The 72,089-nt window shown below is 39.6% G+C and overlaps 2 protein-coding genes across 3 annotated transcripts; one reads left to right on the top strand and one right to left on the bottom strand.

Moving 5' to 3' along the window:
* The first annotated feature begins 40,861 nt into the window (after positions 1 to 40,861).
* On the top strand, positions 40,862 to 51,304 carry LOC117403494 (centrosomal protein POC5). 2 transcript variants are annotated; one of them, XM_058988300.1, is made up of 13 exons: positions 40,862 to 40,970; positions 41,474 to 41,560; positions 42,218 to 42,365; positions 43,679 to 43,780; positions 44,292 to 44,497; positions 44,779 to 44,955; positions 45,485 to 45,589; positions 46,196 to 46,375; positions 47,352 to 47,514; positions 48,052 to 48,191; positions 48,907 to 49,014; positions 49,408 to 49,587; positions 50,412 to 51,304. In XM_058988300.1, exons 2-13 carry the CDS (start codon positions 41,474 to 41,476, stop codon positions 50,535 to 50,537), a joined length of 1,722 nt encoding a protein of 573 aa, XP_058844283.1. In that variant the 5' UTR covers positions 40,862 to 40,970; the 3' UTR covers positions 50,538 to 51,304. The 2 variants fall into 2 exon arrangements, with proteins under 2 accessions (XP_058844283.1, XP_033861521.3); XM_034005630.3 differs by having other exon boundaries at positions 40,962 to 41,081.
* On the bottom strand, positions 51,080 to 71,788 carry LOC117403495 (ankyrin repeat and death domain-containing protein 1A). The gene is made up of 15 exons (XM_034005631.3): positions 71,530 to 71,788; positions 68,084 to 68,184; positions 67,193 to 67,291; positions 66,672 to 66,770; positions 63,941 to 64,045; positions 63,689 to 63,793; positions 62,876 to 62,977; positions 62,443 to 62,541; positions 61,002 to 61,100; positions 60,214 to 60,312; positions 59,820 to 59,918; positions 58,857 to 58,952; positions 57,319 to 57,520; positions 53,604 to 53,735; positions 51,080 to 51,983 (listed from the first exon to the last, which is right to left on the bottom strand). The coding sequence occupies exons 1-15, from the start codon at positions 71,702 to 71,704 to the stop codon at positions 51,928 to 51,930; spliced, it is 1,668 nt and encodes a 555-aa protein (XP_033861522.3). The 5' UTR covers positions 71,705 to 71,788; the 3' UTR covers positions 51,080 to 51,927.
* Between the last annotated feature and the right edge of the window lie 301 nt (positions 71,789 to 72,089).

The raw sequence follows: 72,089 nt of genomic DNA, 5'->3' as shown, positions 1-72,089 counted from the left end.
GTGGCCTTGACGTGGAGGTCAAAAGTCAAAGGTTTCCCACATCCCTGTATATGCCTTACCGGTGTGATAGTGACTGCCATGACCTACTTCGCTTGAGTTATGGAGCGCAAAAAACAGATGGACAGACGGGTGGACGGAAAGCATCCGTTTAGTATTCTGCTCACTGCCTTGCAGATAAATACTGTATGTGGGTCAAACATTTGGGACACCACTGCAGTTGTGGTACATCTTTATTAAAATATTTGCCTGTTTTCGAAGAGATGATTATCATCTATTCAGTGAAACCAAGATGTATAGAGAACAATGGGTCTGAGTGGGATTACAACAAATGTCCCTCACTGAAGGATTACAAGCTAGCTGGGGAGGTTTACTCAGTTTCAGAGCCAGAGGGACTGTTGATACATTCAGAATAGGCTTGGCGTGTTTTCAAGAACTTTTACGTGTATTTTCTCACAACGAGAGACTGGTAACAGACCATTGTGGTTCACAACCGCTGTTTCTGATGGAATGGGAAAGGAGAGATATATGGTGGGCATCTCAAGAGACCAAAAATATCGGACCCACAATCAAACTAAAATTATAGATGTTGTATAATTTTCAAAGAAGAGGTCTTGGACAGGACATAAATCAGATCACAGATGGACAGCACATGTAAAAGATGACATGGTTATTATCCATCCTGATACATTGGCTCCATTCAGTACCGATTACATGTCCTTGATGGATAGACGTGAGAAATCCCCAGTTACTGATATCGCTCTGAACTGGATTAAAGCACATTTGGCCTCAAACAATAACTTTGAGACCGATTCAATTATATTTTTTAGGTGAAGAGAAGCATTTGGGGAATTGTAAAGGTCATGGTATTAAGGCTGCATCTTGGGGCTCTTCATTTTTTGTCAGCTGTGGCAAAAACATTCCTACCAGGGTGACGCTCAAACGTTTTTCTCATTCTGGCAGCCTCTCTGTCGTGTCTGACTTTGATGTATGGCAACCAGTTACAGATGGGTTAACACGTCTGATATACAATTAAAAAACATCTTTAGATTATGGGAATCTTAAATGCTGATTCTCCACAAACATACCAAGGTAGGCTGTGCATATTTATCAAAGCAAACCTCTTTTGGTGTGACAGTCCCCCTAATCTAAATGTACAGTGCTACAACATTACTGGGAAACCAAGCATCCCAATACTTCGTGCAGTGTACATCACTGTAAATATATATTACAAGTGGCACTGAAGTTGTTTGTTTCTAGTGTAACAGGTCGGAGGCTGGGAGTGAACCAGTGATCACGCACACACTGCAAGCAAGCTTTACACCTCAACTCAAATCACTGACTGGGGACAAAACCCCTATGGCAGTGCATCAAATGTACTTTACATTTGCCTTATCATTTATTAAATTATTCAAAACAGTGCCTCTGGTTTGATTGCACTCTGATTTTGGCACTTCTACACAGCAGCAAGGCATGACCAGCAGTGACTCTCGTTAGACTGCATGCTCAGTGTTTTAATTCTTCTTGTTAGACTACATGTTCAACATTTTAATTCCTCTTGTTAGACTACATCCTCAATGTTTTAATACTTAATTTCATGCCTGTTTCATCTTAATATTAGGGGATAAATCGATGAATAGTGCCTGTGATTGATTGATTTTCTTGTCTACATAAGCGCAGTATCAAAAAACAGTGTGCGAAAAAGAAACCTTGATAAATGGTGGAGGGTACTTCTAAAGACCTTGGCAAAAGGGCAACGGGAAGGGTTACCTAATATTTCACAATATCTCAGAACGAAGAAAAAAAAAGACTGCAACTTGCAACATTTGCTCATCGGTGCTTTCCTTTCAAGTTTAAGGGTGCATATCAATCGCTCCTGCAACAAACTCTCCCTGACTGAACCAACAGACTCACCTACACAGTTCACTTATATGTACCAAGCCCCGCCCCATTAACCCGCTGCAGCTAAACGCTACTCGATAAGCTGTTGCTGAAACCTCGGTCTTAACTAGCAGGAAACTCAGTACACCTGTATAGCCGACCTCCCCAAGATGGCCGCAGCAACCGGACTCTATACCTAGTGTATGCGCCATCTTGTTGAGGTCATGTCTGTCAGTCAACCTAGCACCTCCGTCTGTCGGGAGGCCAGTTTTTCCAGCCTCCATCTTCCTTCACCTTGTTGCCACAATATTCTAGGTTGTAGTGCTGCTGGTAATTTACGCTGTAATTTCTACCTCTTCAGCTGTGAACTAGGAAATTAAATATCTCTATACAGAGTTTCAGAGGGGACAGAAATTATTGCTGCGCTTCACTTCAGAAATACTCAGCTTTTAGGAGTCTTTTCAAGAACAGGAACATGGACATTAATTAGTAATCCTGATACATAATGTTCTGGAAGCAGAAGCCCCAATAGTGAATGATAGAGAACACACATAATACAACAATGAACTGGGAAGAAATTAAATATAAAGAAATGCAGATGGCATAAAGTATTCCTTTAACATTATCTATTTCATAAAACAGGAGTTAAATAAAAAATGGAGTAAACGCTTTGAAGATATGTTCCAGTATGCCTAAACTTTGCAAATCCATCAAGTGTAACTCTATTTATTACAGGTCTAGGTACACCATGTTATTTGACGCAGGGCATTGTGCATTTCAAATAGATCTTTATTTAGCTGTCTGAGCCTTGAGGGGCTACAAAAGAAATGAAACTGGGTTTATGTGTGTAAAAGAATGATTCCTCTGACAGTAAGAAAGTTTGGAAAGATAAAAGACACAATGGTATTGTTAATGTTAGCAGTATCAGTGACTGTGGGGACAAGCATCTCTGCATTGTGGAGAGAAACTGATGCAGAGACGTTTTCCACCTGCATCTATATATCAATCTGTCTATAAAGTGCAGTGAATATTATAGAGAGGACGTAAAGTGGTCACATCATAATGCCTGGTTTTGTAAAATTAAGTAGATGAGAAACAACAGTTCATTTAACAAAAAAAACAAAAAAACATTTCAGTTAAATTTGTGTCATGGATCCGAAGTTAAAACTAGACAAGAGAACAGTTGCATTTTGCACATTTGAACTCGGTGCTGACACTATATAAACAGGTTGCAATCCTGGGGCTTTTAAAGGGGAGACGCAGCTTATCCTGACAGAGATAGTGACTCAGACAAGCTCTCAAGCAGCACAGCCTCTGTCTTAATTAAACACACAGTGTTTCTGGGGGGGGGGGGGGGGGGGGCGTCCATTAATTACATTGAATAATCGATTGGCCAATTGAGCAACCAATCAAGATTTTAACCACTGAATACAAAATAAAAAAACAGTGAATAAGCGAGTGAGATCGAATGATTCTTGGTGTTAGATCTCCCTCCCGACCTGTGTGGGCGCTGTGTAAAAGGAACAGAGTACCCTTAACTAAATGGCATGACAATTTATTCCTTAGAGTAGGTGGAAGTCGGTCATTTAGGTTCATTTAGCTACGTTACCCAAACTCAATGACTCGGACGGGAAACGGCATGGCATCCGAGGATTGGAGGAGCGGATGTGCTCGTTAACCTAGGGGTCATGAGCGAGGGTATAAATAGGGGTCATAGTGTAAGTAAGTTCCTTGGTAAATGGTTAGTGTTTCAAACCTAGAAGGAGTCTGTGTTGCAGTATCGTGAACCGTGAGTTTTGTCTTGTGTTTGTTAATGTTTGTTAACTGTTGTCTGTTTTTTAATAGACTACCAGTAGCACGATCCTGAGCTGTAGCTGAGAACTGTAATACACCACTAGCACTTATTTCACTATCACTAGGAACTGTGTTTGTGTTTTGTGTTTAGTGTTGGTGTTTAAAACTGGACTTTTGGTTGTGGGTCAAACCCGGGGATTTACAAATACCGACTGATACACGCCGCTGTTTCACTCCATCATTATTATTTACAGGTGTTCGCCATAAGGCTCTGGACATTGTTCAATAAATCAATAAACACCCTTGCACCTGGAAATCATTGTCTGTCTGTTTTGTATCCACTCTGCACTGCACTCACCTGTATTCACTCACCACTTTGCCACAGCGAGGAAACAAGTGTATATTCTCATAGTCCCCCAATAGCCACAGTTGAAAAACAAAGAGGGAAATAAAATATTGAAATGGGTAAAATAAACCTGTGTTTCGGTCAAGGTCAAAGCAGTGCAGGAGCAAGTGCAAGTGCAGGAAATTCATTAATTCAATTAAAACTTTCTGGTGTGAAGAAGGAGGACAAAACTATGTACACTGGTCAGTTTTGTAGGAATCCTTGTGAAAATATGCTTAGAGTTTATTTTTGATAATTAAAAAACTAAAACAGCTTTGGCAATATGATTCATTCTTCATTACTCTAACTCAATAAATAATTACAGACCTGCAGCATTGCTTTTCAACTCATTTTTTTTGCAAACGTTATGTCTTTAAAAGACCAGGAGTTTCTACCCAAGAACTTCTTAACAAGGACAGCATGAGCATGGATGTAATGAATGTATAGGATTTTACAATTTGTGGATTTGAACTTAAAAAATAAATAAAAATAAGTGAGCACATAGTCATTTTAATTAATGTATGCCTATCTCATCACACTCCTACCCCAGCTGCAGCTGAGAGAGAGAGAGAGAGAGAGAGAGAGAGAGAGAGAGAGAGGGGGGGGGGGGGGGGCTGTACACTGAGCCAAGCAGATAAATCCATAAAACATAAAATGCAAGAATTGATCTGCCTTTGCATTAAGCTCATATCCAGCGTGAAATGTTAAGGTTGTTTTTCTAGCCTAGAAATCTCTTTTTTTTAATTCTCGTAATAAGAAAATCTGTTTTTGAAAGAAGAACATTGCTTTGTCATCTAAACCTGATGATTCACCCTGGAAATTGCCCTGCAGGTCTGAGTCTTCTATCGTTTTATAGTAACAAAAAGAGGCTTCCTTGGCAGGCTAACTCCATTTAAAATGCTGGAGAGCAAAGAAGCACTTCTCTTAATGCATGACCTTGACAAATAGAATTGGGCTTGGAAACAAAATCCAGAAATAAACTGAGTGCATTTGAATTCCTTGTTTTTAATGCAGTTTCTTTCCTGATGTAGAGTCCAACTGTGGGACCTGGCTTTGAATACAATCTTCAACAGGGGGACGGGGGGGAAAGGGGGGACTGGGGCATATTCCCACTGAATGCAGTAAAAAGTCAGAGATGATTCAAATAACTCCAGGGGATCTCTCTTTACAGCTCCACATTAAATAGATTGCATGCATTCAGACCCATACCGTGTCAGAAGAGCACAAAGCCCTCGGATTGCATTGGTCAATTTAGAAGATTGTGTTTCTCACAGAAAAAAAGCAAATTAAAAAGAACCAGTGCACAACTGAGCCCAGTCCCTGCTCAGGACTGGCCATGCTTCTTATCATAGTTGACAGATTTTGTTGGTTGTTTGTTTGAAGATATCAAAGCAGGACAGACCCACTGACATGTATTGTAACAAGGTTGAGTGTAGAAGCAGGGGGAGTCAACAGAGTTGAAAAGTCACAATAGCACATGATTTCTCAAGTCCAGGAAGCAATATGGTAAAACAAGACAGGCTTGCGAGCAAGGTGTCAGACATTTATACTGAACAGCAGAGACACATTACAATAGTCTCAATATTAGAGCAACAGGCTGCAAAAATCACACAAAGAGATGAAAACACTTTTAAGACAATGGAATGGATTTGATAAAACATTAAGCCTTTCACCAACAAGACAAGAAAGTCCAAGAGGTGTGGGTCTACCCCTCCAATACTCTGCTGTCCCTCACTGTGGAAACCCCAGAATCTGTCACAATGAGACACCTGGCTGAGCAATACTCTGAGTGAGCCTGGAGCTGACGTGAAGCTCCTTGAAGCTCATACCCAGCAGGATACTGCTGTCAAGAGAGGGTCTCGTTCAATTACATGCCTCAGTTACCTCAGTGACAACCACTGAAGAATCAATGTGCACATACAGTGAGTGCATTAAGGCTTCAATTCGTCTCTGGTTACCTTGGCATTCCTAAGAGCCAGCTGGACCAGGATGGTCCAGGAAGCGATGAAGAAGGCATTGATTCTCTGACTCTGAGATCAAGGAGGGGGAAGGAGAAGGTGAAGGTGGGTGGTGGTGTGAAGATGTGGAATGCATTTCTTCTATTGATGGAGGAGCAGATGAGGGAAAAGGTGGTCAGCGAATTGCAAATTCATGCAAATCCACAATAAATAGCTTCTCCATTCTGGACAGATAAGTGACCATTCCACCTTGATAAACCCATACAGTTCCTTCAGGGTCGTAGGGAGTGGAACCCTGATGAGAAGTCTGTTCTCCATAGAGACGTCACTATTGAGAGTGTTCCCCAGGAAGCATCAGTAATGTGTGCTGTCTTAGATACAGAAAAGCCTGCCAACTGACCTCCTCGTACATTAAACTTTCAAATCTTTTTTTAACAAATGTTGACTCCAACCTTCATTAAAATCATTATGATTTACATTGCAAAGAGGGATATGTTTGTGAGAGAATACAGTAAAGTGGCTGAGATCAGTGTCAGATTGTGATGTCACCATGCCTGAGGTATGTTTCTTTAAGTGACATCAGCTCTGGACTCTTGACCGGAGGGTCGCGGGTTCAATCCCAGGTGGGGGACACTGCTGCTGTACCCTTGAGCAAGGTACTTTACCTAGATTGCTCCACTAAAAACCCAACTGTATAAATGGGTAATTGTATGTAAAAATAAGGTGTAAAAAATAATGTAATTGTATGTAATCTTGTATGTAATTGTATGTGATCTTGTAACAATTGTAAGTCGCCCTGGATAAGGGTGTCTGCTAAGAAATAAATAAATGAAATCAAGTTAGAAACTCAATATGGCAGGCTGATGTATGAATGGGGTTTCTTTGTGATGTTTCGTGGCATACAGCAAGAAAAGCATGTTTTAGTTTCAGTGTTGTGCTAAAGGAAACTTGATTCACTGCTCAACTCTTCAGTTTATGGTTGTGAAAAAATGGAACATTCAGAACCCCTCCCATAAAAAGATTGGCGACACCTTTTGTCCTCTTTTTAACTGTGGTTGGGGAATGCTGTAAACAATAAAGGGGCATTTTATTATTGTATATTTGGATACTGCTTCCAGTCCAGATCATAAACAAGACAATACATGCTACAAGCTAGCTGTTAGGAAATATGTGTGTAGGCAATAATAAGTACAGGGGTTGTTCTACAACAACAGCTGATTTACTCAGGCAGAAATGTGTCCAAGATAGTTCAGCAGAAATGTATTACTTCAGAGTAGCTCCATTACTTCAGAGCGAACGTGTTCCAGTACATTGAACAAAGCTCTGGAAAGCTCAATTAAAAGAGTTTCTGTTCCAAAAATACAGGGAGAGCACAGTTAAAACAGAAGCATTCCTGTGGGCTCACTGAAAACATTTTGTAGCTTTTCTATGCTGAAGAAGAGACCCTTCCCAGCAGTGAACAGGAGCATTATGACCCCTGTATGTACATTATGACCCCTGTATGTACATTATGACCCCAGTATGTCCATTATGACCCCAGTATGTACATTATGACCCCTGTATGTACATTATGACTCCAGTATGTACATTATGATCCCTGTATGTACATTATGATCCCTGTATGTACATTATGATCCCTGTACAGGCAGAACGGGTTGAAATGTCCTGACATTATTTATCTTGTGATCGGACACATTTTTATAAAAAAAAAAAAATTCCACTGGCCTAAATTTGGTGGAAAAAAAAGCCAAATAAGAAAAGAGATGTGTGTACTGTAGATTTGGAGATTCCTTAAGTGGGAAATATTTTCTTGTATAATGATGTTATTTAGTTTACTCTGAATGGGTTGACTGTTATTAGCCGGGCTTACTCAATATACTTTTAGTTTTATTTAGTATTTCTACATTTCTTGTGTGCTTTAAGCGCATTGATTGTTTTGGGGGTACATTACATAAGAGCTTAGTCATCCCACTTAAATTAAACATAATTGTCTTCAGCAATGTATGCCATTAGCTGAATTGCTGTCTGTAACAAAAAACTAATTATTATGGACATGGCATAAATTAAAATGAAAACATACAAGTAAATTAAAAAAAAGAAAAATATATTCGGAATATACAGTAAACAGACATCACTTACTGGAGAGGGTGTAAATAACCCAATAAAAGACAACAATATTACAGTTTCTGCATGTGCAGTGTGTTCTTTTTTTACTTTTGCATACATTAAGCAAAATATTTGGATATACTTCAAAATACAGGTGAACTCAATTTCGGTATCAAATCCAGTTTGAGTACAAAAATAAAGCTGTGTTTTTGGAATCTGCAGACTTTTGCTTTGAGTATGTTCTCACATATTTCTTTAAGGATTCCAGTCATTAAATCCCTCACATCGCCATCCTGTCCTGCCCACAGAAGGCAAAATACTGAGGCTTCCCTCAGCCTTCCTCAACAAAGCTTCCCCCGATCATAATCTGTGAAATCCATTCTGAGGGGGGAGTGTGGTGGCAGGCCATTGTGTGTTGGCTGTTTTTTAATCAGCCCAAGGAGTAATGCTACTGACTATACACAGAATTGAGATTTCTATAAAACATTATGTTTGCCATATAATTGAGAACATTTAAAACAGCACGGAAAGCAGGGCCTAATATTTCTTAATCTCTAGCTCAGTATACTACAGTATGAAATGTGCACCATAAAATGTATACATAACATTTACTAAGTAATGCAAACTTTGCTATAAGGGAAAAGAAACTGGTATTTGCCCAATTCAGAAAACATGAACTCCCTTTCATTAACCTTTTGACTGCCACTCAGATTCAATGAGAAACATTTTTTTTAGTCGAAACATTTGTCATTACATTTTAGCTTCTTATAGTCTCTCTAAATGGGTCCCTGTGACAGAAAGACAATGATTCTTGGTGGTAAATCTCCCTCCCGACCTGTGAGGGCGCGAAGTAACGAGTACCCTGGACTACTTGGCCTGATACTTTATTCCCAGGGTTTAAAGGAAGTCGGTCATTTACAAAAGGGGGCGGAGCTTCAGTATACGAATTTATTGACCCGGAAGGGAAATTATGTGGCAGCCGCGGATTGGAGGAGCGGCTACAATAGTTTACCAAGGGGTCATGAGTGACGGTATAAACAGGGGTCGAAGTGACGTAATCTGTTCCTTCGTTTTGGTTATTGATAAAAGAACCCGGAAGGACCTGTGTTGTGACTATGCATATCATGAGTGTTTGTTTGTCTTGTCTAATTGTTGCTTGTTGTTATTAGACAGCTAACACGTTCCTGAGCTGTTGCCAGAGGCCAGCACAAACCCGGAACAGCACTGCACTCGTATCACCATAAACTGTATTTGCACCACAAGCACTAATTCACGCACTAAACTGACTTGTGTATGTGTTTTGTGTTTAATGTGGGGGTACAATTAATGGGATTATTATTTCGGGACCAACCCGGGGATTATAAAGTAAGTAAAACACACCGCTTACCAGCTTTATTGTTTATTTTGTTTTTTTGCCGTCAGGCACTGGACAGAAAACTAATAAAACAAACCTTTGCACCTGGATTATAATTGTCTGTCTGTTCATTGATCACCTGCACCTGCACACTATTAACCACTTTGCCACAGTCCCCTAGTGTTTAAGCCAGAAACGTTCTGCTATTCTGAGTTGAATATCAATGCCGTTGGAGCAGTAATTACAGTTTTTATAGTTTTTTTTGCTTTTCAATAGTGTAAGATTTTTGGATTATGTGCCCGAAGGTAATGGAGAATAACCAACACGTCACACAAGGATGCAAAGTTAACGTCTTTATTATTTACTTCTAATATAACAATGCATTATATTAAGCAATAGGCATAAATAAAGAAAATGTATTACCCCTTCCTATATGGGGCAGTCAGGCGGCCTGCAGGTGATCTGCTTGTCGTACTGTAACCTGAACTGACCACTGTGACCTAGTCTCAGTGCTTTTTATATTATCTGTCTCTACTGCTTAAAAATTATGCTGGGTGCAGATGCTCACCTCCACATATGGCCATGCAATTTCTCCACAAAGCCACCTGCTAGTTTACACAGAGTTAATCCCTTTCCCCCAAATGTAAACACGTGCTTTAAACACACAGAACCACACCCAAACTGGTTTATACAAAAAAGAGGTTTTACAAATTAATAACTGTACCAATGTGTTTTCAAGCACATACACACCCTTTATATAATATAGCGTTATTATTCACATAAATGCTTGATGCCCATAAACATTGATAATATAGCAATAGTCATTTGCAACATGATTTAAACAGCATGCTATGGGAACACATCAAAATTAATTGCACTATCAAATATAATTACATTTAACAATTAGAGGTGTCATTTTGGGGCGTAATATTCATTTCTGAAGCATTTGCCATTGGGGTGGTCAAACGTAAAGTATAACTGGCATGTTTTGCCTCAGTGTATTTTTTGATAAACGCTTCATCATGTTTAGATGAGGTATTTTGGTTTTCATGTAGTGAGCTGATATGTGTTCTTTGACATTTAAAATACTTCATCAACCACCATTTAATTACTGGGTTTAAGTTAAGATAAATAAAAGCTTACTTTAAAAAGTTCTCACTAATTTTTCTTTTAAAAAAATAGCCCCCAATAACCTTGATATTGTAATCATCATATATGTACATATTTGTACAAAATGACCCCATACTATGAAGCAAAGTCCATTTGCTTGACAAATTGAATGAGCCGCTGTATGCTCCAGATTACTAACAGGAGGTGCTCGACAGTTTTCTTGTAAAAAATGTTAGAAAAAAGAATGTGTTATCGACATACAGTAAAGGTTTGAAATGTAGAGATCTTGAGATCTTTTATCTCATGATTTTGACATAACACGTTTCTATTTACTTTTTGCCCCTCTGTCCTTAATGACCCACCGTAACATGTTGATTTTTAAAACTACAAAAAAGTATTATTAATCAGATCTGAAATCAAAACATTGTGCAAAGGTGTTTATTTGTCCACTCAAGTATGTCAATTGCCTGTCATTCTGCAGGGAAAAATGAATGTTCCTGGCCAGCTCTGTATAAACTGTGAGATCCCACCCACAAAGATGTTTAATGGCATCTACTGCTTTTCACACCGGGATCCAATTAGTCGTGACTCATCTCTCATCTCACAGTAACTTCACATTTATCCAGCCCCTGCAAATGAACAATTCTTTATGACTGAGTGGTTATTAGGAATATTGAAAACTCTAGAGACGCCTTAAGAGCTCCCATCTCAATGAACTTCCTCAAGAGCTCCCATCTCAATGAGGTTCCTCTAGAGCTCCCATCTCAATGAGGTTCCTCAAGAGCTCCCATCTCAATGAGGTTCCTCTAGAGCGCCCATCTCAATGAGGTTCCTCAAGAGCTCCCATCTCAATGAGGTTCCTCTAGAGCTCCCATCTCAATGAGGTTCCTCAAGAGCTTCCATCTCAATGAGGTTCCTCTACAGCTCCCATCTCAATGAGGTTTCTCAAGAGCTTCCATCTCAATGAGATTCCTCAAGAGCTCCCATCTCAATGAGGTTTTCATTTGCTCCACTTGTACCTCATCTGAAGTTTAATCGCTAGACCTCAGAGGCCCTAGCGTTATTTACATTGTTATAAAGGCAGTGTCATATAGAGGCCTCTGCTTCACAGAGTTCCGATCAGTGATCCCTGAGAGGCTCTACAGTCTGACATCACAGTCTTAGCGATTGTTGCTAATCCGTAAACATGTCTGAGGCACGTATAAGAAACACAGATCTCTCATCTGGTATTTATATAATCAATAAAAATAATTGGCACATTTAGTTTTTTATATTTCAGGACAAACCCTCACAGCACAGAATGTGTAATGAATGGTATTTATTTGATGATTTTGGAGTATGGTACACGATGAAGCATTTGGCCTCAAAGCCATGTTGTTTGAGGATTGATCGCCTAGCCATTTGGACGAGACGATAGATCCCATGTGGCTAACCATAGGTAATTTATAAAGATAGGGGTGGCGTGATGTAAATCAATTGAATGAAAAGAAGGCAGAGCTGCGGTGAATTGTGACGTATATTCGAAGGGAGAGTAATGTCTGGTTTTAACAAAATGTACTCCAGTGTCCAGGCCTGGACCATCCTCTGGCTTGTAAATAAAAGTTTTCCTTTACAGTACTGTGTCTATTGAGCATCCCTGTGTAACGGGCAGTGCTGTGTGATACACTGCCATTACGGATTCTGTCCCGTCACTGAGATGAGATGAAGTTAAAAGCTTTAAAGCAATGAATGCAGACGAGCCTTTTGCATTATGGTTTAGATGCTCGCTTGTGGTGTGCAGGGTTGCTGGTTTGTGCCCAGCCTCACAGCTTTATCCAATTGAGCTGCAATAACGAGGATAGAAACTCAATATAATCTAGTACTGAGGAAAGCTGCTCCGACTCTGGGCAAGTGCATGAGAACTCTTTCAAGATAATAATCTGCACACCTTTCCTTTTAGTATTTTCTTCTTCTTTGCAGCTGGCCTTGCGGAGGCGCTGTGCATGAGCCACTGTTTACAGTAATTGCAGGTGATTGGGATGTGTGGTGTAAGGCACTGCAGATCTGTGCTGTACTGTAGTGTGCACTCTGTAATTTGTCATTTTATATTTGTCTGGCTAATAATAGATGGATTCTGACATTGACGTTAATTGCTTTTTTTCTGCAAGGCAGAAGGTAAAGGCTCCACAGAAAGATAACTGAGAGCTCCTGCTCTCAAACCTCACAGCTGTGTGATGCACCAGGCATTTAACTGCTGGAATGAATAAGGTAGTCACATGTTCGTTACTATAATCACATTTTCTTATTATCCAATTCTGCATAATAACCATTCATCTCTATACCTGATTTCAATGCTAATCCTTTTCATGTCAATAGAAAACAGGCCATTTAAAAAGAAATATAAGTAAAATATTCCAAAAATAGATCGCTTTATGTCAATTTGCTTCAAAATGTCAGAAATTCAGACATAAACGTTCTCATTTCTGAAGCACGACAACAGATCTTCCTGAACACTTCTATCTGCCCACAGAGAAACTAGAGTCTGCACTTCCTCAGCGTCCCGAGGCTGTACTTTTCTTTCATCACACTCGCTGCCGCCATGTTTGTTGTTTTTCTTTCTGGAGTGTACTGACTGATGCAACGTAATGATGACAATCCTTAACCCCGCCCCTGGCTCGGCCACAGAGAGATTAATGCACTCATGGTACTGTGTTAAAGGCTTAAAGACATGTCTGGTGTAAAGTGTGGTGGCTGAATGTTGTGTCATATCAGTGTTATGTGCTACATAAAACAATGCCCCTCCTGCTACAGAGCAAACTGAAAATAAAAGGGAAAAATGCATGTTTGTGTATTCATAAAACTAATATTCTTCTGGAATTTAAAACATATATATTGATATCTATAGTTCCTATATGAAAGACACATATGTTATTGTAAATGTGTACTAGATTCATAGACTTAGTGTAATGATATTTTGGTACTGGCTCCCTGTCTAAAGAGTGCAAGCTTCTTCAGTCAATCAAGGCCTGATTCTGTGAGTCACCCAATAACATCGCGAGTCTGAATGTTATGTATGCAAGTCTTAAATCGTCCATGTCAGTCGAAGGTTTTACTGATGAAGCCCTCTGCTTTGGCTTTGCTTGTGGTCATTTGGGCGATGTGTACCTGCAGTGCTTTCTGCTGACAGACAGACCTCATCTCCACGTTTAACTGCCAACTGGACTCATTTGTGCTGGAGCTTTCAGTTGCTATGCAAGGACAAGGTTGCAGAATTGTCTGCCCAGACACACGATTGGTGCACATTTTCACATTTTTAAAGCTAAAAGGCATTTGTCTTTATTTCAGTTAATAATGTATGGGTATTTATGTTGCAGTCCTGTCTGCACTTCTGTGTTGGATACTTGCACACAAAATGCATTATAGAAACTCAGATGTAATGTGTATTGCTCCAACAAGAATGAGAGTGACATTGTGGGCAATATGGTACTGCATATACCAAGTATTGGAATAAATTAGGCAAATGCTTGTTTTCTGATTGAAGCCTAAATTGGTGACGAACATTCAAAAGAAGTCAGAGGCCAGGATGTGAACGGTCTCACTGACTTCCAGATAAGGGAGCATACTTAAAATGAAAATGGATTTAAAAGCAATACGAGGTTTCCTGCTTGTCAAGTGAAAATAATGTAAAACTGCTTTCTTTTCATAGAAATCTAGGGACTGCAGCTAAATCAATGGTAGAAAATAGGAACCAGCAGCTTCTACTCAAATTGAAACTGAAGAACTACTTTAACATAAAGCATTTCACTGCAAACCAATTTATTTCCCGCCTGTTTCAGAGCTGGCTTAGCAGAGTTCCATATTCAGCTGCATAAGGCTTACACATCATATTAGTGGCCAGTATTGGATTTCTGACAGTTATAATAGTAGATATTTATAATCCTAAAGCATTGGCAACTGCAGTCATTCTAAAATGCATGATATGTGGATTGACTGGATCAAACACTGAAATTGATATTCTATCAGCAATATGTTATTTTTTGCTACCATTAAACATAAAACACATAATGCTTGTATTTATCTCTGTAAAACCATTACTTAAAGAAAACCTGTGTGCGCTCACAATATAACCTGCTTACTGTTGCACACAAGATATGATCTGTTTAGAATGAGTTACGAACTGGTTCTCATGATACTGACTGGTTCTCATGAGTTACTGACGGGTTCTCATGAGATACTGACTGGTTCTTATGAGATACTGACTGGTTCTCATGAGATACTGACTGGTTCTCATGATACTGACTGGTTCTCATGAGTTACTGACTGGTTCACATGAGTTACAAACTGGTTCTCATGAGTTACTGACTGATTCTCATGAGATACTGACTGGTTCTCATGATACTGACTGGTTCTCATGAGTTACTGACTGATTTTCATGAGAAACTGACTGGTACTCATGATACTGACTGGTTCTCATGAGATACTGACTGGTTCTCATGAGATACTAACTGGTTCTCATGAGATACTGACTGGTTCTTATGAGATACTGACTGGTTCTTATGATACTGACTGGTTCTCATGAGATACTGACTGGTTCTCATGAGTTACTGACTGGTTCTCATGATACTGACTGGTTCTCATGAGTTATTGACTGGTTCTTATGAGATACTGACTGGTTCTCATGAGATACTGACTGGTTCTCATGATACTGATTGGTTCTCATGAGTTATTGACTGGTTCTTATGAGATACTGACTGGTTCTCATGAGTTACTGACTGGTTCTCATGAGTTATTGACTGGTTCTTATGAGATACTGACTGGTTCTCATGAGATACTGACTGGTTCTCATGATACTGACTGGTTCTCATGATACTGACTGGATCTTATGAGATACTGACTGGTTCTCATGCTACTGACTGGTTCTCATGAGTTACTGAATGATTCTCATGAGGTACTGACTGGTTCTCGTGATACTGACTGGTTCTCATGAGTTACTGACTGATTCTCATGAGATACTGACTGGTTCTCATGAGATACTGACTGGTTCTTATGAGATACTGACTGGTTCTCATGATACTGACTGGTTCTCATGAGTTACTGACTGGTTCTCATGAGATACTGACTGGTTTTCATGATACTGACTGGTTCTCATGAGTTACTGACTGGTTCTCATGAGATACTGACTGGTTTTCATGATACTGACTGGTTCTCATGAGATACTGACTGCTTTTGTGTGATACTACATGGTGAGTACCAGTCCATATGTTTTAAAGTTTTTTAAGGGCTCTATTAGAATGATTAAGTTGACATGGTTAAAACATTAGATTCTTGCTAAAAAAAGAGGCAGGATATGAATTAATATTTCTATTTTTACATGGAGTTTCAAATGGTCCTGTCTGCAGATCTTTGAATGGGACATTCTGTTGAGTAAAGGCCAATATATTGATCCTAAAGTACACTGATAATTGTTAAAAAGCTTTCTGTATGAAAGCTAGAAATAGCTGACGTTATTGAAATGAATATGATAAGCTACACAAATGGGTCTCGCTGTAGTTGGTTTCCATTGTGTGAAAACAGCAAGAGCCATTCTTTTTTTGTAAATCAATTTAGACATCAAGGAAGATCTTTCTCCTAGACAAAGCTAGAAAATGTTGATCTGAAGACATTCAAAGCAATCAGAACCTCAGACAATTAACTAATACTTCACCAACTATTAGCAGATGGAAGATTTAAAAAATGCTTTCATTACTCTGATTAATACAGCATAATCCCATGACATTCCGGAGCAACTGTCCTTTATTATTCGGAATCTAAGGTGTGTCCTGCCTGTGTTCTGGTGGTATGAATCTTGCACACACAGTATAAGATGCATGTTGTCGCTTGTCTACAGTTGAATTCTCCAGGAACATCCACTCTTCCAGGAGCTATAGATAAATAGACATACATCCATTATAAAATGGATTGATAGATAGGAAACTTAATGTGGAACAATTGTGCATGCAGTGACTGAAGGGGATATTTTAGAGTAACATATTCATTTTTGAGCCAGCTCAACATCATGAAACCTGCTAACTGTGCAACGGGTTTGTGGCAGGATGGCGTCAAGGCCAGAGCTGTTAATCATCAGGAGGGAGACTCAGAGACCAAGAGCTGCAGTTAAAGCGTTAAGGCACATGCTTATTAACACAAACTAGACGAAAACACTGAAACAAATAAACAAGATACAGGGAACCAAAATAAAAGGGTTAAACAAAGCACTACAAATACTTTAACAAACACACCTTACTGTTTCAGACTGAGCAGCCTCTTTTACTGAAACACCTCCAAAACTCCTTCAGCTAAACAAAGGATTTGGCTCCCCTTATACCCTGTAGCTGGGACTTGATTGAGGGTGAATTATTTAATCAAGACACAACAACATTCCATACATGGATTTGGCAGGGGTAGAATTAATTAACAGGGATGGATTTGGCAGGGATGGATACTTTTCAATATATTATTTGCTTCTGACTAGCAATGAAGCCAGGGTGGAGCTATCCCAGCTAACGAAGAACACAGCAATCATGCCTGACACTTTCCTATTGATGACTTTGGATGCTGGAATCTCCTCAATCGTGACATTTCATCAGCTGAACTGATCGGAAACAACTCAAACTGAATGTGGCTAAACCTGTTCTATAATTAACATGGTGTTGTAACGAAGATCCCCAGTCAAATTGATACTCCAAACGGTGAGTGATTGTCACAAAGACGGCCGGAGTGGGTGGTGTCAGACCAGATGCAGGAAATAAACAGACAGAGATGTGGTTTGGTGAAGCTGGGCGCGTGATCGCGCTTCAGCATTTAATAAACAGAACAGAAAATAAAAAGGTTTGCAACAAAAACACAGGACACGGCACTTGAGCCAAAATAAACAGACAAACAAAACGGACTACACAGACAAAACACGGTGAGCAGATTTCACTACTATTATTTTAACAATTACTACCTCCGTCTCCAATCCCGTTCTCCACCCACCGAACACCCAACCACCAGTGAGTGAAAACATGCAGCTTTTATGCAGTTGTACCGAGATTCGATTGCTAGTCAATCATTCAATTGGAATCTCGGTACAACTGCACGTGAATTAATTAAAGTGCAATTCCCCGTGCCTAAATACAAATATACAATTTACACACACGTGAAACACAGACCCGCTTATATCCCGTGTACCAATGCTTATACACCAACATCTACACACAACACGTAACATATAACATACACAGTGCCACAGTGATTTGTGAATTACAGTATTTTGTGAGCCCATGAAAAATAAACGTTGAAATGGAGCAAGCCTACTGTACACAAGGTTTATCAAGACGTATTTTAAAATCTGCAAGTATAAAATTAGAACACAATACTGTATTCTGAGAGCATGTTAAATATCAAGATACAGAACAAAGGAACTAAATGTTCTCCACAAACACGGACGACAATTGCATAGTCAAATGCTTTGGATTACTGAGGTTATATTGTGAAGAGTCATTAGTCATTATTAGATTATCGGGATAGAGGAAACAGTCAACAGAAACAATAGCCTGAAAGGAATGATTAGCTCCTACTAGCAATGAGATCATTTTACTGCTCTGAGTCATAACTGTTTAAAATACAAGTTTTATTGGATTGAACAGCAGTCTAATCATTCTTAGCTGGATGTTTCCAGCAGACATCCAAACCCATGCTGGTATAATTAATGGAAATAATATGTCTGGCAGACTGTTTATCACGTCATGAATTAAGCTTGTCCGAAAGTCAGGCCTCCATTACTGTCAATGGCACCACAACTAATTGCTGTGTTATCATCATCCCCTTTTGTTCCTGTTGATAAAGGTCGTATCTGTGAAATCAGAAGCCTGGATCTGTTAATCCTTCCACCATAAGAAGGATTACTGACCTGAAATTACGTTATGAAGCATGTTATGATTAAACTGCCCTATTTTACACAATTAGTAGCAATACTCAAAAGTAGACAATGTCAAACCTGTTTGTGTTGCACTGAGCTTTCACCCAAAGATATTAATGAACATTTTTACAGAATAGAAAAATCGTGTCTTGTTCTGAAGCAAGTGCAAAGGTAAACGTCTTCTGAGAGGAATACCTGTAACACTATGAAACTGGGGCAGCAGTGTGGAGTAGTGGTTAGGGCTCTGGACTCTTGACCGGCGGGTCGTGGGTTCAATCCCTGGTAGGGGACACTGCTGCTGTACCCTTGAGCAAGGTACTTTACCTAAATTGCTCCAGTAAAAACCCAACTGTATAAATGGGTAATTGTATATAAAAATAATGTGGTATCTTGTAACAATTGTAAGTCGCCCTGGATAAGGGCGTCTGCTAAGAAATAAATAATAATAATAATAATTAAGAAACATCTTGCATGGAAATATGGATGTTTGACATTGAATGTGAATATGGATGTTTTGCAGTTTTTTGCTAGTTTTATAGCATTTGAATTGAATTTTTCCACTCTGAAAATGTGCCTTTGTCTCTGCTGCATAATACGTCCCTATAAGTGACGGTGGCGTGTGTGGAGTGTCGTCTCATGCAGTTCGGACCAGAACCCTGAAGCAAAGCTACAGTATTGCTTTGATAACCAGAAAATGTAACACAAAAAATAATTAGCAATTACGGTAAAGATTCTGCATATATGTAAAAAGATGTTAGAAATTATTTTAGAATGTGATGGAATTCCAATGTAGCAAACTGAAGAAGGAGGACTTAAACGACACTCACAGCCCTACTGCTGCAGGTTCCTTTGAAGCTCACTGTGCGTGTGCTTTTACCAGGTGAGCCACTCATGGATCGATGAAAGCTGATTTTGACTTAAAATGATAAAAGTGAGTAAAAATGCACTTTGATTACCATCACATCTGTTATTCTAACAGCCCCATTTCAGGTCCATAGTGCACCTACCATTCTGAGACTCTTTCAATAACACCCACATTGATGTCAGAAGGCAACAGACCAACATTAGAACACAGGCGACGAATACTATGGGGAAGAAGATGCCTCACAGGCCCACGTCAGCACATAACCCATGCAATTCCAAAATAACTAGGGACAGCAAATCAGCCATCTCTCACCTGCTGGAGCTTTCTAAAACCAGTGTTTATTTTTTTCAGGAAATGTGGGGGCAAACTTAGTTCAAGGTTTGGTTACGTGTCAAATGGCAGAAGACAATTCATTGAAGGATAATGGGTTTTCTCAAGTGAGAGGGTCATTATATCGGGTTTCAACTGTAAGAAAACTCAATGTTGTGGGGAAAACCGCCTTGTGGTTTTAGAAGCCTGCAGCCTTGTAGTGTTTCTATTCTTCTAACGGCATTGCCCCGGGATCTGGGATTGGAAGCAGGCTCATGTAGGATCTATCAGCAAACATACTTGAGAGCTGCAGTAGGCAATGGCAGATGCAAGATCACTAATGTGGTTGCCATGTACTTGTTATCTTGTCATGATTCTTTATTTGGAAGCAATTTGAACATGCTTCACTGGGGAAAGACTTTGCTAGAAAATGGCCTGTGGCATTTTCCTGTTTCTTACTGAAGTAAGCCTGCATCTGTTTCTCTTTGAGAAATTTTAACCAAGGTATTTCATTTTTAACAAGCCCCAGTCTGCTTAAGATGATAGGCTACTCTTATGCTTTGTCAACAGCAGTTTCAAAACAAAGCATAATATTTGCACTGCACTATCCATGCGGTTTCAAAAGGATCATTAGACCTGAATAAACTGTTCCCTACAGTCGAAGAACCTACTGTACATGTTGCTATATTACTGCATGTATACTCTGCCTCTGTATTATATCACAACATAATATTATTGCAACACCTGGAAATAGCCAACATTATTTACAGGTCCAACGGCTGGTGACATATATTTTACCTTATGCTGAAATCAAGCAAATGTAACACGCAAGTGAGCGTCTCAACCACTACAGTATGCAAACAAGCCTTTTAGGGTTAGAGGTAGGGTTAGGGGTTAGGGTTAGGGTTAGGGTTAGGGTTATATCATGCTAAAAGATGTACACATTAAGGATGTTTTAACTATGCATAATAACACTGTAATTATGTGTAAGTACACATGTATTTACTAAGTAACTACAATGTAAATACACAGTAATTAGAGATACCTAATGTAAAGTGTTAACACAAAAATAACATTGTCTACTTCATAATCCCTTTATAATTACTTGATTTAATACATTCAATATTGTTTGAATATGTTTTAGCGCTTGCAACTTCATTGATATTGTTAATAAATTATAATGTATTACTTTCTTGTAAAAACTAGCCATGTACCTTTATATTTACGAAATTTGTACAAATGAGTTGTATTTATTTCACATTTCACGTTTCTTTGTTGTATATAAAAAGGCATTATGTTTTATGTAATAATTATTGTGCAATAAAAAATATAAATAATGCAATTAGTAATGGACCATGCATGTTTGCTCTGTTGCTTAGTTAATGCTGAAATCAATTACTTATATTCAGAACACATCTTTGGTTTTCTAAACTACACACACACACACTATGCAAAGAAATATGTTACACAGTACACTCTTTGAAAAGCTAAAAATTATGAAGGCTTAAAACATCCTCTATCATATTTACTTAACTCTCCTGGAAAAGTTAAATGCAAATCTAGTGCATTTAGATCAGAAAGCATTACATCTGATAAACGCTTGCATTGTGGAAAGAATTACAGTTAAGAATGCTTGATTCTAAGCAACTACCATCTACCTACATTCATCATCCCTCAAACTCTTCATACATCCACTAAAACTACCATCTACCTGAAAAACAGAAGCCATGCTTATAATCAAGAGGCATTCAGCATATTTCATAAGGTATATTTGCAAAATAAATAACTGCACTCTTACCGTAAACTTTCGAATATCCTTACCTGTGTATCTGAAAACTGTCTTTGGTAAGCAAAACCATTAATTTTCATCAGAAAATACGTTTTCATATTTAGAGTACAGTAAGCAGGCAGATGCGGTTTTCTGCTTTACTTGCACTTTTTCAGAAGTTCAAAGGACCCCGCTTTCAATGACACCTGGATTAAAATAAACAGAACTCATTTCACCCGTACTTTGTGGTCTGTCTTTTCATTGTGGGATTACTGCACCTGCCCTACACCTGCTCACCACTTACCACTTTGCCACAGTGATACAATAAAACTAACAAAGATATTGTGAAAACAGCGTCGCACCTGTATTCTGTCATGCGTGTGACAATCCATCCTGTTCTGGAGTAGCATAGCTCTGATTGCTATGCATGCATATTTCAGCTTGGGATCCAAACATAGATAATAACTGAGTGCTTCATATTTTAAAAACGTGCAGTTCTGAGAATATTTGTTTTTACACTGACAGGGAGAGGACGATACTGCCTGTGATGCAGTATAGAGGGACAGGAACCAGACTGAGGAGAGTGACTCACACTGCAGAAGCACTGTGGGAGACGCAGGAGGAACAACAACAACGTTTCTATAGAGGCACTGTGTGTGTCTCTGCAGAAAAGCTGACTCATATAGAATATACAGCACAGCTTGTGTTGTTTTATAATCATCCAGCTACACAAATTAGACACCATCGTTCACAAATCAGCATCACAATTTGTAAAGCACTGAAAGGCACCTAAACAGAATAAAACAATCCATTTAGTTACATTGGTGAATTGGAGATTTGATTGAGGACTCAGTCAACAAAGTGTATGCAAATCAAAAGAACTCTACTAAAGTGCAAATACAAAAGTGCTCCTAAACAAAACAAAACCAAGCAAGTCCTCAATCTCACCTCCAATGAAGTTCAGATACCGAACATCTGGCACATATTCCATTGACTAAATAATCCCATTCTCACAGCTGTCAAAGAAAGGAAATGGATTTTTATTTTACAGGCTAAATCCCTCCTACCCCTCTCACTACAGGCAGAGCAGCTGCCGAACTTGAAATCATCTTTCTTACAATGTAACAGTGGCGTGCCATCAGGACCTTCAAGGTATTCTCTGCTGACCAGACAGTGCCAGTGGGCAGCAGTGTGGAGTAGTGGTTAGGGCTCTGGACTCTTGACCGGAGGGTCGTGGGTTCAATCCCAGGGGGGACACTGCTGCTGTACACTTGAGCAAGGTACTTTACCTAGATTGCTCCAGTAAAAACCCAACTGTATAAATGGGTAATTGTATGTAAAAAATAATGTAAGTCGCCCTGGATAAGGGCGTCTGCTAAGAAAAAAATAATAAAAAAAAAAAAAAAAAAAGTAAACCGTCAGTCAAATGACATTACGTTGCCTCACTCACTTGCGTACAGTGTGCTTGCTTATACTATGAAACATACTACTCTAATTATTATTTGTTCATTTGGCTGACGCCTTTATCTAAGATGACTTACAGGGTTTACTAGAGGTTTTTTAAGAGTCTAGGGGTTTCCTGAAGGGGATGTGATCAGCCAATAAGAGATCTGCATTTCCCCCGCATAAGTCTAAAACAATGACCAGACACTAAAAAAAAAACAGTTGAGGGTATTCTCCGTTTCAGTTGAAGGTCTTTCAGTTGGAACAACCTCCACACCTCACCCTCTCTTAACTGGAGTCCCCCAAGGGTCAGTCTTGGGTCCTCTCCTGTTATCTCTCTACACCCGCTCCCTGGGCCCCCTCATCGCATCCTATGGTTTCTCATACCATTTCTATGCTGATGATGCTCAGATTTTCCTCTCCTTCCCCACCTCTGACTCCACCATCTCCTCCCGTATCTCTACCTGTCTGTCTGCTACTTCCTCCTGGATGCACTCGTATCACCTCAAACTCAACCTCTCTAAATCTGACCTCCTTTTCTTTCCCTCCTCCTCCCCCTCCTCTGATCTCTCTATCTCTGTTCCTCTGGAATCTACCACACTCTCTCCCTCTTCCTCCGCTAAGAACCTCGGAGTCACCCTGGACCCCTGCCTCTCTTATTCCCAGCACATCTCCACTCTGGCACGCACTTGCCGATTCTTCCTGAGCAACATCCGAAGAATCCGACCCTTCCTCACCAACTACGCTACCCAGCTCCTGGTCCAGGCCCTGGTACTCTCCCGCCTAGACTACTGCAACTCCCTCCTGGCTGGCCTCCCTGCGTCTGCCACCCATCCGCTCCAGCTCATCCAGAACTCTGCTGCCCACCTGGTGTTCTCTCTGCCTCGCTTCGCCCACGCTACTCCACTACTCCGCTCACTCCACTGGCTCCCGATCACCGCTCGCATCCAGTTCAAGACTCTTGTACTAGCCTACAGATGCCTTGACCAGACTGCACCCAGCTACCTCCAGACCCTCATCTCTCCCTACACCCCCACTCGACCTCTCCGCTCCGCCTGCACTAGAAGACTGGCTCTACCTCCGCTACGCTCCCCTGCCTCCAGAGCCCGCTCCTTCTCCACCCTTGCTCCGAAGTGGTGGAATGACCTTCCTACAGATGTCAGGACTGCCCAGTCCCTGACCACATTCCGGCGCCTCCTTAAGACTCACCTCTTCAAACAGCACCTGTAGAACTCCTCTGTTTGTATCCTGGGACACTATCACCCTTCATTTAAATGTGCTTTATTTTGCTCTTATCTGCCCCCTATTTTACTGCATTTAATCCTGTACTTCAGAATACTGTAATCTGCCAGGTGTTTAACCTGTAGTATTTTGTATTTAATCATATCCTGATGTAACTATCACTATTATCTGCTGTATTATTGAATTGTGGTTTGTCACACTTGTACTTTGCTTGAACAAAAGTTATTGTATTTCTTGCTCTTATTGTATTACTTGTATTGTAACACTTGAAATGTATTTGCTTACGATTGTAAGTCGCCCTGGATAAGGGCATCTGCTAAGAAATAAATAATAATAATAATAAAGTTTAACCAATAGGCAAAGAATGTTCTTTTTTTTAGACAGGCGACAAATCAGGAGTGAGCAGAGGCGGGCCATAAATCTCCCAGGGTATTCTCTGCCTCACTTGAAGGCCCTGCTTTATCAACCAATGGGAAAGTCAAACGACTCTGCTACCCCAGTCCATTTTGTCATGGCACGCCAATGTAATTGTTATATACTGTACATATTTTATATGTACATGTTTAAGTGATAAGGATTTGACAGCGCAGTGAAACTGACAGCACAAGAAGTGCCATTTTTACCGTGTCACATTCAGCACGTACACTAAAGTGATATGTGTGCAGTGTCACACTCAGCACTTACACTAAAGTTATATGTGTACCGTGTCACATTCAGCACTTACACTAAAGTGATATGTGTACCGTGTCACACTCAGCACTTACACTAAAGTGATATGTGTACCGTGTCACACTCAGCACTTACACTAAAGTTATATGTGTACCGTGTCACACTCAGCACGTACACTAAAGTTATATGTGTACCGTGTCACACTCAGCACGTACACTAAAGTGATATGTGTACCGTGTCACATTCAGCACTTACACTAAAGTTATATGTGTACCGTGTCACACTCAGCACTTACACTAAAGTGATATGTGTACCGTGTCACACTCAGCATTTACACTAAAGTGATATGTGTACCGTGTCACACTCAGCACTTACACTAAAGTGATATTTGCGAGGCAAGTCAAAGGGTTAAACTGCAAGGCTGATGACAGCAGTCATCTGAGTCTTAATAATGGATGACACTGTCAAGTCCTCAGTTTTATTCCTCCTACTTTTTTTTCAAATCCGAACAGAGAATAGCTGTCCTGCCTTGTTCAATAGCTGACAGAAAGCTTGCAGAGTTTTCAAATCGCAGCACTGAATTCAAACGACAGCTTGGAAGAAGAACTCTTGATGTGACAGGTGAGCGAGAGAAGTCGAAATGAGGACACGAGTTTACCCAAACAATACATCTCCTGCTTCTGAAATGCAATCACACAAACAACAGGGGTTCACGCACCCCCCCTCCCTCCTGTGAGGGAGGACTGTTTGTCTGTTGAGCCCAGCACGCCTGTAAGTGAAACACTGACAACCTGCTGAGATGAAGTACTGTACAAGAGCCATAATGTGCAAACCATTCCAAAAGTACAGAAACATGTTTTTAAACTCCCCATAGGCACCATGAGATAGTGCTCCGATGAAAAACATTGTGTTTCAGGAATCTAAATTTAGGCTTGCGAGAGAGTGATCCATTATGGGGAAAGTTGCATTTGAAAAGCTGAGGTTAGGGTGGGTGTATAGACTAAGGCCTATTATATGCATATTTTATGGGTAGAGTGATTGGCATTGCTGGATGGTTGTGCCGAGACCCATCAAAAGGTTTCACATACCAACAATTCAACAATAGGCATTAATAAATGTCAAATAAACAGTTGAATGCAAAGTTATATTAATACAAACAATGGGGAAGCCTTTTTTTCTTTTTAGACATTTTATTCCTAATATCTTGGCATGGTTACCAGGATAGAATGAATATCTTGGCATGGTTACCAGGATAGAATTATAATTGCTTATTTGGAATCAGATACTCCAGATACAATGGTATTGGTCCATTTTATAATACGACTACATAATGTGGGGTTACTATATGACTCCATGTACACTAGGGCAGTTTGAGAAAGTTCAGACTTTTCCGCTCACATCGCAATGCATTCTGGTATGTTTTACCTGTCTCAAGTACCTTTCACAGCAGGACTACACTTACCAGAATGCATTGGGGTATGGGTTGAAAGGCCTGAACTGTCCCAAACTGTCCTAGTGTACATGGAGTCATGTGGTAAACCTGACTTTATCTTATTGTTTTATTAAGTCTGTGCTATCTAACAACTTTCTCGCCCTAAGGACAATGTGCCATTTCCTCTGTTCAGAATGTGAAGTCAATATGGATTACCCTATTGATTTTGGAATAATTGAAGACAGTCTTTGATTTGTTTAATGAACTGAAACCAACTCAATCCAATTTTCTCATGTGTGTTTTAAGAAACATGCACAAGATGTAAAATACATGCTGAATGTGGTTGTGTAATACTGTAACTTGAATACCAAATGCAGTTCCCCTAAAAACATCCTTTAAGGCATTTCACTACACTACCAGTACAGCACGGGTATGTGTGAATGTTTTATAAACACAGATATTTTAGACAGGTATCTTAAAACTGCTTCGAAACAATGAATTTTCTTTATACAAGTGGGAAAACATAAAGATGAAACTTAAAAACACATTTAGTTGCCCCTAATTAGCAGCCTGTGCAATTTGCACAAAATAAGTACGGTATAAACTACGATAGGCTCATTAATATGCAAGCCGTGTGTATACACTATTTTTCCAGCATGGTCAGGTGATGCTGTTTAACCAATCAGAGGTTGTTATTTTTCCAAACTGTTTTATAATAACAAATAAACACAAATAATACAGATGGTGACTAAAAAATGTGTTGGAACGACATGATCACAAATCCCATGTTCACTGTTTTCATTGTGCATTATTATTTAGGCAGTGTGTGTATCAGCCTCAGAAAACCTGGCTGTTTCATCGTGGTTGGACTCTTTTATATATGAAATGTAACAATTGATTTACCAATAAGGTGAAACAATATCACAAATTCAGTAGTGCTCTGACCTATTACAATGGCATTGTACACTAATATCAAAAGGAAAATGAGTGGTCAAGTATAATATTAACCAGGCAACAGTGTAATAATCAGGAGTAATTAATATGGCAATTATCTGCCTATTTCTCAGTTTCTCAAGAACTGTTTATTAAGATTAGATAAAGAAGCCAGGATTGGGATAATACACAAACAGCAACAGAGCCCTAAGATATTAGAAAGCAAAGAATTCCTTACTTTTATAATAGGGGATTTGAACTATTCTTTAATTTTACTCTTTTTTTTGTGCTCTGCTGAATTGAGGCAATACATGCCCTGGGAAGAAAGGGAATAACATTTCATGAATTGTGATTACTGTTCTGGAGCAGATTAAACCTCTTTATTGCCTATGAGTAGACGATGTGAGCTGAATTTAAACAAAGGAAACATATTGGATTTCACTGAAAGCCACCCAGTTAAAGAAAGCTGCCTGTGTTAATAGACTGCTGGATTGAAACAACGGATACAAGGGTTTTAATAAACACAAGATGTGCAGCGTGTGTGTGTGCGTGCATGCGTTCGTGTGTGTGTGTCAGTGTGTGTGTGTGTCAGTGTGTGTGTGTGAGTCACTATGTGTGTGTATCAGTGTGTGTGTGTGCATGTGTGTGCATGTGATGTGTGTGTGTGTCTGTGTGTGTCTCAGTGTGTGTGTGTGTGTCTGTGTGTGTGTGTGTGTGTCTGTGTGTGTGTCTGTGTGTGTGTGTGTGCGTGCATGCGTTCGTGTGTGTGTGTCAGTGTGTGTGTGAGTCACTATGTGTGTGTATCAGTGTGTGTGTGTGTGTGCATGTGTGTGCATGTGATGTGTGTGTGTGTCTCAGTGTGTGTGTGTCTGTGTGTGTATGTGTGTCTGTGTGTGTATGTGTGTCTGTGTGTGTCTCAGTGTGTGTGTGTGTGTCTGTGTGTGTGTCTGTGTGTGTCTGTGTATGTGTGTGTGCGTGTGTGCATGTGTGTGCGCGCATGTATGTAAGTTTACATTCTCAGTCACATCCCCATTGGACACTTTTACTATTACTGTAGCAGCATCTACACTGACAGTGTAGAACTGGCATTGACAACAACAAAGAATTAAAAATGTTTCAAACACAACATGATTTACAGAAACAGACTAAAGATGTGAATATCAGTGTTTTGTCTGTTTTATAATAGTTTATTTTTATAAGGGTTCTGTGGCTGTATCTAATCAAGTCAAGTGTATTTTCTCTTGCACTCTTTGTATACTGAATGTGTCAAAATACAGGACAGTAGATGCAGGCATTTTGAAGGGATATTAAGTGTGGTGGAAATCAATTGCATGAATGTTACATTTCAGTGATATTAAGCGAGAATGACATTAACCAAAGTGATATTATCAGGAGCTTGCCTAAATTGACTCCCAATATAGTGTGTTTCAACTGAATGATAATAAGCGGGGTGTGATATTAACTGGTGATATTAAGAGAGTTTGACTGTACTTGAATGTCCCCATTTACAAATGCTCAATTCCTGTTGATTTCAAACCCCATTTGTCTAATACAGTATTTTTAACAAATGCAAAGTAATCTGAAATAGATGAAATGTCTAAAATTTGATTGTGCACTGAAGTGTGTATCAGCACATTCAAGTGGAGCATGCATATAATTAAAGGACATACTGTATAGCTGGAAATGACATTTCAATAGTTCTAACCCTCCCTTTTTATGATGTTTGGAATCATTCTGAATGATGCAGTGTTGCTCTCATAAATGTTTTCTGGTTCTTTAGAAGTGATATTGTGCCCTTTTTAAATCTGTTGCCTGCTTCTGCACTATACCACTATACACATAGGCCTGCAAGCAATATTGCAGCTCAAAAAGACGTATTAGTTTCTTAACATGCTTCCGAATGTCACTGTCTGAAAACAATAGAGCAAGCGGGACCCTGCTGTATCATTCCTTCATTACATTGCAGGGAGAAGGAGAGCGGCCTCACCATGAGAGCAGCTCGCTCATTAACCTCCCCCACCAGCAATTATGTTGTGACACAGTGTGGGCCAACTAGGTGTGTTCCATATATACCTTCTATAAGGATGTGTTATAAATAACCACATACCCACCTGCAAAGCAATCACACATTCATTCACACTTCTGAGGGTCAGGCATTCACTACTCGTTTGTGCAGCGCTGTGCATGCAAATGCAATATCTTGCAATACTGTAAGATCTCCCAATTAGGGACATGCTGTTATTGCTGGGTAAGCTACTGTATATGCAGCAAGTGTTGGTTTAATGTATTGGTTGAGTAAAAGTGCATCATACTCCAAAAAATGAGTGAAAATGCAAACAGTATTTATAAAGCATGCTTTTGACTTTCCTTTTTTTTTATCTCTCCTTGAATTGACTAGTTCCTTCATTAATCTCACATAAAGGCATACTTCAACACAATCGTACAACCAGGTACAACTGCACTACAAGGTTAGTCTGAATACTGTAATATAAGTCCAATTAAAATGTATTTTAATTGGACTTTATATAACATGTTTTCTCTAAACATATTGGTAAATCAGATGAATCTTCGATTTGCACATGTTAATCTTTTCTAAATGATCTGTTCCTTTACTGGAGTGTTAGTTCAACTACATGCACCTTACAGCTTCCCAAGCATGCAGGGTAATGCCAATGGAATACTGCAGGGACACGGTTAAATCTTCAAGGAGATGATTAATATATACAGTATATATATATATATATATATATATATATATATATATATATATATATATATATATATATATATATATATATTTTACAAGGCGTGATTTAACACACTTACACCCACTCCTCTTGTCTTTTTGTGTTTGGATGCAGTTATATCTGGTGGAAAGCAACAGACAATTAGTTAATGGTGCAGAACAAGCTCAGAAGCCAGCTCAGGAGCGTGCATGCTTTATCAAGAAGGATATCTTGTGTGTGACTCACAATGACTCAGACTGCAGGAACGACCTGGCACTGTTTAAAAAGAACACTGTGACAGTTAGATTATAGCTGAGCTGCTTCACTGGGTACTCTTTTCAAGTGTCGCTCACACAAACTCACGACTCACGACTGCTTACTGCTGTGGTGTTTTACGAGTGATTCTTTTAACTTTACTATACTTTATTCCATAATAAATGATAATGTGCCAGGACAGCTTGTAGCTCAGATGAATGATCTGTCATAATTCCAGTGGTCAAAAGTTTAGCATCACCTTGAAATTTATGATTGAGACATAATTATATATATATATATATATATATATATATATACAGACGTGCTCAAATTTGTTGGTACCCTTACAGCTAATTGAAATAATGCTTCATTCCTCCTGAAAAGTGATGAAATTAAAAGCTATTTTATCATGTATACTTGCATGCCTTTGGTATGTCATAGAATAAAGCAAAGAAGCTGTGAAAAGAGATGAATTATTGCTTATTCTACAAAGATATTCTAAAATGGCCTGGACACATTTGTTGGTACCCCTTAGAAAAGATAATAAATAATTGGATTATAGTAATATTTCAAACTAATTAGTTTCTTTAATTAGTATCACACATGTCTCCAATCTTGTAATCAGTCATTCAGCCTATTTAAATGGAGAAAAGTAGTCACTGTGCTGTTTGGTATCATTGTGTGCACCACACTGAACATGGAGAAGAGAAAGCAAAGGAGAGAGTTGTCTGAGGAGATCAGAAAGAAAATAATAGACAAGCATGGTAAAGGTAAAGGCTACAAGACCATCTCCAAGCAGCTTGATGTTCCTGTGACAACAGTTGCAAATATTATTAAGAAGTTTAAGGTCCATGGAACTGTAGCCAACCTCCCTGGGCGCGGCCGCAAGAGGAAAATCGACCCCAGATTGAACAGAAGGATAGTGCGAATGGTAGAAAAAGAACCAAGGATAACTGCCAAAGAGATACAAGCTGAACTCCAAGGTGAAGGTACGTCAGTTTCTGATCGCACCAGGAGGACTCCACTTTTGAAAGAAAAACATAAAAAAGCCAGACTGGAATTTGCTAAAATGCATATTGACAAGCCACAATCCTTCTGGGAGAATGTCCTTTGGACAGATGGGTCAAAACTGGAGCTTTTTGGCAAGTCACATCAGCTCTATGTTCACAGATGAAAAAATGAAGCTTTCAAAGAAAAGAACACCATACCTACAGTGAAACATGGAGGAGGCTCGGTTATGTTTTGGGGCTGCTTTGCTGCGCCTGGCACAGGGTGCCTTGAATCTGTGCAGGGCACAATGAAATCTCAAGACTATCAGGGCATTCTGGAGCGAAACGTACTGCCCAGTGTCAGAAAGCTCTGTCTCAGTCGCAGGTCATGGGTCCTCCAACAGGATAATGACCCAAAACACACAGCTAAAAGCACCCAAGAATGGATAAGAACAAAACATTGGACTATTCTGAAGTGGCCTTCTATGAGTCCCGATCTGAATCCTATCGAACATCTATGGAAAGAGCTGAAACTTGCAGTCTGGAGAAGGCACCCATCAAACCTGAGACAGCTGGAGCAGTTTGCTCAGGAAGAGTGGGCCAAACTACCTGTTAACAGGTGCAGAAGTCTCATTGAGAGCTTGTGGCAAAGTGCCCGCCCCTGTGTGTATTTTGTGTGTTATGTGTTGTATGTTGCGTGTGTTAATGTTGGTGTATAGATTGGTACACGGGATATAAACGGGTCTGTGTTTCACATGTGTTTAAAAGTGTAGATTTGTATTTAGGCACGAGGAGGGCACAAATCACTTCACGTGCTGGTTAAATGTAATATGTGAGCACGGGGTTGCACAGAATTAATTCACGTGCTGGGATTCAAGTGAATAATTAATTAGTAATTGAATCCCAGCACAACAGTATAAATAGGCACATTTTTAGTCACTCGGGGTTAGGTGTTCAGAGAGTGGAGAACGGGTGAGAGAGAAGGAGTTAAAATAAGTAAAAACGTAACGTAAATAAGTGTTTAAACTCACCGTGTTTTGTCTGTGCAGTACGTTTTGTTTGTCTATTTATTTTGGCGCAAGTGCCGTGTCCTGTTTTTGTGTTCTGTTTAAACCTTTTATTTTGTTAATAAACGCTGAGTGCAGCCATTGCACTCAGCTCATCATCACCACCGTCTCTGTGTTTGAGTTCCTTTCTGGTCTGACGCAACCCACTCTGGCCGTCTTTGTGACACGTGGTGTCCTGCGTGGGATCTACAGCGCCTCCAGGACTCAGGCCAGAGCAGGAACAGCATTTTTGGGAAAAAAAAAAAAAAGGAAATAAATAAAAAATGGCAGAAGACGCCATCAAAGTGCGGGACTGGATGCTGGAAAATGCTGGGCTGGAGGCCCAGTCTATCCCAATAGTCGTCCAGTTCCTGCAGTTTATGGATGAGGAGCGATGGGAGGCGTATGCCAAGGAACAGACCGTAAGCACCTGGGAGGAAGGTGTGGGGTTGGTCCTCAGCTACCTGGAGGCAGTGATAAGTGGAACAGCAGCCCAGGTAGCAGGTCCACCAGCAGATGAAGAATGCCTGCTGTCCCCGTCTCCACCAGCAGAGGAAGAATGCCTGCTGGTTTTGCCTCCACAGCCCGAGCGGGAGGAGCCCGAGCGTCCTACGCCTGAGTGGGAGGAGCCCGAACGTCCTACGCCTGAGTGGGAGGAGCCCGAACGTCCTACGCCTGAGTGGGAGGAGCCCGAACGTCCTACGCCTGAGTGGGGGGAGCCCGAACGTCCAACGCCTGAGTGGGGGGAGCCCGAACGTCCACAGCCCAAGAGGGAGGAGTCGGTGCGTCTACAGCCCAAAAGGGAGGAGTCGGTGCGTCCACAGCCCAAGAGGGGGGAGTCGGTGCGTCCACAGCCCAAGAGGGGGGAGTCGGTGCGTCCACAGCCCAAAAGGGAGGAGTCGGTGCGTCCACAGCCCAAAAGGGAGGAGTCGGTGCGTCCACAGCCCAAAAGGGAGGAGTCGGTGCGTCCACAGCCCGAAGGGAGGCAAGTCGGGGCTTCCACAGCCCTGGGACCCAAGCCACCAGCAGAGGGAAAATGCCTGCTGGTTCAGCCCCAAGAGCCGGAAGGGGAGGAGTTACAGGCTCAACCCCCTGAAAATTTTTGGGGGGGAGAGGGGCAGGAGGCTGGTGTCCCCCAGCAGCCTCTATTCATGCTGATGAGGGCAGCACGGCGCACACCAGCCCAGCCGCCACAGCAGAGGGAGCCAGCACTGCCACAGCCTCCCTCTGAGTGGCCAGCATCAACCCCATGGCCTCCGCCACCACCACCGCAAGGAGCAGAGCAGCAGGAGCTGCCTCTGCCTCCGCCACCACCACCGCTTCCTCCACTAGGAGCAGAGGAGCAGGAGCTGCCTCTGCCTCCGCCACCACCACCGCTTCCTCCACTAGGAGCAGAGGAGCAGGAGCTGCCTCTGCCTCCACCACCGCCAGGAGCAGAGGAGCTGGAGCTGCCTCTGCCTCCGCCACCACCACCGCCAGGAGCAGAGGAGCAGGAGCTGCCTCTGCCTCTGCCTCCACCACCACCAGGAGCAGAGGAGCTGGAGCTGCCTCTGCTTCCGCCACCGCCCGGAGCAGAGGAGCAGGAGCTGCCTCTGCTGCCCGTACCTCCACAGGGAGTACGGTGGCCGGAGCCCCAGAAAGGGGAGCTGCCGGCCACGAAGAAGGGGGACGAGGTCTGGAGACCACTTTCCCCAGCAGCAGTTTCGCTGCAGGAGTTCTTGTGGCCGGAGCCCCACAGGAGGGAGCTGCCGGCTACGAAGAAGGGGGAGGTCGGGGGACCACCTGCCCCCGCAGCTTTTTCGCTGCAGGATGGGACCAGCAGGCTGTCAGCCGTGCCACTACCGGCAGGGGTGCTGACAGCATTGCCAGCCATGGGCCCACTGAAGCCTCCCTTCCCAGCCCGAGACTTTGGCCTGGACTGCTGGGTATTTAAGGGGGGAGGTGGCCGTTGAGGCCATGTGTGCTTTGCACAGGGGGGGGTATATGTGGCAAAGTGCCCACCCCTGTGTGTATTTTGTGTGTTATGTGTTGTATGTTGCGTGTGTTAATGTTGGTGTATAGATTGGTACACGGGATATAAACGGGTCTGTGTTTCACGTGTGTTTAAAAGTGTAGATTTGTATTTAGGCACGAGGAGGGCACAAATCACTTCACGTGCTGGTTAAATGTAATATGTGAGCACGGGGTTGCACAGAATTAATTCACGTGCTGGGATTCAAGTGAATAATTAATTAGTAATTGAATCCCAGCACAACAGTATAAATAGGCACATTTTTAGTCACTCGGGGTTAGGTGTTCAGAGAGTGGAGAACGGGTGAGAGAGAAGGAGTTAAAATAAGTAAAAACGTAACGTAAATAAGTGTTTAAACTCACCGTGTTTTGTCTGTGCAGTACGTTTTGTTTGTCTATTTATTTTGGCGCAAGTGCCGTGTCCTGTTTTTGTGTTCTGTTTAAACCTTTTATTTTGTTAATAAACGCTGAGTGCAGCCATTGCACTCAGCTCATCATCACCACCGTCTCTGTGTTTGAGTTCCTTTCTGGTCTGACGCAACCCACTCTGGCCGTCTTTGTGACAGAGCTACAGAAAACGTTTGATTGCAGTGATTCCCTCTAAAGGTTGTGCAACAAAATATTAGGTTAGCGGTCCCATCATTTTTGTCCATGCCATTTTCATTTGTTTTAATATTTACAATATTATGTTGAATAAAAAATCAAAAGCAAAGTCTGATTTCTATTAAATATGGAATAAACAATGGTGGATGCCAATTACTTTTGTCAGTTTCAAGTTATTTCAGAGAAAATTGTGCATTCTTCGTTTTTTGTGGAGGGGTACCAACAAATTTGAGCACGTCTGTGTGTATATATATATATATATATATATATATATATATATATATATATATATATATAATACAGTATAACAGTATCAATACTGCTGTACCGTATACAATTTCTGAGGCTTGTTATAAAATGGTGGATCATGGAGCGATGTGATCAGATGCCGAATTCAAGGCACATTGATATCTGGAGCGATGAAATCGGTCAAGGAGAACTTCAGAGTTCAAAACGAAACGCACAATTTTCAAAAAGATTTACACCCCGGATTATTACAGTGGTGGGTTTACTATTGTTAGTATTGTGTAATTAAGTGATCTTTCTTGTGTTTTTATGTATTCAAAAATAATACAAAATATCAATTTCCGAGTAAGTAAAAAGACACCAAAGTAGCTTTCGTCAGTAAAATGGTGCCACACAGTTTGCGCCACACTGCCTGTCAGTCCCCCCTGAAGCATTGATGGCTCCTCTTACCTCAGTGCCTTGATTGGGTTGATTGGTAAGTGGCTGGCAAATCAGAGCTAGCTTGTGCTCTGACATCAGAGAACAGACGTATGATAAATGGAGGCAGCAGCATTATGAATGTTGTGTGAAAGGCATAACATAATGAGAACATTACATAATACAAACATGACAAATATAATGCAACAAGCATCGAAAGGGTTTCCACTGTGCTGTAGCTTTGTTTACTCTCATATGAATGGATGTTTCCTGGCAGTCTCTGTTAGAATTGTTTGGCAATCTCTTTCAATTCCATTAGCAGATCTCCCCCACAGCCATAGAGTGACTTGAAAGAGCCAACGAAGAGTGGCACGTGCCTTACCAACAATACTGCATTGTTCACTCCAGCAGGCCTTTTATGGGGATAATTGACTATTGATTGGTTCCTTTATTCAGAATGTTTTTGTGGTGAGGTAGAATGATTAGCAGTTGGTGTTGGTTTTATAGAAATGGTTTACTCTTGAAGAAGGATTGCCAAAACCCTTTTTTTACTCAGAACTTCAATAGGGAATAACCCTAATATGAATATGCAGATCAAGGGCGTTGTTTGCATTCCTTAATAAAAACATGCCTTGAAATTTTTTCTCATTGTAGTATGTATTTCCCGTGCTTCGCCATAGTGCTCTAATATGTGCTAAAATTGTACTATGGTGTATAAATGATAAGAAATGATCTAAGGCTAAACATCCATTTGAACAAGCATAAGCTGTTTCCAGTAGAACTGTAGAGCTGTATGAATGGAGTACAGTGCCAGCATTAGCAGGAGACATAAAGGACTGCACATAGATTTATCAGCTCACTTACAAACACATGGCTTGCTTTGTGTATGGTAATATCTTCTTTTTCTGGTGGAATAATGAAATACAGTGGAGTAAATTGGATACTTATTTCCATGGCAACACCCCAGAGAGAGACATTTTCATCACATTTGCTTCACAAAGGAAACAAAACAAAACAAAAAAATATATAAATATTTAAGTGAAATTAATTCTACAAAAAAAAAAAGAAATTGTGGCCAGTTCAAGAACAGATATTTGAAATGGCACAAAGGCAGAGTTGATTAAAAAGATAAGTGACCTGTCAGCTGATTAGAAAGAAAAGTGACCTGTCAGCTACACTGCACAGCTCTGGCCAAACATTTTGCATCATACAGAATTGAGTAATGTTGCTTTATAAACCTGCTGAATAATGTCACGTTAACATATTGAATTACATACCACTTTGTACTTTTCCATATACTTAACGAAAAACTGACAAAAATGTAAAAATGTGACATTTTGAAATCTACCATGAAATACTGTACTACTATTATGGCTTCTGGTAGACTTTTGCAATATTATTTTGTAGTTTCTTTGATTACATGATGTTGAATAAAAGCTCTAAATTATGTTCATATATTTTTTTATTTGCATATGTCTCAATGCTAAAATTCTAGGTGATGCTAAACTTTTGGCCACTGCTGTAGTGAGGAAAATGAGAACAGATACTCTGATGTTATTTTGTCAGACGCTTCACCTGTGTTTCTTTGAGTGCAGTTGTTCAACTGTTCAGGTGTTCAACATGCATAAATATTGCTGCAATAAATTGGGCTCTAGGGCTATTTGTTTTTTTTTACTACAGCAGAGCATGTATTGCAGGTGTGATGGAAGAATACATTGCACAAGTTTGAGACACACCTGAGTTGGTATTTGTGACTGCAGCAGCTCTGTCTCCTGTTTGAAATGCTGTGGGCTCTACCTAGAGCAATGTGGCTGTTCAGGACTGTGCAGCAGCTCTGTCTCCTGTTTGAAATGCTGTGGGCTCTACCTAGAGCAATGTTGCTGTTCAGGACTGTGCAGCAGCTCTGTCTCCTGTTTGAAATGCTGTGGGCTCTACTAGAGCAATGTGGCTGTTCAGGACTGTGCAGCAGCTCTGTCTCCTGTTTGAAATGCTGTGGGCTCTACCTAGAGCAATGTTGCTGTTCAGGACTGTGCAGCAGCTCTGTCTCCTGTTTGAAATGCTGTGGGCTCTACCTAGAGCAATGTGGCTGTTCAGGACTGTGCAGCAGCTCTGTCTCCTGTTTGAAATGCTGTGGGCTCTACTAGAGCAATGTGGCTGTTCAGGACTGTGCAGCAGCTCTGTCTCCTGTTTGAAATGCTGTGGGCTCTACCTAGAGCAATGTTGCTGTTCAGGACTGTGCAGCAGCTCTGTCTCCTGTTTGAAATGCTGTGGGCTCTACTAGAGCAATGTTGCTGTTCAGGACTGTGCAGCAGCTCTGTCTCCTGTTTGAAATGCTGTGGGCTCTACTAGAGCAATGTGGCTGTTCAGGACTGTGCAGCAGCTCTGTCTCCTGTTTGAAATGCTGTGGGCTCTACCTAGAGCAGTGTGGCTGTTCAGGACTGTGCAGCAGCTCTGTCTCCTGTTTGAAATGCTGTGGGCTCTACTAGAGCAATGTTGCTGTTCAGGACTGTGCAGCAGCTCTGTCTCCTGTTTGAAATGCTGTGGGCTCTACCTAGAGCAATGTTGCTGTTCAGGACTGTGCAGCAGCTCTGTCTCCTGTTTGAAATGCTGTGGGCTCTACCTAGAGCAATGTGGCTGTTCAGGACTGTGCAGCAGCTCTGTCTCCTGTTTGAAATGCTGTGGGCTCTACCTAGAGCAATGTTGCTGTTCAGGACTGTGCAGCAGCTCTGTCTCCTGTTTGAAATGCTGTGGGCTCTACTAGAGCAATGTGGCTGTTCAGGACTGTGCGCTGGGCAGTTCCAAAGCACCATCTGGCTTACAATTGTCTTGGAACACTATCGGTTCTCATGCTGCTGTGCAGAATTTCAAGAGCTGAGCTTATATGAAAGAGTCTCCTTTCATATACAGGTAGCGGACAAAAAAATGGAAACACCTGGGTAAATGAGGGACACCAAGTATATTGAAAGCAAGGGCTTCCACACAGGTGTGGCTCATGCGTTAATTAAGCAAATAACATCCCAGCATGTTTAGGGTCATGTATAAAAATGCTCGACAGGCCTGGTTGCCTATAATTATGGCTAGCATGGCTCAGTGACTTTGCCGGGGCGCGTTTGGCAGGAGCTTCAGTGACCAAAACAGCTCAACTTGCTGATGTTTCACGAGCAACGGTGTCTAAGGTGATGTCGGCATGGAACTCCGAGGGAAAGACATCATCAGCAAAGGGCAACAGTGGGCAGACGCGCATACTCCAGGATTGTGATATCCGTGCATTAATTTGAAGTGCAAGGCAAAACAGGTGAGCAACTGCAGATCAATTGACTGCAAATTTCAACCTGGGGCACGAGCAGCCAGTTTCATCAAAAACGGTCTGTCGAGAACTCCACAAAGCAGGATACCATAGTGGCCCAACGCCCTATTAAGTAACTTTGGTGTTTCCATTTTTTTGTCCACTACCTGTACATGCGCATAAACAACATGCAAGGGGCTCTAGAGTGGCGCATCCAGTAAAAGCACTCGCTAGAGTGCAGGATGTGCTCTATAGCCTGGACATCGCGAGTACGAGTCCAGGCTACTTCACAGCCGACCGTGGACGGGAGCTCCCAGGGGGCGGCGCTCAATTGGCCGAGCGTCGCCCGGGGGGAGGGAGGTTTAGGTCGGCCAGGGTGTCCTCGGCTCACCGCGCACCAGCGACCCCTGTAGTCTGGCCGGGCGCCTGCGGGCTTGCCTGTAAGCTGCACGAGAGCTGCGTTGTCATCCAACACTCTTGAGTGGCTGTATGGTGAGTCCGCAGTGTGAAAAAAAGCGGTCGGCTGATGGCACACGCTTCAGAGAACAGCGTGTGTTCATCTTCGCCCCTCCCCAGTCAGCGCAGGGGTGGTAGCGGTGAGCTGAGCCTAAAAATAATTGGGCATTTCAAATTGGGGAGAAAATAATAAAAACTAATTGGCAAATTAATTATTTTTCTCGATGATTTTTCAAAAATCTTGAGCTCCCTTTTTTTACTTGGTTCTTTTTGTAGATGTAAACATAATTGTGCTTGACTGATCATTGTGTATAATCTTTATACTGCTGATGCACCTATGTTAATTTGACTGTTTTGTATTGAATAACTTGTATTGAGGCACATTTAACCATTTGTTACATCAACAACACCATTATAGCAAAACTGGTCAAACTCAAACGAAATCCTTTCTACATCCTCTTTTCAGTTATTTATTTATTTATTTATAAATAATGCAGTGAAACACAGACATACAATAGAATGCAATAACATTTTCCAAAAAAAAAAAAAAAAAGTTAACACTTGCTCGACGCAATGCAGCAAAAGGTTAAGTGGCTATTTCTGCTTTTAATAATATCCAATTGTTCACTGACTTAATTATACAGTATTTAAGACACAACATGACATTGCATGTAATACTAGTAAGTGACGCTAAAACTGTTTAGTATGTATGCTAAATATACTTTAAGTTAAGTTTTTGCTTTGTCCGTACTTACAAACCCTTTGATGTTAAATGATTTACAGTATTACAGTGTTCTGACGAATGGACTCATTTCCAATGGAAATTATTTTCATTTTCTGAGGAATTACAGGTTTAACAAAAGACTGGATCTATGCCTCAGTAAAGAGGGCTCCGTTTTAACGTCACATGCTATGGCTAGTCACGCCTCCGAGCATGGAATGAAGCTCATTGTGAACAGAGAACTCATTTCAGGTACTGTATGCACCAAGCAGGGACGTCATCGAGCGTGAACCCCGCTGTTTTAATTGGAGTTTAAGAAGTGTACAGAACAGGCTATATTGTGATGCTGTTTTTTCTCTGGCTGTCTCACTGTGTGTTCCCTCCCCTGCACGGACAGTGTGTGTGTGGTGTGGGTATTTGTACTTTTGTACCGTGGTATTGTTTGTGACAGTTTTACTGTGTTTTTGAATGTGTATCTCCACTTTATTGCTGGGTAGCAGCGTTGTTGCATTTGCATTTTAATACATGACCTCATTAATGTGAACCTTGTTTACCTGCTAGTTAATAGGTGAATGGCTTTTGCAAATGTTAAGAAAACAAGTGTGTCCTTTATGTGAACTTAATAGTCTATACAATATAAACGTTTATCTTTATCCACCGTTTCAAAACACCAATGCGCGTATATAACTATTTATTTATGATTTAGTAGCGTTACTCAAGGTGTTTGTAATAACATTTGTATTACTTTATTTTATTAACAAATAGATACAGTTGTACAAAAATATGATGTATTGTGAAGTATGTTTATATTACACTACGTGTGCTGTATAAAACATGGTTTGCCTGGGCGCGAACTGGCTGTTTTATTTATCTTGAATTGAAAAGATGCAACAATGCACGCCTGCGTCTCATGCACGGATGGCGTCGGTTTATGTTGCGTTGCTGTGGAAACAGAAGCAACAGCTGTCTCCAATTAGAAAACGGCATCTACGCCAATCCGGAGAAAACGTTACGACCGCCCAGAGCCAATCAAACAGGGTGTTGTTAATGTGTAAGTCGGTTTGAAACTGTCAGAAGCTGAAGTGAAAGTTTACTGTAGATTTTAGGAAGTAATTTACTCAAAGAAAAAGCATAACGTATTTAAAAATTATCCGATTTAAAGGTATTTAAAATCAGTGTGTGTAAAGCTTTATAATTGTGTGCATGTCAAAATATAATGCAGAAATATCTATTTTTCATTGTAGCCTCGTTATTATCGTAGTTAAGTGTAACACTGTGCTTGAAGGCTTCTTTCTGTCTTTTATATTACTGTAGTTTGAATTAGTTTGTTTTTCTTTTAAAGAACTGCAATTATTGCATACTGGTATTTTCAATTTATGTGTGTGTACTGTGTACTGTATCCGGTACCGATAAACCAATCATTACAGTAGACCTGGGTAAGACCGAATGCAGCAGAAAACTGTAACTGCAGTAAGCATGGTATTTCTTGAAAGAGTGACTTGCAATATATAAATAGTAAATAACATTGATTAGTAAACAGCAATTTTTGAACAGATGTCCTCGGATGAAGAAGGAGCTAGTACGAGTCCGGTGTTGCCCAGAGATTCAGATCGGGGTAGTTCAGTCTCATCAGAACTGCAGGTAGGCTACATCTCATCAGTAACATCTACAAGCAACAAACATTAAATCTAGATTTTATTTAGCTAGACAAGGTTTAACTTTCCCTGATGTCACAGCTTAACTGGTTTCCATTGCATGCATACATAGTATGTAAAATCATAACCTTAATTTAGCAGTTTAACAGTTCTGTTACCAGCCCAGATATCCCAAATAAAGGAAGCACCCAGTATTTGTCGGACTTAATACAACAAAATACATATATTATTTTATTAAGTCCGACAAATACTCCTTTGTGAGTCAGCCACTGTTAGTTACATTTCCAATCACAGCTAGTTCCATTACTTGTTCTGCTTGGCTGCCCCATCAGGGCCACATGTTTCACTAGTCACCAATATATATTCATTTCTAACACATGGGCAGAATCATGCTTTTCCAGCAGAGATTGAATTCATTTTATTAGTTTTATATGAATGTCATTCAGAAAATATCTTGTAGGTGCATATTTGTTTTCTCCTTTCTTTCATGGTATTGATAAATACAATGCTATATTTGGATTACAAGACCAAATTGTTGCAATCTGCCTCATTTATTTGTTCCATATGTTTTCTAAGCTTGTCTGTAAATGATGTATTTATTTATGTCTTTTTGAATGTATTCTGTTCCTTGGCTGGTTGACAGGATGAATATGAAGAGCTGCTTCGATATGCTGTAGTAACTCCAAAGTTTGAACTCGGTACCCAGAGGCAGGCTCTGAATACTTCACAACTGACAGCAGATGGGAGAATCTCAAGCTTAATGGATGATGTTCTCTTGCAGCATTCGGCAGGTACCTTTTGTTATAGGTCTTCCTTTTAAGGAGTTAAATCATTATCTTACATGGGGCGTATATCCCGGCACACAGGTAAAGTTGTATAGCTTGTTAAACCAAACTTCAACCAAAAGAGAAGCTGATTTTCAGACAAAGCCATTCAGCCTTAGGAGAGACTTGACTGGCAGATTTATTTATTTATTTATTTTTTTTTACAAGAACTTTAACATTTTTGATTGTTTTAATGTCTTTTGTCCAACTTTTGATAACTTCAGCTCTGCAATTCAATTTAACTATTACATTTTTCTTAACTGACTCCCATGATGACCCTCCCCTGCTTTGAAATATCAACTCCGTAGATATGGAATTGTTTCCATCATAGTATGAAGAGAGACTTTGATAATTTTGACTTTCTCTGGTTATAAAGATCGTATTTGGGAATGGATTAGACTCTCCTGCCAATGCTTCTCCTTCAGTCCACATTAACAGATAGAGATGTCTTATTTATTCTGTTCTTTGATCTCTGTATGCTGCTGGTTTTATTGTGTTTGTACTTGTAATTGTCTTTTTATTGTTTTCCAGGACCCCCTTGTAAATGAGGCCTCGGTCTCAATGGGTAATTCTCCTGGTTAAATAAATAAAATAAATAAATGAACACTCTGGCTTACTGTGCAGATTCACGTGTGGGTCAAGTTATGTTTAACAGTCTGCACGTATACATTGTGTCCAACTAGCACTGTTGTCTGTAAATGACTCCAATTGTGATGAATCAAATGTTGTCTTATCATTCTATATTATGCATACATCACCAAACAATGAGGTTACTGTCCATTGTTACTATATTCTTTTGTGATCAACATATCCTATTGTGATCAACACGTCACGGACTGTTCTACTAGATTTTTCAAATTCATATGCATTCTCTAAAATTAACACGGTTAAAGTCTATTTCTTTTTTTATTTTATGTGTAAATATTTGTAATGTCAGTTTTGTAAAAAAAAAACCCCAGATAATTTACAACTTGCAACATAAATCGTATAAACTAAATGACGACATATATATTAATGTTTCATCAGTGGCGATAAAGAAAAGCACTATCTGCCTCATCAAAGGCAACCACGTTTATTTTTGGCTACTTTGTTTGGGCAGAGAAAGAAGAAACAGCTCTTGATGCATTAGTCAGAAGCAGTGAGTAGTAAATAATAATAATAGTGTGCATACAGAAAACCTATTTTACAGTGGCCTGATTGGTAATGGACAGCTGGCATGTGACCACCAGGTTTGTCCCTTTTTTGTTAAATATTAAAATGTGTGTTACTTGTATTATCAGAACAAGATGAAAGCAGACATGAATTACCTTCAGATAGACAGTTAGGAACATCAAGAGTCACAACTGAAGGGGGACCTGCAGCTGCCATGGAAAGAATGGAAGGTAAACCAAGTTCACAGCTTACCATTCTGGATGAACGGCTAAATAAAAGTTTGGGAGCAGTTTTCAGTATCTAGGTTTAAGGAATAAAACCATTGTGTTGTGTTCTGATACAAACAAAAACAACTAGTGAAACCTTGCATAACAGCCACCTCTGCACAAAGACCATCAATGCCACATGTTTACAATCCCAGTTTGCTTCCAATGACCTTGAATATCATAACCATCCTGCTATTATGGATTAAATCCACCATCTGCAGTTAAAATGTATTAAACCTCTTAAATTACTTAAATAATGCAACCAATATACTCTGCCAATAGTAGTTATTTGCACTGTTTTCAAGTGAAGAAGTAAATTACCCACATGCACATGCTTCCATAAAATTCCTGATCAAGAATAATGCGGTGCAAGGGTATTTATGGAGAGGGATAAAATACTTGTATTACTGTACTTATAATGTTTGGTAGTATTATTGGAGCACATGAGGACTAAAGTATAATTGCTGTGTTGTAGGTCAAGGGGTGCTATTAAGGACTCCTGTTGAGTCTGATGTGGAATCTGGCTCTAATCTTTATTCACCTGCTCATTCTGTAAAGACCTCATCAGTAAGCGTCTTGCCTAGTACCTCTGATTACAATGTGATTACGGAACTGTTTATTCCTGAAGAGAACATGAACAAAATGGAACATTTACTGGATACCTGGAGCAACAAACTAAAGGTGGGTTCTTCAGTTTGTTTAGGTTTTTGTCAAGTACTGTAAATATGATTGATCCTATGGAATTCCCTGTGACATGTACAGTACTGCTGACCAAAATACAGTAATACCTGTAAATGTGTTCAAATTGCATGATGGGTATTGCTCATATTGAACATACTACCACAGCTGAGGAAAACATTTATTTTGTCTCAAAGGACATGTGAACAAAACAAGTTCTGGATAAAAGTATTCTAGTGTTTTCTAAAGCCTGTTGAGTAACATGATTTATTCCTGTATTTCAGACAAATGTTATAACTGAGCTGAGAAAATGGAAACTGGCTATCATTGAACAACACAGATTGCAAATGAGGAACGAAAGAGAAAAGCATGCCGCCCATGTGGCTCGTTTAACCAACGATATGGACAATTTAAAGGAGCTGCTACATACTTATGAGACTTCGAACCAGAGAAAAGATGAGGTATCAGATATAAATAATACAAGAAGACCAAAAAGGACAACTAACATGGGAGAAGGCATTTATTGTGTCTGAGATATTTGCATTTTTTTGTAGGTACTTTACCTTCACAATCAGGATGGGTTTAATCATATGGGCTGTATTCACAAAGCATTTACCTTAGTGGCCCAAGTTTTACACCTGTTAAAATGTTAATGTTACATTGTTTTAAACATACCAGGAGGTATTTTTATTTTCCCTCAGTTGTGCAAACAGACTGGTGTAAATGCATTAGGAATATTGCCTTAGTGTGCAGATTTATTAATTGTATTTTCTATCTGGCTAACAGTTTTATTGCAGTTCTGTAGAATTTGTTCTGTATTAAAATAATTGTCTATTAATATAACTATAATGAAATTTAACTAGGATTATTTCCCAACTTGAATTTATTTGTATCTACTATAGTTGAATAAATATAATTTCCTTCTGACAACTTGTCAAATACATTGTCAACTCCCAGGAAATGTCTTCCCTAACAATTGTACCATTTCAGGTGATCTCTAACCTTATCCATGGAATGGAACGACAGAGGGAAAAGCAGGAGCTGATGCGAACTTTCTCTCATTGGAGAAGCAAGCAGTGCGAGGCCAGGGAGGAGGTAGGAGCTGACAGGGGACAGGTTGATGACAGTGACCTTCTAACCTTGCAATGGCGGGGTTTGCAGACTGTTTTTCAAAGAGGACTGAGACAAGTGACAGGTTCTGTATTTCACTGTGTGTCTTTAATTATTAAAGAGCTGTCCCAGCACACAGTGCACAGTGCGCAACCAGAACAAAATATGCTGTACCAACAGTTCAGGTCTTGCAACGTACAGTGCTCCCCCTTTAACGCTGTAGTTGGGAGCCATAGTTAAGAGACTGTGTTCCGCCTTATAACGAGAATACTAGTGTTAGTTTAATGGCATTATGACCGTACTGCCTTATAACCGGTTCTGCAGTATAAAAGGACGCCTTATAAAGGGGGAGCCCTGTGTAGTTATTATGTTGAAAGAGGTATTGTACAGTCATACCAGTTCCAACCAAGGTATCCCAAAGTTATTATTTTTTTTTTTAGTACTGGTACTTGGTAAAATGAAAAAAAAACCTCAGAATCTGACTGACCCCATTAACCAAATTACCATTGTTTAGTGCTCTTTCCATCGAATATCCACAGAATGCCTAGTCCTTTGCAGTTTGGAAACTGTCTGTTTGCTCTCTGTTTTAAGGCATATTCAAATGGCCTAGCTGATCGGCACTACAAGCAAATGCTAATGAAGAAGGTGTGGGTGGCTTGGCACTCTGTCATTGAAGTGAAATGGAGAGAAAGGGTGGAGCGGGCATGTCAAGCTAGGGCCGAGGAGGTCTGTCTCCGGTTATCCGCTGATTATGAACGAAAAATTGAAGAAGTAAGTTGTAGCTTTCTTTTATATGAACAAGCTCTGATTTTTTAATTTTATTTTTTTAATAAATTGCTTAAGTGATCAGCACAGTTGCATTTTTGAAACCAGCACAGCAGTGTAGCCTAGTGGTTGCAAATGAGGACTGGGGTGTTTTGTGTCGCCTAGGTTTAAAACTCCCAAAAATGTGTATTTCAGTATATTTATCCTGGGCTTTTTTTTAAGAGTAAAGGGAATGAGTGAAGTGAATGTATCCATACGGAAAGAAGCTCATATTAGTTCAATTTTGTCAGCTAAAATACTAGCAGTGGAAACTGAAGTCTAAATTACAGGATTGTTTCCTGTGTTCACCCTGTAAAATAAATAAATAAGCTAGTCAAAACAAGTTTACCAAATTAGTGATAATAAAATGGGGGGGAAACCATTTTAGTTAGTTTAGTTTTTCTTTATAACTTTTTACATGTGATCTGATTTCTACAAGCAGATTTAAGTATTAAAACTACATGTAAAATGAGTTAGATGTGAAACCTAGAAAAACTATTGCAGTAAAATATCTATTAAATATCTACATTTAATCTAGTCACTTATTCAGCAGAGGATGGTAAAGATGAGCTGCTGTGGGGCTTGTGCCCGCTGTGATTGAACACTATAAATGCACACAGTTTTTCAAAACTAAAAGGAAAGATAGAAATAAAGAATAAGGGCATTTTTAGTGCAGAGATAACAGAATGTTTTAATTAGAAATGAAAAAGCAATAGGGGAGCTATATCAGTGTGGACAGCAGGCAGTAAAAACAATAGATAGGGTAATAAAATAAACTGAAAAGGGAAAAAAAAGGTTAATCAATGATGCAGGTACAAGCCATCCATGTGGAGCACAAATTCATTTAAAATAAATGCATAATGGTAAAAATGAAGGTTGTAAAGGTTGTGGTTTTCTCGTTTATTCAATATTTATTTATTTGTTTTAACCCTCACAATGTCAGCTTTCTGAAGCACTTGAACAAGCCAGATGTGAGATCCAGCAGTTACATTCTGAAAGGGAGCGATATGAAGAATCAATGAAGAAAGCATTTATGCGTGGGGTGTGTGCCCTGAATATGGAGGCGATGACCATGTTTAACGGAAGAGAGGGGGCGCTGGAGCATGGTTAGTAATCATTAAATGCTACACACTCGCATTGTTTAGACGTATGTATTGTCGAGAGTCCGTAATAACAATGTATGTAGCATTTTTCTGTCAGATTTATCTTAAATAATCCCAAAGTCGCCATTAAATAACCCGAAGTACAAACTGATGCTAGAATATCCTTAAGTACAAACTGATGGCTATGTGACCTCACAGGGCAGGATTGTCTATATTTGCTAACACATTTTTATTTTATGTTTGTAAGAAATACAAAATCTACATTTTCTGCTGTTCTTGTGGCTCAGGTGATCCCATAAAAACACAGGATGTAAACATACAGAAAAAAATAGACTTCACCTGAGTCAAAGTGAAAATAAAAGATCACTTGCAAAATAAAAGTATTGTTAGTGCTAATGTGGGAAGAAAATGTTTTGAAGCCTCTGATATACCTTTATGTAAAGGTGCATCAGTTTTGAGATTGTATACAACGTTTTACACAACAGTTTCCCTGCTCTTTAAGGGATTCACCTCTTGGTCTTTTTATGTGTGTGAATTCAGAGCATCCCTCCCGAAGGGAAGAGCCTGGCTCCAGCATATCGGTTCATTTTCAACAGCCAGCAGCAACCTCAGCCAGCTTCAGCCCTGTTCACTTTGAATCTGCCCCTGCAACAGCAGCACCTAGTGACACAGAGCAGATGGTACGTGTGTCAGGGAAATGGCAGCTTGTTTTCAATGAAAGTAATGTGCTTTGTGGGGATTGTTTGTCTGTGTATATATATATATATATATATAATATATATATTTTTTTTTTACCATCAAAGGTCTTTCTTTTTAAGCATTTTTTTCTGGATTTAAGTGGAATATAGTGAGCAGTGATCTAGTGGAGGCTCCTGTTCACACATACATACCCGTACATATGTCACACTTATGAGTGTATCGCTATTTCTGAATGCCTGGCTGTTTGTCTTTACATGTATACATACAGTAGGTCACACTTACATTTTTGCATGTCTGTCTAGAAAACTGCTAATGCAGTAATTCCTGATAACATCATTCTTCAAAGTTATTGAGCGTGTCGACTAATAGCATTAAGACAACCTCAAACTTATAATTTGTATACAAAAAATATATACATAATTATATACATTATTTAATCACAACTTTTACTATTCATATTTTTAAAGTTTGATTTTATATCTAGGCCTACCGTTTGTAACATGGATGTTTACAACCCGTTAACTATATATGATACAATTACTACCTAAGAGTAAAACTATAAAAAATACTTGAGCAAATTCCACAAGGGGTCACTGTATCAGCATTATGTTTTCACTGCTTTTACAGTCACACAGCAGGATGGAAACCCTTGTTTATGATTTACTTCCACTTCTCAAAGTATCTGTTTATTTCCAGTTTACATCCCATTTTGGATCTGTTAGCGCACCTTCTAGAGCAGCAGAAGGCATCTCGGCCACTACTGTAGTCGATGACACCACTCCAACACCATCAACCCACAAACTGGTATTCAAATTGAAATCTATTTCTAACTCGTTTTTAAACTGTTTCTTTCATTATACACTATACTTTTTAATTATTGATTTTGTGGAGTATGATAAATACTCAATTTAAGTGAAAAGGTAACTTTTACTAGTTTTGATTTACATTAAAAAATGTAGAAAAAAATGGTATGCATCAGTATTTCATTCAGTTTTGTCAATATATGCCACTAGTTATGAATCATGCACTTTTGCTTTAATGGTTTTAAATGCAGTTTAATTTATGAGGGTAAATTGTTAATTAACAGCTCAGAGTTTTTAGTGAGGGATGGAATTGAACTAATTACTTGGTGGTAATTGCGAATGTTTTCCATTGATCTGGCCCAGCTTGGCTGAATGTTTTTGCATCTTTCTGCAGTCCGTCACCCGGGTTGTGACAGCAGCACAGCAGAGAGCAGGGAAGACTATAACCGCTCGGATCACAGGCCGATCAGACCTAGGACCGAAGAGCAGCAGGATCGCGGGCAATCTCAATGTGATGGGTGTGGCCCCACCAATGAGTTCAGTTGTTGTGGAACGACATCATCCAGTTACACAGGTATTATTGACAAATAAAATCACATTCTGACATTCACAAGTCTCACTTCATTGGCTGCTCTATTTAGAAGCGGAAGTTGTACTGTAATTATGGTTAATATAATAAACATACAGCACATGAGACGGAATAGAATCATTTTGACTCTGCATTTACTTTGTGTCTTATGAGGAAACTAAGTATAAATGTAAGGACTGGAGTAGATGAGATAGAGGGATTGTATTACTAAAGGTAATAGGTATTGTACAGTAAGGCGCGCCTTTATATTATGTCACTTAGGCCAGGAACCATCACAATATTTACCATCTTGCTAATGCTTTATGAAACCCTTATTTTAAAGGAATTATTCTAGATTATTTGCTGCATATTTTCTGAATGAACACATTCATTTCATAGAGATTCCTAAATACAGATACAGATTAAATGCGTATACTTAGTAACATGCAGAGTCACTCTGTTCCCTGTTCTAACGCCTCACTTATTAAATCCTTGCTTCTGAATTTAGATCCACAGCATATATAACAAATCAGCCTGCAATTGAAGAAATGGTTAATATTCCAGCATATTCCAGCATATTCCAGCATTAAAATGTGGCATCTGTGGGATGTTTTAAAGTATTATTTTTTTTATTACTTTTGTTTCTCATAAAGTACCGCACAGGTTAACAGGTTGAGAATTGCAGGGCTATTGAATGACTGTTCTTGCCATAACCCTAAGGGTTAGGTTTAAGACAAATTCCTGAACTATTCCTGGAACATATACTGATGCTTCACTCATAATTCCTCATAGTAGATTCTAAAATTCCTAACGCAGTTTTAATGTTTTAGCGAACTGTTGGCCAGGCGACTGCTGCAAAGTTTCCCCGATCTGGACAGCAGTCCTCCAGTGCTGGGAGAGTTTCAGGACACAGTGGAAGAAGTCATCCAATCCAATCAATAAAAGTTGTTGAATGAACACATCAGCAGTCCTGAAACGCCTGCACTCTCCAGGAACGCTGACGTGTGCGTGTGTGTGTGTGTGTGTGTGTGTGTGTGTGTGTGTGTTTTTGGGTGAAAGGGCCTGGTGCGATGTGTAAATCACGTTTTATTCCCATTAAATTGTAAGCTCTTTCAACCAGCCACAAATCTGCTTTCAGGTTAATTATCAGGATTTCAATTTTGATATTGTTTACATTTTTTCCTATATGTGTATACTTTGATTGTATATGATTATATTTAAACTGTACATATTTTTTTATAATTTACTATTAAAATAGCACATAAAACCTTAATTTATGAATTACAATATGAAACATTTTGTAATAAACCATTTGCATTTTTTTTTTAAATGACTGGTGGATAATGTGCAGATGATACAGTACACAGTCCCAGATAACACCAATATCACTATGTTTTAACAGGATAGCTGCATGACCTTTGGATGGTGTTGAATGTTTCAGTCAGGAAAACTATTAACTTTAAAAACACACATACAATTATTATAAAAAGTATATTAATAATTTGAAGAGAGTTTATTGCCTTTTTATATTTTGCTGACATAATCTCCATCAAGCATTAAACCATGTGGACTGACTTCTATGCACAAAGCTCAATCGCATTTTAGCTTTACACCTTTTACAAGGTACTGCCAGTAATGGGCTCTTAACTCTTTTTTGTTTGTTTTTTACCTATATTTTACACAAATTGATTGTACTAAAAAATAAAATATATACATCATTGAGGCTAGAATGGAAAATGTGTATTTAATTACTACTGTATTCGTTCACAATTTGAATATGTTTGCAAATAATAAGAACATAAGTTATAAACAAGAGGGGCAATTAGGTCCAACAATACGCGTCTGTTTTTTAGTATCTTATTGATCCCAGTAGTCTTAAAGGATTCTCGTTACCCTCTGACATTCTTTCCAACTGTGTCCCCTAGTCCTAATTAATATGTCGTCATATATGATTTTATTGTAATGCTGTAATTTATTTTTCTCATGGAAAAAAAAAGGTGTACAATTTACAGGTATAACATGACAAGCCAAGACATAATATTGAAAAAGTATGGAGCAGTAAAATTCACTGCGTCTTAGAAAACTGCATACAACAAGTGAATTTCCCTTTGCGGCTACACAGTTAAATATTTACAGAATATTACCTGTTTGCAGTTTAGCATCCTTTTTTATATTCAAAGGTGGGGTGGCAGAAATATCTTCAAAAGCCTAGATGTGACAGCAGGGCCTGGGCAGCTCCAGGAGCTACACGTCTGGTTATTTCTTTTGCTTTCAATTAGAAAACTTAATCCTGCTTAAGAAAAGGGGAAGTCTTCTGGAGAGTCTTTAAGCTTCTTCGGAGGCACATCAAGAAACTGTGCATTTCTTTGAATTATTACCATTAGTGTCAATTCTGGTTTTCTCTGTGGAACAAAAATAAATGGAAATATCAAAGCAGATTATTATATTATTATACAGTGCTCCCTATTTATAACTCCAGGAATGGGACAGGGGCCAAACTGGCACTAGAGAGAGGAATGACAGTCTAACAAGCAGTGCTTGAAATGGGGCGGTACTCACTGGTACGGAGTCCCGCCACTACTCAATTTCAAATATTTGAGTCCCGCCACTTCTCAATTTAAAACATTTGAGTAGCACTTTGGCGCTTATCACTGACTATCTGCCCGTTTTCTTTTCCAATCTGTCAGCTGCAATTATGTGACTTTCTACTTTGTTGTCCGAGCAGCAGCTGCAAGATTTACATCACAGCAGAACATAGACTTCAACTCCCAGAGTGTATTGCAAAACAACTGAACTCCCAGAGTGTATTGCAAAACAACTGCAACTCCCAGAGTGTATTGCAAAACAACTGCAACTCCCAGAGTGTATTGCAAAACAACTGCAACTCCCAGAGTGTATTGCAAAATAACTGCAACTCCCAGAGTGTATTGCAAAACAGAGCAGGGGAATTTATTTTGAATGGTCCAGGTCAAGTCGCGATTAGACGCAGTACTGATTAGATGAGATGAGCTGGACATGGAGAAAGGGAAAGAGAGACAGCTGGACAGGGAGACTGAGAGATAGAGTTGGAAAGGGAGCCTGTGAGTACTGCCACTTTTTTCCATTTCAAGCACTGATAACAAGGTTCATTAAAAAGAAAAATTTCACGATGGTAATTACAATTTTACAAATTACAAGTGACACTAGTGGGTTCTGTACAGTAGACAACAGAGAATATCATCAAAGTTATGGTTAGCATTTGAAATGGTTATGAGTATCTTACAGGTGGTAAAGCGAGGGGCACTGCAGTGCATTGATGTATATAGCTAGGTGCATTGGCTGGCGGGCAGACAGCGTGGGTGGCAATACAACAGTGTAAAACAGAATTGGTGTAATAATATTGGTGCACATCTGTTCAAAAGGAGTATCTGGAGAAATGTTACAATTGCACTATTACTGGGGTCAGTATAATAAGGGAGAACACTCTCTCTCTCTCCCTCTGTGTGTGTGTATATATATATGTTTGTTTTTATTTTTTTTAAAGACTAGTACTACAGCACAGGAAACCCATTCTGTGATGATGTAACGGCACATAGTGGTCTGGAAGTTTTAGACAGGAACTGTAAAACATACTTTTCCACCCGATGTGGTTGGTCATTTGCAGAAAACACTTCTATGTGGTGCTTATAGCAGTTGTTGGTTTTATGACTTGCATATAATAAAATTAAGGTTTCAGTTCTGCACCCAGGGCATGCTAGCAAGGGAACGCAGGCTACATGGTCTGTGTCTGTGTGTAAAAACAGGACTTCAGTGACAGCGCTGCACCTTTACTGGCATTCATTTAACACAAAAAGGTTTCTTGTATTACTGCCTATTGATAAAACAAGAAATTTTCAGTTCAGTTAGGGCATCCCTAATATCGTTTGGGAGAGAGGTCCAGAGAGATGGTGCATGATTTAATTGCAATATGTTGGTATTAAAATGATATGCCAGTGGTATTTTCTGTAACTTTTCTGTAAGAGTAATTCTGGAATGAGACTCACCAGCCATGCTTTTACATCCTATTGAGATCAGACCTTCATATAAAACTTTCCCAGGGTTTTCATTTGCAGCCAAGGTTCCATGCAACCAGATAAGCAGCATCCTGTTTCCGTGTTCGTGGTAACTCTTTGGACCTAAAATTAAGACATTGTCTCCTTACTCAAGCTCGCAAAGCTTCACATTATTATTTGTTTATTTAGCAGACGCCTTTATCCAAGGCGACTTACAGACTAGGGTGTGTGAACTATGCATCAACTGCAGAGTCACTTACAATTACGTCTCACCCGAAAGACGGAGAACAAGGAGGTTAAGTGACTTGCTCAGGGTCACACAATGAGTCAGTGGCTGAGGTGGGATTTGAACCGGGGATCTCCTGGTTACAAGCCCTTTTCTTTAACCACTGGACCACACAGCCTCCTATTACTAACACTTAGGAGAAAAAGCTCTTCTATTACCCCATAGTCACAAGCAAAAGGGGCAATCTCTTCATTCCTTTTGTTTTCTTATATTTTATATTCACACAAAAATGTATAAACTTCAGTAGTATGGCCCTGAAATGTTTATCAGCTTGACTTACACTACTGTTCAGTTTCAACCTAGACGGAGGGTCACCTTATAGCATGTTCTGCAAATTCTTTGTAACACAGTCAAAACTGTTGTGTATATCTTCCTGTACTTTTCATATTAAAGCAAGGTATCAAAAATCTTTATTTATTTCAAGCATGCTGTTCCAGATGGAGGATGTGTTATGATCACAGTGGGAAGACCTTGCGAGGGACCTGTACTGCATATGTTGTACCAGCAGCAGGATTGCTGTATGCTGTGCTAACATCAGGGCTAGCCCCTTGGGTTTGCTTGGCATGCACATGTGTCATCACAGTAGCATCCTTCGAGTGGGATCTGGGAGTCCAGGATGCATCAGATACCCCAAGATATACAACAACACTGCCATCAGCAGTGAAACTGCGGCATGCTTTGTTACTTTTCCAGTAACGATGGGTTCAAACTCATTTACTAGCCCAGTCATTTGTTTAAGGTAAATTCTAATTTAAGTTGTGATACACCGCCCACTGCAGGATGGGTTACTGGGAGAAGTTTTCTTGAACTTAACTGCCTCCTTGAACTAATGTAAGCATTTACCACCCATAACACCGTGTAACAATTTTTTTTTTTTTTTGGTTCCTGGGTAGTAAGTGTTATTTCCTAATTGCTTATGCCTCAGAAGTATAGAAAATGGCAATTATTCCCCACAAACTTTGCTTTTGTGACCAGGACAGTGATATTTTGAAATTTACCTATTTTCCAGAACATTCCAGATAGATTTAGTGCTGAGTAAACTTGGAGTAACTTCTAGAACTTTCTAGAACTTTCCAGTAATATAAATAGCAGTATAAATACAGGGGCCTTACGCCCACCAGTTCAGTTTAGTTCCAGCTGCCTAAGTGGATACATATCTGCATTTTTCTGAGATGGCATCAAGGTCATAGGAGACTTCAAAATGGTGGCATTCCTGATGGGACTCCAAGGCGGTTTTACCAAGTATCCCTGCTATCTTTGCCTTTGGGACAGCAGGGACACCAAGGCGCACTACCACAGGCAGGACTGGCCACAGCGGACCGAGTTCTCTGTGGGGAGGAACAACGTCAAGTGGGAGCCACTGGTGGACCCCCGGAAGGTGCTGATGCCACCACTGCACATCAAATTGGGCCTTATGAAACAATTTGTCAGAGCTCTAGATAAGGAGTCGGCAGCCTTCAAGTACCTTCAAGACTTCTTCCCTAAGCTGTCTGAGGCAAAGGTCAAAGCCGGTGTCTTCGTCGGACCACAGATAAAGAAGATCCTGGAGTGCAATGAATTCCCCAAGAAGCTCACTAGTAAGGAGAAAGCGGCTTGGAACAGCTTTGTCGCAGTGGTTCGGGGCTTCCTGGGCAATCACAAGGCCGAAAACTATGTGGAGCTGGTTGAGACTCTGGTGAAGGACTACGGCACAATGGGCTGTAGGATGTCCCTCAAAGTCCATATCCTTGATTCTCATCTTGATAAATTCAAGGAGAACATGGGAGCGTACTCGGAGGAGCAAGGCGAGCGCTTCCACCAGGATATACTGGACTTTGAACGCCGCTACCAAGGACAGTATAATGTGAACATGATGGGAGACTACATTTGGGGGCTTATTCGTGAAAGTGATTTACAGTATAATTGTAAATCTCGAAAAACTACTCACTTCTAAATCTTTTGTAGTCATTTTTGTATTACTTTAGTATAAATACATGTTAATTTGGATTCATATGTTGTTTTTTTCTGACTTTATGTGAACAAAAAGACACAAATTCGCCCGTTTTCTCATTGGAAATAGGTACATTTCAAAATATCACTGTCCTGGTCACAAAAGCAAAGTTTGTGGGGAATAATAGCCATTTTCTATACTTTTGAGGCATAAGCAATTAGGAAATAACACTTACTACCCTGGAACAAAAATTGTGTTACATAGTGTAATCATACACCATCACAACCTTTCTAACCAATCAGACCGCACAGTTGCAGTAGATTATGTTATAATGCATTACTGATAGATTTTTGATTTCAGATATGAAACAGAACTAGCCTAAGCTGAAAAAACTACATTACTATGGCAACCAGGGAGCCAACCTGAGAAAATAACAACATATCTAGATGTGTTTGAGTATCCTGGAATGAAAAACAAAGAAAAGGAAAGGGAACAGAACCCGTTTTAAGGCCATTTCCTGTAAAGTCATAGTGTATACCGAGCATCAAAAGAAATGTATCACTATTATAACACATTTATTTTCGAAAAGAAAATAAGGTATATAAATGATGGACATTGACGAAATGTTTCTGGTTTCTTTTTAATCACTTGATCATTCTTCCTTGACCATGACACGCTTGAGTGACTATGACTGAAGCATATGCACTTAATCACCTAATTAGTGAGACAGTTGATTGAACACTGGATATGGAGTGATTTCAGCTGTTGAATTGTAAGTGTGAATAAAAGCAATAAAGAAAATCACAGAAAAAAAACCAATATGCCACGTCTGTCAAAAGAGCAGCGCCTTCGTGCATTCGACATGTTGGACTAGGGCAGCGTACTGTGGCTCGCCGTCTTGGGTGCTCACAGCCAGCAATTTTAAACCTGGCGAGACGATATAACCAGACACTGTCAATGACAGGCCACGAACTGGGATACCAAGAGTCACAACACCTGCCCAAGATCGACAGATCATTTTGCAGCATCTTCGTGATGCTCTAAAACAGACTTTTCATCTAGTGAATTTTATCCAGATATAACCGATATGTTTCTTTTGATTCTTAAATATAAGTGATACGTTTCTTTTGATGCTCAGATATAAGTGATAAGTTTCTTTTGATGCTCAGTATATAATAGCGAGTATTCTTAATTGTAGTGAAACATTCCTAATAAAAGACCAGGTTTGCCTCTTGGTTTATGTCGAATTTGGAATGTCTGTCTCCTTGTACACTGCACTTACAAACACAATCTTACTTAATTTACAAACTATTTGTAAACCTGTGCATTTCCTTAAATGTGGGCGACCAGGTCAATTCCAATTGTGTGTATACTGTTCTGTACGGAACTCTTTCTGTTTACCGCTTGTTTCGGTTAATTAAACGCAGTGCTCTGAACCCTTCCTGTTCAATAATATTTTTGGCAGTGTGCTAGGTACTGCAGATCCCCACCTGTCCACTGTTCCTCAATTGCTGCGATCTGCGAGTCTGTGAACTGCCAATTGTGCGCCAGTCTCTTCCAGTCTTGAGGCTTGAATTGGTTGTAGGCCAGGTCCCAGGCCACACTGCGCATCTGCTTGTTCTCTGTCTTGTGGTCTAGTTTAAATGTCAGCGGCGACTCATTTTGAAGGGTTTCATTAGACTCCACATTTGCCTGGAAGGATATTCAAATCTAGTTATTTTCTGCTGTATCATTTTGACAAAGGGTGCCCAGTTTAGATTCAGATTAAGTTATGTGGAACAAAACGCTTATCACATTAAGGCATATTGACTGATCTTAACAAAGTGCTGAAGACCAACACAAAATCCCTTACGAGTCATCTTGCTCATTAAAGCACCATTATTTTCATACACTTGCCAGTGAAACTTACTCACAGAGAAAAGTTACAGAGCAGTAGCATTAAGAAAATATTGCAGCCGTTGACAATAAATTCTGTTCTGAAGGCTCTTATTCATTTTTAATAAGTTATACAGACTGAATTACAGGGTTGTTAAAAAAATCAGTCGGCAATACTAACCAAAATGAAGGATTCCTTACCAGTTTGAAAGGATGTAATCTGATGACTTGTGATCCATGTGAAAATTCTAATTCTCCTGATTCTAATATTATCTAGATGATAGATGGAACCCTCAGAGACCAGTAGTGACCATATTAAGCAGTCAATGCAATCAAACATAGATTTCAGCTACAGGGCTCTATGGTCTTGTAGTTCATCACTGGGTGTCTCATCCTGCCACATTTCTGCTGTGAATGATTTTTTTTTCACAGCAGCATTTCAAAGTGGCCTACTAACGTTAGAACTTTAAAACCACCCTCTGTATTTGCTAGAATGGGTAACAATATCACTTTAAGACAAGGCTTTAAAGGGTACATAAGGACCTTTTAATTTTATTGTGTTACACGTTCCCATGTGTTGCTACAACTGTTTACGTAAGGTGTGAGTATTTTTATTTTTTTTTACATTTTGACCACTTTTTAAACTTTTAAATTGCATTCCCTGCCTCAAGATGGTTTCCCATGTACCTGCATAGACCTCTCATAACTACATTGCATTCCCTGCCTCAAGATGGCTTCCCATGTACCCGTATGATGGGAAATGTAGTTCTGAGAGGTCCATACGGGTACATGGGAAGCCATCTTGAGGCAGGGAATGCAATGTAGTTCTGAGAGGTCCATGCAGGTACATGGGAAGTCATCTTGAGGCAGGGAATGCAATTTAAAAGTTTAAAAAAGTGGTCAAAATGTAAAAAAAAAATTAAAACAATACACACACACCTTACGTAAACAGTTGTAGCAACACATGGGAACATGTAACACAATCAAATAAAAAGGTCCTTATGTACCCTTTAATGCATGTGTTGAAATATAATCTGTGATATTCAGTACATTATACAATGGATCAGACATCTGACTACCACTATTTTAACAGGCGAAACTGTCATTTTTTTTTTTTACTTCTTATAAAAATCCCCACTTAAAATTGATTTACCTTCTTCCATTCAAAGTATCGTTCTGCTTTGATGATCATGTCAACAATATTCACGTAGTTTCCTCTTCCTGCCACAGCCAATGCAGTCTTACCTTGCTATGAAAACCAAAGTGAGAAAAATCAGACCGAGCTGGGCCAAACTGCTGTCATGAGCTCTTAAAGAGTGCTGTGCTGGAAGAAAATAAACTGATCAACACCAATTCAAAAACATCAACTCTTTGTTAAAACTATTTAAAAAAAAAACTGTTACATAGAATATTCTAGGAAAATTGCCAAACTGTGCAGAACTGTGTGCTGGGTCATATCTTAGCTATGAATCAGGCTTTAAATCAGCCATTCATTTACAAGTGAATGAAAAAAATAACATGATATCTCAAGGAATCTCATACTGATGAATAAAATGCCAGTAACTCATATGTGAAAAATGTGATGTTTGATCAAAGGTTCTTGAAGGCAGAAAAAAATTAGAAATCTTTGCTTACACAGTAAAATTGTCAGTGTAATAATTGTAAAAAGTATAAGTGACCTTATATAATGGCTGGTCTTAAATATTATTACTTATAGTTACCTCTAGACATAGCCATTCCAATAGAAGGTGGTTCCAAAACCAGCCCCCCTCTCTCCAAAAAACATATCTTATAAAAAACGCTGCAATTCAATTCCATTTTTCCTATTTTTCTAGCCGTCCGCTACCCTTTGTGCAGTAATTAATTATCAAATTAGAGACAGCAGTAACGGTAATTGAAGCTGAAGAATTATTTTGCTTTGTGTGCCAGTTTAGATTTATCAGGTGCAAAACTTAATAAGTGGGAAGGACATTTAACCATACAGACTCACAAACAAATGCTGTCTTTTGTGGATAATGCTGTGTCGGTCTTCATTTAATTCTTCCAGGGTGCTCTCACAACCTTCCAGACTAATCCCCCAGCTGCCCCCCCCAGCTCCCCCCCCAGCCCCAGTTACCTTGTCTTGGATAGAAAGATCTGCACCAGCTTTTAGAATCATTTCCACAATGTCTGCTTTCCCCAGTTCTGCAGCTATGTGCAGTGCAGTTTGATTCCTCTGAGAAAACAAAGTTCATTTGTGTGCATTTTTTAAAATTTTTATAATCATTACAAAAAAGCAATTGGATTGTAAGTATATTATAACGAACAAACCAGCAGAGATTATTTTTATTGCATTAGAATATCATATTCAAACAGCTGGTTTCACAGAGCCCTTTACTCTAATGTAATATCTGATTAGGTAAGGCAGTCCAAGATTATTGATATTCAGGGTCTGTGAAGCCAGCCCAAAGGGGGATGCCTTACCAGCTGTGGCAGTAAGCAGCTTGTGTCCTGATCTCACTGATACTTACACTATCAGTAGCATTCATATCACACCCAGACTCTATGAAGGTGTGGATGACAGGGATGTGGCAATTGGTAACTGCCAAGTGAATCGGTGCCAATTTTTGCTGGAAAGAAAATGAGACAGAAGAATTAAAGCAAGTACAACTATACCCCCCACCCCGCTGGAGATCAGAATGTAGGCCTCTTTATTTGTTAAACTTGGGAGAATCATTCACTATAAAAAAATAAACCTAACAACTAAATGTTAGTCTTTTAACACAAAATGGCATAATCTGTCCTAACTATCATTATTCGTTCACAGTATTGGCCAGATCAAAAGTTTCTTCAAATCACATGTTATTATTGGCACGGCTTGTGATCGGAAAACAACTGCTGAAGATATGCAAAACATCAAAGTGGATTTAAAGTGTTACAGAACTCCCTGCATAGTTTACAAGACATGCAGTACGTTAGCTCTGCTGTGTCTCATTCTGTATGCATAGCTTTAATCAAACATCGTGGATGAACTGGGTTGAACTGGGCGATGCATTTCTCAATACTGACTCAGGACCGTTCGCCAGCAGAGAAAAACAAATCTCCAGCAGCAATGCTAGTTTTCTGGTGAATAAAAAACGTTGTTAACAGGTGAATGGATGCAAATTAAACTTTTCCTGATCGCAACATCAATGATCGGTTGAAATGCTAAAATAGGAACTTTTCTACACCGGAGGGTTGATGTTCAAATACAAATCCCTGTACACCAGACAAATACTTTTCTGTTTATAGCAGGAAAATTAATTTTAGACATACTCACATCATTCAGGCAGTTCATGTCAGCTCTGTTATCAATTAGAAGTTTCACTAAGGAAGCATGGCCACTTTCTGACACTCCGTGTAACACATTGTTGCCATCCTGGAGAAAAGAAATAGCCAAGCAGTATAATATTTAGAATTTAAGATTCGTTTTCATCAGGAACAGCCATTGGGTGACATTGTTCAGAACATGACTGTAAATATTATTTAGGATTATCTTTACCATTATAATGACTTATTATTGGAGCACAAAACAATGTATGTGTGTGTCTGTAAATGATTCAATATTTTGCTCACTTGTTTCTTTGTGTTTCTGCTCTAAATACAAATACAAATTGGGATAGGGTTTCCACCTGTCCCTGTTTTCCCTGGATTGTCCCCGTTTTGAGGAAGGTGTCCCTAGAATTCAATACGCCTTCCCAGGACACTAAGTGCCAGTACTATAAATTAGATAGATCAGGATACAATATTACTGCAACAAACGCACAATATGAATGGGTTGTCAGTACTATAGTAGTAACTTTGTCAATGTTTCCTATTGGATGAATAGGGATTTCTAAATCAAAACTTTACACTTTTAACAGCCCCCCCTTCCATTTGGAGGTCCTGTTCTTTTGTACCTCAGAGGTGGCACCCCTAACTGTAATGGTCCTACCGAGTCTCTGAAAGAATGGGTGTATTGTCAAGTTCAAGAGTGTGACGAAACCACTGAGTCTGGAGCACCCTCACAATGCCTGGCTTAAACCAATGATTTAGCGATCAAAAATAATCAGAATAGTGGAGAAAAGGATCAAACTGTCTGCTCTCTTTTTTATGTTTCTTTTATTGATTTTATATTTATGATTTTATAATCTAATAATAAAAAAAATAACCATTACATATTACATTTCCTGATCATTCTCATCCGAGATTAGAAGCGCCACCTGCAGGTGTTCAAAACCAGTGAATTTAGACACTCCCAGTGTGCTAGACTGGTGGAGACTCTCATCCTCTCTGTTTGACCCCTAGCCTCTACCACAGTTGTTCTCACGTCCTGTCACTACAAAGTAACTTCAAATGTCATTGAGTGGCTTTATGTTTACACTCTTCAACTAGTTCAGTGTCTGCAATCATTCAGAGCGGCTCTAGTTTCTGCTGCTCCCACACTGAGTGACTGTCCTCCTTCTTTGAATCAGCCTTTACCTGACTCTGAGATTGTCTACAGAGCCCGGGACTGAACAGCTTTCCTCATTCCATTGCAATCAGGTTTGAACTCTGCCAGCCGTGTCTAGTGGGCGGGGCTGTGCAGTCCCAGCACTTAGTGTCGGAGGCTCCAGACAAGCTCAGAGCAGCTCCAGGTACAGGCAGATGTAGAGACAAATAATAACAAGTTAATATTGGATAACCAAAACCTACAACCACTCGGCATGATTGCAAACGGCCCAAAAAAATTTTACACTTACCTTTGTCACAATGTTGACATCACATCCAGCTTCCAGCAAGACTTCCACGCATTCGTAATAGCCTCCTTCAGAAGCCAAATACAAGGCAGTCTTGCCAGCCTGCATGGTGTACACGAGGGGAACAGACCAAAGACAACAAGAGTGGAAACATGTTCAGAAACTCAAAGATGCAGAGTAAGACAACGGATGGTGTCTTTTTACCGTTTTAATAATATGCTTTATAATTACAAAAATTTAGGTCATTTTCTACGTTGTCATAGTTTTGTTTTTTAAAACAGAAGTCACATTTATCATGATTTTATTTGTATTTATTTATTTTGCCCTTTGTTGATCTACTACATAACACTGAATGCATCTAAATGTTATGAATATGGATTTACAAAGTTCAAGAACATATTCGTTCAGGTATGAAAAAATGTACAAATTCACCTACCTCATTTACTTCATTTCGCTCCTCCTCAAAGCTGTCAAGGAGCAGCTTTACAACTTCTATATGCCCATTTTTAGCCGCAAGATGTAATGCTGTATTATCGTCCTGAAATAAATACAATATATATATATATATATATATATATATATATATATATATATATATATATATATATATATATATATATATATATGTACAGTCCAGTCCAGTCCCTGTATTATAATTCTCGACTTGTGTGAAGAGGGCACATCATCATTCCTACCTCCCGCATCCTACGTTTTTAGAACCTGATTTTCTAGTCTGTTTTGAAAAGTTGTACCACAGTGTAAAATTTAAATCAAAGGCTTGACCCCAGCCATGTGCAGTGAGACACACCTCAATGACGAATCATAATTGCTTTGCAGCAGGCTAATGAATGAAGAATGAAGAGGGTCTGTTTGTGCACTTCTTTGAAGTCTGCAGATTACACACCTAGTGTCACAGGGTCTGTTTCCCACATTCATGAATCCAAACATGCTAGAATCCACTTGTGTGGACCCTGCTGCCTGTGGCCTGATTTCAGCCAGATTGTCACAGATGGGTGAGCTGTGTTCATTAGCATGTACTTTATTTTATGAACACTCTCTGCATGTGGCATTGTACCACGGTACTGTACAGTATATCATATCAGGTTAGGTTCTGTCACAACATTGATAACTTAGAACACAACAAATATTCCTGCTACACCTTCAATTCATGTATGTTAGATCTGACCAAACTATTAAAGTATGCAATAGCATTACAGACTGTAGAATCCAATGCATTGTGTTTAATGACCTGGTCTTTCTCCTTGGTGGACAGATTGTATTCTTCTCCCATCATCATCTCCACCATTTCCAGACAGCCATGCTCAGCAGCCAGGTGAAAGGGCTTCTTGTTTGACTAGAATAGTAAGCAAGAGCTTGTATGTACAGGAGATGCATTTGGCCGGAAGGAATAGTGTGTACTTGAACCACCAGCATGTTCAGTCAGCTACTGTATTTTACTGACTGATACTTGGACTCATATCTCCAAGTCCAGATGCTTTACCTTGTCAGGTTTATCCAGCTGCTTCATCTGCAAGTCATCAATAATGTATTTCACGATAGCAGTGTTGTTGTTCAGAGCGGCGCAGTGCATAATATTCATCCTGTCCTTCAAGAGAGAAAGCACAATATGATTTATATCTCTTCAGAAGGGCTGAGTGAAGAACACACTGAGCAGATGTCTATTGATTGCTATTGAAGTGGTATAGAGCGTATGAGGGTTGGGGTCAAAGTCAATAGGGATTAGGATTAGTGATCCATTATATATAGAAAATAATAAAATGACTGTGTTGAACTGTGGAGGAATGAAGTGTAGTGTTGCACGTGATGCTGGGCTCATAACAGGCTTTTAATACCTGCACATGTTTCTGTTAAGAGAGTAAAAAAGACATTTCATTTTTACTGTGACTATGGCTACAAATGCATTCTGTCAGATACATATGAGCTCTAAATAGCTTTCATATTCTAAATGTGAATGGTCTGCTATGGACACAGTACTAACATCAACAAAATATACAGTGGTTTCTGTTACTAATTTAGCACGGTTATGTCAATACTTGGAACGTATCCTGGAGGTTGTGTCAAATAAAATTTGCATCGGAATAGTTACTTCAAATCTAAATGAAAATCTGACAGTATTTCAAATTGCCCTGACAGTGCATTATTTAAAAAACTTGAGTAAACATTGTCTGTATTCTAGTCAAAAACCAGGGAACTGACCAATGAGGAGCAGCTTCCCTTGCGCACCTTCAGTAAACAACCATTCTGAAGACATGGCAATGAGGGAGAACAGCTGGCAGTCCATTTCCAGGGAACTGGATATAGCTGGTGTGTATGATTCGAATTTAGCTTTACTGAAATAAGTATTCTGAAAGATGTTATGTATTCTACATTTTTATTGGCTGTATAACAGGACTGTCATACGTGTGATTGTTTCCAGCTGATGATTATTATTATTATTATTATTATTTATTTCTTAGCAGACGCCCTTATCCAGGGCGACTTACAATCGCAAGCAAATACAAATACATTCAAGTGTTACAATATAAGTCATACAATAAGAACAAGAAATACAATAATTCTCAAGTGTGACAAACCACAATTCAATAATACAGCAGATAATAGTGAAAGTTACATCAGGATATGATTAAGTAGTGATAGTTACATCAGGATATGATTAAGTACAAAATACTACAGATTAAACACTTGGGAGATTACAATATTCTGAGGTACAGGATTAAATGCAGTAAAATAGGGGGCAGATAAGAGCAAAATAAAGCATATTTAAATGAAGGGTGATAGTGTCCCAGGATACAACAGAGGAGTTCTACAGGTGCTGTTTGAAGAGGTGAGTCTTAAGGAGGCGCCGGAATGTGGTCAGGGACTGGGCAGTCCTGACATCTGTAGGAAGGTCGTTCCACCACTGCGGAGCAAGGGTGGAGAAGGAGCGGGCTCGGGAGGCAGGGGAGCGTAGCGGAGGTAGAGCCAGTCTTCTAGTGCAGGCGGAGCGGAGAGGTCGAGTGGGGGTGTAGGGAGAGATGAGGGTCTGGAGGTAGCTGGGTGCAGTCTGATCAAGGCATCTGTAGGCTAGTACAAGAGTCTTGAACTGGATGCGAGCGGTGATCGGGAGCCAGTGGAGCGAGCGGAGTAGTGGAGTAGCGTGGGCGAAGCGAGGTAGAGAGAACACCAGGCGAGCAGCAGAGTTCTGGATGAGCTGGAGCGGACGGGTGGCGGACGCAGGGAGGCCAGCCAGGAGGGAGTTGCAGTAGTCTAGGCGGGAGAGTACCAGGGCCTGGACCAGGAGCTGGGTAGCATAGTTGGTGAGGAAGGGTCGGATTCTTCGGATGTTGCTCAGGAAGAATCTGCAAGTGCGTGCCAGAGTGGAGATGTGCTGGGAATAAGAGAGGCAGGGGTCCAGGGTGACTCCAAGGTTTTTAGCTGAGGAAGAGGGAGAGAGTGTGGTAGATTCCAGAGGAACAGAGATAGAGAGATCAGAGGAGGGGGAGGAGGAGGGAAAGAAAAGGAGGTCAGATTTAGAGAGGTTGAGTTTGAGGTGATGCGAGTGCATCCAGGAGGAAATAGCAGACAGACAGGTAGAGATACGGGAGGAGATGGTGGAGTCAGAGGTGGGGAAGGAGAGGAAAATCTGAGCATCATCAGCATAGAAATGGTATGAGAAACCGATGAGGGGGCCCAGGGAGCGGGTGTAGAGAGAGAACAGGAGAGGACCCAAGACTGACCCTTGGGGGACTCCAGTCAAGAGAGGGTGAGGTGTGGAGGTTGCTCCACGCCAGGTTACCTGGTAAGTGCGGTTGGAGAGGTAGGAGGAGAACCAGGCCAGAGCAGTGCCAGAGATCCCCAGGTCAGCAAGAGATACAATCTAGCATTGTAATGTTTAATTGGTTTAAGGTCCAGCAGTGGTCAATACCCAAGCTAGAAAGTGAGGACAGTCTATTGAATTTCACTGTATTATGGGGAGTTTTGGGTCTTGTTTTTAGGGATTAACATCATTAGTGCATTGTAGGTTTGCCACTGATAAGTTCTCTCTGAAAATGAAGGGTGTTGAACCATCAACCAAAATATTCAAACATTTGACCACCTACTATATGGCCAGTCGTGGTATTATGTCATTATTGATCATAGCAACACACACCAATAAGGCGGGCATTTGGGCTCCCTGACTTCAGACACGCACTGTATAAATGTGTTAGTGCAAAGCAAACTGTAAACCTTACTAAGTTTAAAGCTTTCTGTTCCGCACCAGCTTGCACTAGCAGTGTCATGATGTCCAGACATCCAAACCACGCAGCGAGGTGAAGAGCTGTTATTCCATGCTGGAAAAATAAAACAAAACTAGGAAGTGTTTTAAACAGCTTCAATAATCAATAAATGACATTCATTGCGGCTAACAGTAACATTTTATAAGTTCTTGTAGCGAGTCCATGAGCTCAGTAGCTGAGTTGCTGAACAAAGCAGGATGTATACCAGACTACTTTTAAGAATGTATGTGCTCATTAGGATTAAGAGTTGTTGCAATAAAGCACCATTGTACAGAATAATCAGTGTGTGAGTTTCACTGAATACACAACATTATCCTTTACAAAAAAAAAACTCTTCTTGTGTGGGATATTTATGTGGCCCGGTCACCCAGAGCTGAGGACTTATTCAGACTAGGGACACACCTTAGAAAAAGTATCTGTAGAAAAGCTGCTGTATGAAGTATGAAGGAGCGGTCAGGCTGCTCATGCCCTTGTACCTTGTCAGCAGTGTCCACTCTAGCTTTCCTTCTTAGCAGGAGCTCCACAGGTTCCTTGTGCTTTCCTGCAACCGCAAAATGGAGTGCTGTGCGGCCATTCTAAAAATAAAATATTCAGATTCTTTAAAAGGGTGAAGATCAACATCTCTATCAAGAACCTACAATCTAACAATAAAATATTCAGATTCTTTAAAAGAAGGATGAAGATCAACATCTCTATCAAGAACCTACAATCTAACAATAAAATATTCAGATTCTTTAAAAGAAGGGTGAAGATCAACATCTCTATCAAGAACCTACAATCAAACAATAAAATATTCAGATTCTTTAAAAGAAGGGTGAAGATCAACATCTCCATCAAGAACCTACAATCAAACAATAAAATATTCAGATTCTTTAAAAGAAGGGTGAAGATCAACATCTCTATCAAGAACCTACAATCTAACAAGAGGAGAAATCTGATCGTGGATTTCCTTATTGTTCCTTGTTTGTATATTCATCATCTCTGAACATCAGTATATGCATGTTTGTCTGATGAAAGTCTGCTGTTTTTTTTCTTAAACTGAAATTAATTGGTTCTTTTAATTTGAATTAGTCTCCTTGAACACTGAATTTATGACGTCGGGGTGACAGAGAGTAGACAGTGTGGAAATGTTTACCGTATGTCTGTTTTAACCTTATTTAAATTGCATGCTTTTTGTAAAATGTCTTTAAAAAATGAAAATTCTATAATACCGTCCAAAAACACTGTAGTTTTCTATAACTTGCCACATACAATAGTATATTATAAGACACTATTGTTAAAGTCTTGTAGTATTTTGTATATGGGATGACACTTTAGCGAAGGGAAGCTTTGTCTCAATGTGGATATTTTCTAGATAATTTACTTACAACGTTCCTTGCATTGATGTTAACGTTCTTTTCGAGAATTTTCATTGTCGGCACGTCATTTCTTCTAGCAGCTTCAATGAAGTCCCTCTCAATCTGTAATACTGTAATGCGACACATTTGAAGTGTGGTTGATATTTGAATCCCTCATAAAGACAGAATGGTTCTGTCATAGTGTTAAAAAAATTTAAAAGAATAAATCACTGGATAGTACCAGCCATCTGTCAAGCTAATTAAAAATATTTTAACACCACAGACCTAGTACAACAGTCCTGCCCATGAATTCAAGGTCTAGTAGTTTTGAGAATCATTCGGGGCAGGGGAAACTCTACAGGACCCCCTAACAACACTGAACTGTGTCACTTCCTCCAACACCTGATATTCCCTGGAGTTCTCCCATCCAATTCTATCCAGACCCAACTCTTTTTTTTCTGAGAATTACTGTAGCAAAATAAGATTGGGTGAGGTGGTTTGGTTTAAATGAAGAGGAAGCCTGTGCCACCAGTTCTAGGAGAGACCGACAGGGAAGTTGGTAATGCTGAAATGCTCCTGCCAGGGTTCTTGATTTTCTAGTAGTTTTTGTTGTGTTTGAAGAACCCGTATCATGTATGTAACTACTCTTCGTCTTCTGATGAAGATACACTTAGCTGTCAAGGTACTCTTTATTTCATTAAAATGCAAAAAGACTTCAAGAGAAAGTAAGGGGTTCTGAAAACTATAGTGTTACACGTCCCCACGTGCTGCTACTGTTTAAATAACGGATCTGTCATTTTCTTTAAAGTCTGTTGCAAAGCTCTTTTCAAAATGTCTGCTCTAGTGCACTAGGGTTTGAGATCTCTCCTCACAATATATCACTGCAGGAAAAAAAAACAAAAAAAACATAAGAATTGCTCTGGCTTTTCTGTTCCGTACCACATCATGGATCGTTATTACTGTGTTACCTGTTTGACAATGTGGGCAATAATCCTTACACTATCAGAGCGGACATTTTGAAAAGAGCTTTGAAACAGACTTTAAAGTGTAAAAAGCTGGCAGGATGTTAACAATGAAAAGAAAAATGACAGGTACGTTATTTAAACAGTTGTAGCAACACATGGGGATGTGGAGCGCTGTATTTTCTGGAACCCCACTTCTTATTATTTTAGGTCGTCTTTATATCAGGAGACACACAGCAGTTAGAGTTTAAGGCATGAGCCAAAATGTTTGTCTATTTGAAGTAGGATCTGGTCATCCTATACCCTGCTTTATTAGAGAATTTGACAGCACAGGTGACCCATTACCCTGGATTGTGGTTATCCCAGGATTACCCAAACAAATAGATGCAGGGGGATTTCCCAGTGCTGTAAACAGCTCTAATAAAACCCAGAGTGGTTTCTAAACTCTGGGGTCACTATGCCTTTAAGAACCAATGAGTTCAATCACAGAATACAAATGATTCTAATACAGGAAGGGATTAAATCAACGTGGATAAAACAGTAAAAATCTATTAAATGTCTTGAAAGGCCTCTCTTCAATTCATTGCAAAATAATGTCTGCATAAGGTCGGTAGCCTACCCTTTATCGTATACTCACAGGGCTACGGCAAACTAAAAACATAAATAAATCACATTTTTATTTGGAGTCATGTTTTTATTTTATCCAAGTCATTCTGAACACCATTCTAAACAAACAGCCTGCAGGCCACTCCACCAAGTCATTAATCATCATTTCTTCACAGAGGGTGGTAATTAAATTAAGCTCCAATGTTGAAAACGCAAACAATTGGTTGCCAGAATTTCTACCTACTACATCCAGTTGCAGATTTAAATGAAAAAAAAAAATCAGTTAAAAATAAATCCAATGAAACCTGATTGAAGTATAAAATAAACATGTTTTACAGTCCACTTGTCTCGGTGGTTACATATTAATCAGACTTGATCTGAGTTTAATCTCTGCTGCAAGATATAAACTGTGACAGTGGTTTTCTATGTGTTTCCTGTATTTCAGGATCCTCAGAATAAGCTCCAAGCGTCAGAGCTCATGTAGCACAGGCACATGCTGGAGAATTCAGGGGACAGTCCAAGGAAATCAGAACCACTCCTTTCTTGTTCGCTCAACTGGGAATGAACAGCAAAATGGACTTATTAAAGCAAAAGCACTCCAGGTTGTCTGGAACACCACATGCGTTGTGTAGAAGATCAATATATTCCTGCTGTGTGAGTGACTCAGTGTTGCTGCCATGTGGTCCTGCCTTTTACAAACACTAAGTGGGCGTTGGTTTATTTAAGATAAAATCTTATGAAAAGTACATAAGTCAAAAGGTCACAGATGAGGTCACAGAAAGGAATAGAGTTAAATAATTACCAGATTTGTTACATGTGTATTAACTTTTCATTAGATCATTATTCATCATGCATGGCGAAAATTGCTTCGCTGATTGTGGGGAAGAGACATAGGGAAGCATATTAGCATTGCACAGGCTTTAGCATGGCTCGTGAATGGTCCTCAGTGGACAGTGCAACGCTATTATGCTTCCCCACAATCAGCCTTGATGGCTTCTTTTTAGAAGCCATTTTTGCTTGAATAGTTATTAAGCGTATTAGAGAATGATCTAAGCAGAACTAATTAAAATGAATAAAATGAAAGGTAGCAAGCTAAGCTCTACAGTTGCATGGTAACATTGAAGAAGCCCATGTTAAATGAGTTGTATGTTAACAATACTAACTACATTGGTGTATGTTTTGTTACTTTATTATACTATGTTTGGTTATTTGTTTATTGCAATGTCTTCAAATTGAGGTGCCAGCTCGTTTACTGAATCGTATTATAATGCCCTCTGTCATCTTGTGACTGCTGATGTTTGTTTCATTTGTCTTGACAGGAATCCGGAATGGGTCTCTCCAGGATAAACAAACAAAACAAGCAACGAAATACACGAAGAGAGAAATCAGATATGAATTGCCTTGTCTAATAACTGTACGCAGTACAATCAAACAACGCACTGCTAGTCTCAACGCTTTTAACTCCAAATTATCATTAGAGCCAAGGACAAACAAACAACTCGAGACAGTTCATTTAGGGGATTGTAAGCAGTTTATTTAGTAGAATTTGAATTATTAAACTTAAAAATGTGAAAAGGATGATTAATAAGCCCTGGTTATATATATATATATATATATATATATATATATATATATATATATATATATATATATATAATACAGTGTTTACAACAGTTTGTGTATATACAGCCACATATTATATTCTGGTTTATCTCATATTGTATTTTAGTAGTATTTGCACTTAACTGTAGACTATAATGTATTTAGATATTGTTTTTACACTGTTACCTTGTATTGCCCTGTAACACCTGTTAGTCGCCAAATAAACTAATAATAATAATAATATAAAATTAAATTGTTTTACAGAAGAAACCAAATATTGTAAAAGTCATAACATTTGCTACTTACACATTTCCTTATTGTCAAAGCTTTTGTCTGCGTCTGATTCTGTATCATTATGCAGAACCTTCTCTTTCAATCTCTTCACATTATCAGCTTTCACCCAGTTCTTAGGATTTAGATTTTCCTTTTTTAAATCAGAAATGTTCTTCATTTTGTCTCTTAAAGTTGAAGCCACTTCCATGGTGGAGTGCTGGCAGTTAGCACTGCTACTACAGACAAGGTGCTGTCAGCTCCCTTGTTCCTAAACCAAATGAGGTGAAACCTGTTCTGTAAACAGGCACTGTGCTCACACCCATCGGAAACATGCAGATAATCCTGCCAGCTCACCTCCAGTTTCTTTTTTTTTCTGCAGTGCTGTGGTAGTGATTCTTTCATTTTCTAAGTGTGCGTCTCTGCAATAAACACACACATCAATCACACAAGTCACTAAGCTTTTATAATTTATTATAGTATTTTATTAAACTTGAAATGCTGTCATTTGAAAATAATGTTAATTCTGCACAGAAGCCCATTTATGTAAGGGGGACACTGAGGCTGTGCTATGTGACATCACTAGCCTTTCTTGC

This window comes from Acipenser ruthenus, chromosome 2, assembly GCF_902713425.1.
Source record: "Acipenser ruthenus chromosome 2, fAciRut3.2 maternal haplotype, whole genome shotgun sequence".
Classification (NCBI taxonomy): domain Eukaryota; kingdom Metazoa; phylum Chordata; class Actinopteri; order Acipenseriformes; family Acipenseridae; genus Acipenser; species Acipenser ruthenus.
Note: the sequence above shows the minus strand (reverse complement) of the source record. Positions and strands in the feature narration are given on the sequence as shown.

Excerpts from the sequence above, each read along its gene's own strand:
- LOC117403494 (XM_058988300.1), top strand. The coding sequence starts at position 41,474 with ATGTCCTCGGATGAAGAAGGAGCTAGTACGAGTCCGGTGTTGCCCAGA. Across the intron at positions 45,590-46,195 it reads AGTGCGAGGCCAGGGAGGAG|GCATATTCAAATGGCCTAGC; the intron begins GTAGGAGCTGAC and ends CTCTGTTTTAAG. Across the intron at positions 48,192-48,906 it reads CTAGTGACACAGAGCAGATG|TTTACATCCCATTTTGGATC; the intron begins GTACGTGTGTCA and ends GTTTATTTCCAG.
- LOC117403495 (XM_034005631.3), bottom strand. The coding sequence starts at position 71,704 with ATGGAAGTGGCTTCAACTTTAAGAGACAAAATGAAGAACATTTCTGAT. Across the intron at positions 61,101-62,442 it reads ATGTCAACATTGTGACAAAG|GATGGCAACAATGTGTTACA; the intron begins GTAAGTGTAAAA and ends TCTTTTCTCCAG. Across the intron at positions 59,919-60,213 it reads ATATGAATGCTACTGATAGT|AGGAATCAAACTGCACTGCA; the intron begins GTAAGTATCAGT and ends TTGTTTTCTCAG.